The sequence below is a fragment of the Parasteatoda tepidariorum genome, chromosome 6, assembly GCF_982258835.1.
Source record: "Parasteatoda tepidariorum strain Cologne lab strain chromosome 6, Ptep-v5.0, whole genome shotgun sequence".
Classification (NCBI taxonomy): domain Eukaryota; kingdom Metazoa; phylum Arthropoda; class Arachnida; order Araneae; family Theridiidae; genus Parasteatoda; species Parasteatoda tepidariorum.
In genome coordinates this window covers 17748942-17809889 of record NC_141760.1, presented here as the reverse complement: position 1 = coordinate 17809889, position 60948 = coordinate 17748942, and the positions used below count along the sequence as shown (strand labels likewise).

Sequence of the window (60948 nt, the reverse complement as noted above, 5' to 3'; positions counted from 1 at the left end):
TATGAATTCTGCACCCGGCACTCACCGGACGTAAAATATGGGAAGTTGTTGCAGTTTTCCTCTCCGTGAAACGCAAATGCGGATTAGTTCTATCAAGAAGTTGTCCATGAAAGCTAGTTTGTTCCGATGCTGGTTCTAGGAGTTTCCTTGTCTTCTGTATTGAGTTCAAAATTACAAAGCTACGGAGATGACTCAGAATTAGGCCGGTCCTAAAATATAAAATACTAACTCAAGAATTTGCATGCAACTGAGATTCCATAAACATAGCTGCTAACTCTACTGGATTTTCCCAGTATCTCCTGATCTAGTGGTTTAATCGGAAATTCTCTTGGTTTCTGCATATATTACCTAAAAGTGAAAAAAGTCCCTATTAAGATATATTTTTTACTTTTTTCATTCTTTGTTTGCTTGTGTATTTAATTATTAAAAACAGTCACGAGTAACAATTGAATTCTCACAGCAGTTATAAAAATAGCATATTATTCGCAAAAAAACATCATTTCATATTGCGACGGAGTTTTCGAAAAACAGCCTTAACTCCTCAAGAGGGTTGTGGCAGGGCTTATGCGACGACTGTTATATATAAAGTTTTTTAAGCATTAATGCTATATGTTAAATGTTTTTATTACATTGTTCATTATATTCAATATATTAATTATAGTGTTTTTGCATTTCGACAAAAAATTAACTAAAACCTTTTTTTTTTTTTTTTTTTGAACTGTAGCTTGGAGATAGAGACCTATTGCAGATATGAAATTAGAGATAAGAAAGCATCTAAGATCTGTTAAAAAATATCTTATGCTACAAAAAAAAAAGTGTTCCTTGTTGCAATTTCTATCATATGCATTCATAACTATGCATACATTAAAGAAATTTTGCTGTTCATGATCTGGGTTCCACTGACACTTTAATTATCAAGCTCGGTTTTAAACGGTTTAGTATTGCGAACGATTTGAAAGTTCAAAATTTTTTTGCAAAGTCGTTATAAATAACAAATCCCCTGTTGATATGCAATCGAATTCGGCTTCTAATTCGAATAAAAAAGGTAACCAGATAACGTCGAACCTAACGGTACAACCTTCATCAACCCATGATACAGAGTTACCCAACCATCATCGAATTCCGAACATTTTTATCGCTACTTCCATTCACGGTGACACATCTCTCTAGGTACAAAAGACCCCCCGGAGGCACGTGTTCAGCACGAGCCATTTGTTTCCACCCCTTTTCACTTTTTTTTTTATGTCCCTTCAGCTGTTGCCCGGGTACGTGCACCGAATAGAATCTGCATTCGAGATGGCAACCATCCCTCCAGTCATACCGAAACTTTCTTTTTTTCTTCTATCCCCATACAATTTATATGGTTATATCATAAAAGTCATACCTGCATTAACGCCTGCTGTCTGTATAGAAACCAGAATTTTACTTTTAATTGTACCAAATTAGGTTGGGGGGGGGGAGGCTAATAATGTCTGAGACCTCAGGCTCAAAGATTTATTGTACAGGTGGTGCTAAATTACAGTCAACTTTTTTTGCTTCGATTACCTAAGAATGAATTGTATCTGACAGATTTGCGATGTTAATCGTTACTCCTCAATTGTTCGATTTAAGTTTTGGACAGAATCATTTTCGCATTTATGTTGGTCTCTAAGTTTGGTTGCATTATTATTGTCTGTAAATGTTGTGTATTTTTTATTTGTCTTATGAAAAAGAATTAAAATAGGTGAAATAATTATACACACTTTATTTTTATGGCAATACTTCCTTATGGTAGAAGATTTGACTTACAATATATGTGTCCTAAAGACAATAAATTTTTCAGATCCAGTGCTCTTAATTGCTGCTTAAATTCATTAATCCTAGTTAATTCAACTTAAATCTGAATTTTAAAAATAAAAATAAAAAAAACTAGAGGGCCGTTACGAAACCATATTTTATCTAGGTGCACCCTAAATAAAATGATTGGATTTCGTCATATATTTTATAACCATTACTCGTCCTATATTGAGCTTATATAGAAATAGATTTGTCCGATTCAACCTAGGCAGGGTCGTCGGGCTACCGAAGCGGAGGTGCCATCCCCTCAGCAGAGGTTCAAAATTGTGATGGCATGTCTTCGGATCATCCTCAGGGATGTTTCCCAGACCGTCGCCAATAGCCCATTGTGCAGCTCTAGTGCGACGTAAATTAACTACAACAACAACATCAACCTAGGCAGTACCTATGCATAATTTTTTAAGCCTGTCTAAGTCTATTGGTGTAAAATCTCAAGATTCCAGTCTTGGTCCTTCCAAGAACGTTCTGAATGCAATTTAGAACCAATTTCGAGCATTACTGAGGTCAAGATAAAATTTCTTTAGTTCTCTAATTTTTCAATTCAAACTCAGATTTTGGAATTTATATCTAAGTCAACTGCAGAGAGGGCGATTTCTCACTATTCTGTATCTAAAGCTTGTATTGTTTAGCAATTTTTTATTGTTGCTGAGAGTGGAGTGCTTACAAGAAACGAGCATACATAAGATTCTAGGGCCAGGATAGCCTGGTTGGTAAGGCATTGGGCCCATGTCCAAGAGTTCGTGGGTTCGATCCCAGACTCCCCGTATAGTAAATGGTGACTCATGCACGTTAAATCTGTCGAGTCGTAGAGTCCTCCATGTTCCGATAACAAATCAATACCTCTGGGGGTACTGATCCAGGAGTTTCCTTGTCTTCGGGATTGGGTTCAAAATGACAAGGCTACGGAGTTGAACATTAGTAGTCGTAAACCCAAAATCGTATCGGCTGTTCAACGACGGTTATAAGTGCTCGACTTCGCGAGCAGGTCGTCGGGCTACCGAAGAAGGGGTGACATTTCCTCTGCAGAGGATCATCCTCAGGGAAGTTTCCCAGACCGTCGCCAATAGCCCATTGTGCAGCTCTAGTGCGACGTAAATGAACTACAACAACAACAACGACGGTTATAAAAAATAAAATAAAATCATATAGGCTTGTGTTAGTATCAGACCCATAGTTATGTTTTTAAGTAACTCTAAATATCAGAACATTTACAATCTACAGGTTTGACCACTTTTTGAAATATTTCCAATCCTACAGGCTCGTGTAAGAATCAGACCCATAGTTATGTTTTTAAGTAGATTTAAATATAAGAACACTTGCAATCTACAAATTAGATCTATTTGAAAACAATATCCAATCGTATAGGCTGGGATAAGGATCAAATCCGTAGCTCATGTTATGTTTTTAAGTAAATCTAATAAATAAAAGGAACATTTACAACAAATGATGATCGCCTAGCAACAACTTATAAATCGGCATTTATTTTCTTTTGTGAAGTTTTAAAAGCGTCCGGTTGTGAACCGGAAGGCGTGGTATGTGTTGTCTCGCTTTGGTTCTCGACCGTTACCTGTAAAGTTCGTGTAATTGGCCTTCCACACACGCTCCCTGATCTTGTCTTCACTGCCATGCGCATCCTTTTTCATGTTCCACTGCATTTCACAAAACCGCAACTCTTCTGGGGTGAAGGTCTTTTTTACCGGATCTCTGCTGGGTTCCAACTTTTTACAGTTACGACATTAAAAATCAATCTCCGCTTTTAATAATACACCCTTTCCTCATTTCTCATTAATTCTATTCAACATATTTTTTTTTAGTAATTTTATTTCAAATTTCAAATTAAAACATTTGTTATCGATGTATAAAGATATAACGTAATTAGCAAATCGTAAAAAGTTATTATTTAGGTTAGTTTAAATTTTTCAAGTTTAATCAAAGTTTTGTATTTAGTTTTTTTTAACTCGAACAGTTTAAAAAAAAAAACTTTAAAAATCCAGTTTCATCCTTCTAATTAATTTTTAAGGCTAAAGGGGGGGGGGGAATTAACATTGAGAGGTAATTTTATCCGCTTTATTGCAGGGATATTTTTACATATCGCTATCTGTAGCGCCAACTACAATCGCCAAGGTGCCAAATAGATTTTAAATTTGTAATTTAAGAAAGAAAAAAAAAAAAAACATATAGACGTTTACCCGAAGGTGGCTACGAAAGTTAGTCCATTTCTGTGATTTTTTTTTTTTTTTTTTTTTTTTTTTGTTTCTCGCAGGCAGCTGCCCGAAAATTATCAAGACTTGGCTATCCTGCCACAGATCAGGGTAACGATACGGAAATCTCCCTTTTATTATTATATTATATGCTTTTTCATTATTACTATATTATACAGTAATTTATTATTATTACATTAATATTATATTATTTGCTATAAAATCTTTTATAGTGTATATAGTTTTTTAAATCTTTCTTTCAATCTTTTTTTCTTAGCTATGTTTACCAGCTATGTTTAAATATCAAGAAAGTAATAACAACTGCAAAAAGAACCGCGGCGGCTCAGGCAATAGGTCACCTTGGTTCGAATCCCAGCAATGTCTGGTAGATACAAATTTAACTCCCCACTCACGCTAATCACAGTGCTGACGTAAAATATCCCTAGTGGTAAATGGGTTAGATTCCCCTTACCATTGGGTTAACCGTGAGAGGTTGCGTGGATTTCTTCTGTACGTAACGCAAATGCGGATTTGTTCGTTCAAATAGTCCTCCGCGGAAGCTAGTTCGTTCCAATGCTGGAACCAGGAATTCCACTGTCTTCTCGGTTGGTTAGAACTCGGTTGGTTAGAACAAGATTAGAACATTGATAGTCGTTAACTCGGAATTGGTCTAATGTTCAACTGTGGTTATTAAATGAAATAAAAACAACTGTAAAAATATCAAAGGAACAGCATTGTGACATACTTATGTTGTCACTTATCACTGAAAGCTGATGTGGGCGTGCTTTTTCTCTGGACAGAGTTTAAAACTTACGTTAAATTTAAAACTCAGAAAAATAATGAAATAGACTACGAAATGAGGATCCCTCATATTTATCTGGAATGTGTCATTAAAACTCCTACTGCTGTAGTTCGATATGAGATCTTCCGCGTAATTAAATCATATTTAATTTAATATAATTAAATCCTATTAAATCATGTTGCCAATCTGAGGCTAATGACTTAATTTATGATAGAGTTGCATTAAAGTTGATTCATACAATTCTTTTCTCCCTTTTCGGAATTATCGGTAATTTCACATTGTCAGTACCTCAAGATTTATGGAATTAACCGATTCGAGTAAATCAATAAGGAAAGCAAATAAAATGACTCACTCAGCATAAAACTCATGGGGAAAAAAACGTGGCTATTGCTATCTTTATTGATTGTTTGAGATTAGTTATAATTTAGAGAGTTTGGTAAAAGGCCTGAAGCTTCCGTTTACCTTGCATTAATATTTCTCATTTTCCAGAGAATGTTCTCTTTATTATTTTTTTCTAAATTGCGTCTCTTAATTAGTGTTTAAAAATCAGGGGAAAGGAGAGTTATCTATTAGAAGGGATAATTAACGTTATTTTTAAGTGATTTCTCAAATCTAAACATTTGGTTTAATTTGAGTATTAAAAAAGTAATGTAATGTTTTCTAATTATAATAGTTGATTAATTTTCATGAAAAAGGGGTTGTTTCAGACTTTCTTGTAAAGGGTAATTTTCTATTTAAAAAAAAATAATCCAAATTTTGTGATCCTAAAATTAGCATAAAAATTAGGTTCGTTCTTGCAGTTTTTGCGAACGTGAGAAAATAAGGATCTGTTTCTAAGAGGCCTCTACCCCCGCCATCTTGGATTCTGGGTGAAATTTTGTATTTTTGTTTTCTAGATATTTTTTTGTACTTGACAAACTTTTGATGATGCATTTATAATAGACAGTACAATACCTCAAAAAAGGTGGGAAATAAAAGGATCGCTTTATTAGATTAGGAAATGATAATTTTTCGAACTTCTATGAATTTCTCTTCAAAACTTTAAAGGCGTAAAATGATGCTATTTGGGGTTTTAAAATAATTGAATTAAGGTAATTTTTTTTTTTCTATTTTGAAAATGAAAAATATTGTGTGGGGTTATTTCGAAGATAAATTTTTTTATGAGATTTTTACGAGAAAATTATTTGCGATAAATTGATTTGAGTAGGATTCATTAACTGACACAAATTTCTTCTAAAAAGTCCCTTGAAAAGGATTAAAAACACATCAGAAGATCATTTAGTTTTTTAATAACCAGGCGAATACTATATACCAAAATATTAATATATACCGAATAATATTAAAATATATTATAATATTAAAAATAAATTAGGTAATTGTTATATATGCCAATTAATATACCAGAAATAAATTCTCAAAATCTCCTAAAAACACATTCGGGCATCAAATTTATTTTTAGAATTTCAGTAAAAATAGTTTATGTATACAAAAATTTCCAACAAAAATTTTTTCTGCGAACTATCTCATGAAAAAACCTTTGTGCATTTAATTCAGTTTTGAAAATTTGGTCAGTTTATATCGAAAACTAATTCTGAGAACTATCATATAAAAACACATTTGTGAATCTAATCCCTTTTTGGAATTTTGGTAAAAGCAATACAGTTATATACAAGAAAATTTTCTAACAAAAATTAATTCCGAGAACTATCTCATGAAAACAATTTGTACATTTAGACCATTTTATAAAATTTGCTCAGGTTATACGGAAAATTAATTCTGAGAGCTATCTCATAAGAACATCTTTGTGCTCCTAATTCATTTTCGGAATTTTGTAAAAGCAACACAGTTTGTATAAAACAAAATTTCCATCAAAAATTAATTCTGAGAACCATTTCATAAAAACACCTCTGTGCGTTTAATTCATTTGTCGAACTTTGGTCAGTTTATACCATAAATAAATTCTGAGAACCTCATGAAAACACATTGGTGCATGAAATTCATTTTTGGAACTTTGATAAAAGCAACACACTTTTTTCCGCAGGCAAAATTTAATTCCAGGAACAACTTTCGAAAGAACGCCATACGCAAATATCATTACTTTCCACAGCCGCAACGTTTGTGTATCCATTGTAAATATAAAATGAAACCGTATACTGTTCTTGGTAAGAATGTCAGTCACTATCTCAATTATAGAATTTATTGGCAAAAGTAGCAGGTGCGCCTTTAAAACTTCAACTTTCACTGTTTGCACAGCTTTTTTATCAGAAAGCTATTTTATAAATTAGGCAACCCTCCTATAAACTGCGTACTATATAATATTTATCTTTTAGCTGGGTAACTAAAAAAAAATTTTGTTTTCCTTAGTCGATCGGGTGAATTCGATTTTTGTTTCATCTTGGTTTCTGAGAGAAAAAAAAACTTTCCTTGTGCTTGTTATGTCTCCTTTAAAATAAAATTAAATATCACACGATGTTATGCTTTTATTATTATTATTGTATTTTAGGTTGAAGTAGGGATTTCTAAGAATCTTTCTTTTTCTTTTTTAAATTACTGATTGATAACAGGTTTATATTAAAACAACCCCTATTTTTGAGTGAAATAAAATTAAGTGTTATGAAAATAACTATACCTTTTGAAATAACAGAAGTAAACTATTTGAAAGTACAATTGCTGTCATTTTCGTTCTCTTCATAGTTATTTTAATAAAGAACTTTTTTTTATTATGAGAAACGAAATTATAAAAACTTTAGACAGTAGTCGATCAACTTTAGTTTTTTTAAGTGACGATTCGAGTTTTATAATATATTTTAGTTGAAGTTTAAAATTTCTTTGGCTTCCTAAAGCACGTTTAAGTTTGAAGCTTTCTTAAACTTAAAAAGGAACTCACACACAATAAAAATATCTAAATTGCTACGTGCGTAACGTCATTGCTTAAAATTTTTGAGAGATAATCTTAAATCTCTCTCTCTGTGAGTGTGTATCTTTTAAATATAAAATATGTTTTCTTTTTGTTATATCGACAATTTAACTATTCAAAAATTGTTATGAGATTCTGTATATTACTGAAGATATTGTTGTGAAAAAAACTTGTTAATAAAGACTCGTTTAAACAAATCAGTATGCAACTCCATTAGGGTAAACCAACCAGTGAAGGAACATTTCATATATATTGATTAAAAATAAAAATTTGAAAGTTTTTCTTTAGATTGATTGGTAACAATAGCTTACTGCCGAACGATAGAAAGTCATCTAGCAATGTTTTGGATTACCTGGTCAAATAGACTTCTCTGGAAAAAATTTTGAATTTGTTATTATCTCTGCAACACCTTGTTTCTTTGAAAAAATTATAAGGTGAGTGTTTGTATTTATACGTTTGAAGGGGAATTAATTTTATGTAATAGTTTTATTTTTCTCACTGTGAAAAAGAGAATTCAAAATATAGTTATTGAAGTTACGTTTTATTTTTTTTAAGCATCATAGCATCATAAAGTACTGAGATAAGGGGGTGTTTATTCACTGGATCACCAAACGATGAAAAACCAGGGAAGGAACAAGTGTTCCTTTACTGGGTTTTTTTCTAAGTTAGTGAAAAGAAAAGATAAACCTTAATTTTCTTGTACCTTTAGTGATGTTCCGTATCAAAAGTATGTTAAAAATACGAAAAACAACTTTTAACCAGTGAGAGAACAGGCATGTTCCTTTACTGGGCATAGATTTTCCAATGGATGAACAGTATGTGTTAATATGTTGACACTTTAATTTTCAATTCATGATTGCAAAAAAAAGTTAACATTTTCCAAGCATTTATATGTTATAATTTCAAGAATAGGCTTGTTTTTAAATATTTGCATGGCTTATAAATTCATAAAGAGCATTAAAAAATAACCAAAATTAAGTGTTCCTTTACTGGGTGTTCATTCACTGGTAAGAGCTGTTCCTTCACTTCGTCTTCTTACTACTTGTTATTTGAACCTCCAAAACTTTAAAACAATATTATGTACGTTCTCTACAATTTTTTTACATAATTTGCAATTAGTAACAAATATGTTGACAGAGTCATTTAACTAAAATCACGAATTTTGAAATTAATATGATTTTTTAAAAGGCAAGCGAAGCTTAAGTGTTCCTTCACTGGTTAGTTTACCCTATAAACGTGTTTTGCTGAAATTAAAACTTTCCTAACAATATTGAGACTAATTGAACAAAAACTATGTATTTTTTTTTTTTTTTTTCTTAATGTAGGATTAAAATCTGTTGTCTACGAGCTTGCAATATATACTATATGTTGCGTATTACAGGGTGTCAAATATCTCGAAAAATATGCTTTGAATCAGAGATCTGAAGAAACACGGGTGAAACATTTTTAAAAAAAACATTAACCCGACCCACCTAACCACTAGAGCTTACGTTGGAGGAAAACTTTACAATCTTAAATATAAATCACCGTTTTTTTTTTCATTGCAGATTTCGAATTGGCAGAAAAAAGTAACCAAATTTCACTTCCAATGTACTTGATTACTCCAAAGTATCCAGATCTGACTTCCAACCCGGTTCAGAAGACAAGGGAACTCCTGGATGAAGTATTAGGAGAAACTAGTCTTGGTGGAGAACTTTTTGATGGAACTAACCCGAATTTGCGTTACATGGAGAGAAAAACTACGAAAACCACCCACAATTAGCCTGACTGCGAGGGGATTTTAACCCATGATCCGTCTAACACTGAGGATATTTTACGTCAGCACTGTGGTCGGTGGGTGCCGGTAGCGGGATTCGTATCGATCAGCCTCCGCTGGGATTCGAACCCAGTTCAGCTCATTGGGTGGAGAGCATTTTATTTTATAAGCCACCACGGCTCCCTCCCAAGTTTTTTTTTTATTTTTTTTTTTTTTTTTTTTTTTTTTTATGGCAGTCGTTGAATAGCCGACCTGTTCTTATTAAAACCGTGGATATCTTCTAGAAGAATTTACTTGTTCATTATGTTTTTTATTTCGCTGATGACATTATTTCAAAAACAATAAGCAAAAAAAAAAAAAATTTTATTTTGAAGCTTTTTAATAAAATTTGACGATTTTATCTCTCTTACTAATTCCGCGCTATCAGAAAAGCTGTTTACATCAACTATCGATTATAAGAGATTATTGAACAAAATTTTTGAAAAGAAATTTTTTTTTTTTTTATATATATATATATATATTTAAGATAGCGTTTATACAGAATACAATACTTTAATTCGAGCTGCATTATCATTAAAAATGAAATATTAAAAATCATCTGAAGATTGTTACACGCATCTTCTCCCCCTTAAATTTGTCTCCGTCACTGATTTTTATGCTTAATCATACCAAATTATTCTCATACTGCTGTACTTCTTCTGTACTGTCGTCCATTTTTGTTTCAAAAAACAAGGAAAGGGTTGAAATTAGATTTTAACCCTCTCTCAACTAAATATTTAGCCCTTCTCAGTCACGAAGGGAAAGGGGAATTCCAAAAGCTATGATTCATTGTTGAAATAAGAGGCTTCGAGCGGATTACCATTAAGAGCTAATAAACTTAAAAAAGACATTAGTATTCTAACTTGTTAATTGCATTTATTTTTATCATTACCCGCATGAGATAATGAAAAAGAAGGAAGAAAAAAACTTTGATTAAAAATACTTCCATATCATTTGAAAACTATTTTGTAATTTAGCTCAAACTTATTATCTATGTTTTATTAAAAAATTGTTTAATAAGCCTGCAAACCAAATATTTTTTTCTCTTTATTTTAAGGAATCGATAATAATAGTAAAAAAAAGTAAAAAGCTGCTTCGAAAAAAAGAGACCTAAACAGATTAAAATGAGATTTATGAGCATTTTTTTTTCTATTTTTGCTACATAAAAGAAAAAAAACTAATTTAGAGGGAAAAAAATATTTGGGAAAGAAATAACCTGTCTAATCATTATAAACTACATATTGTATTGTTTTAATTTCTGGCAATTTTTTTAAACATACAACGAAGTTTTTTTCTCAAATCCTGTACCGCAATTTTTTAAGATGACACGAAATCTCCTAATTATGCAGTTGTCAGTAAAACAGAATAAACCATAAAAAATAAATAAAAATTAATAATAAAACAGCAATTTATAAAATAACGACAATGTATATTTTTATATTTAACAACACTTTTATATTTCAATTATTATAATAATTAGCATATCTCTTTCATATTAGCGTATATTATATTTAACAACAATTATTTTTGAAATGAAAAAATAATTCTTGTTATAAAATAACTAGGTTCTACCGAGATTTGAACTCGGATCGCTGGATTCAGAGTCCAGAGTGCTAACCATTACACCATAGAACCATCTTCCCATGCCGGGAATCGAACCCGGGCCGCGTGGGTGAAAGCCACGAATCCTAACCACTAGACCACATGGGACTGATCCGATTATTAAATCAAAAATTTAAAACCTTAATATTTCAGAAAAATATTTGTAATTTATAGTTCTTCTATGCAGATTTTAGAGTTATATACTAGGGAAACATTTTAAGTATTATAAGTTTGCAGCATTCTTTTTTTTATTTTTATTTTACAATTATTCTGAGAACGATAAGTTAGTTAAATTAAAAATTACAGTTATTGTTATTATAGTTAATATTTACATATTATAGTTAATATATCGGAGAAAAATATGTAAATTAATATTTTTTCTATGCAGATTTTAGTGTTATATACTAAAGAAACATTTTACATCTAATAGGCTTGTAGCATTTGTTTTCTTTTTACAATTATTCTGAGAACGATAAGTTCGTTAAATCGAAAAAAAAAAAAAAAAAATGAATGAGTTAACTAGAAAAAGTCATTAAAAAAAAAAGAAAATTCAAAATTTGCTCAAACCAATCTTGACGCAGAATAACCCCTAATATATGTTATTAAATTCAGGGATCAGTTTTATTTTCAATTTTTATTTTTTACAACGGCTATTTAAAAAAAAAAAAATTCCTACAATATCTATCATGGTTTAATTAGTCAGTATTTAATTCGACTGAAACTAAAGTAATTACCAAAATTTTCAGCAAATATTGAATCCAGAGCATAGACGTATTTTAATCTACCAATAAATAGCTGTATCATTTTCTTTACGCATGCTTTGTTCTTCAAAATCAATATTGTAGGATTTAAGTCGACTATTTTTTTTTATTTTTTAAATTTTTTATTGGGAAAAAAATTTAAATATACTGGTTGGGTCTCTCACCTGCTCCCACATTTAACGATTTTCAAATACTGATAAACTGAATTCTTGTGGGTGGGTTATTCAATATCTTGTTATAATGTTTCTGAATATTATTAAATCAATTTTAAAAAGGGAGAAAAAAAAGCTTAGATTATCTCAATAAAAACAAAACAAAAAAATAAAAATAAAAATTTCTGTAAGTGAACAAAATTGATTGCATAATTAGTAAAGGATATTTAGTTAATAAAAGAAATTCTGCAACGCGTGTTTATTAGCTACAAAATTTTAAAATTCTGGACATATTTTTTAAGTACCTTTACCCCAGCTTATCTTAACCGACATTCTCTATTGCTTCATTGCAATGCCATTTTAAAAATCAAACTTTATCTTCTTTAGAGAAATAGTCAAGATTAAATCTCGATATAGATTCTGAATCAAAGAAGAAAAGAAATTTATCTATTCTTGCGAAAACTTTAACAGATTTTTACATTTTAATTTCATTGCATATTTTTACTCTTCCGATTAGCAGATAAAAAGAAGAGTTTTTCTTATTGTAGAATCTTATTTAAAGCAATTCACAAAATCTATGTTAAGAGGTTTAATTTAATTTAGTCAAAAGCGATCAAGTCAATCCCATGTGGTCTAGTGGTTAGGATTCGTGGCTTTCACCCACGCGGCCCGGGTTCGATTCCCGGCATGGGAAGAAGGGTTCTATGGTGTAATGGTTAGCACTCTGGACTTTGAATCCAGCGATCCGAGTTCAAATCTCGGTAGAACCTATTATTTTAACCATTAGAAATATTTTTTCCTATTACTATACATATATGGCAGTACTTTTACTTTCGTTACTTGTACCGCCGGTACAAGTAAAAAGTACGTACTTTTACTTGTACTTCGTTACTTTTTAAATATAGTACTTTTACTTGTACTTTCGTTACTTTTTTAGGGAAAAAGCACAAGTATTTGTAACGGAAATCTCGAATGAAATCGTTACTTTTTTCTAAAACTCGGTAAACTTTCCAAAAAATTTTAATATCTAATTATTCATAAAAATGTTATACTTCATATAAATTTTAATATCTAATTGTTTTCTATTTATAAAATAGCATTTTATATTTATTTGAAAAATTTTTCATTCATTTAAATATGTTAATTAAAAATTTTGTTAACAATGTGTGCGCATTGGATGCTTTTATAAATAATTTAAATAACTAATTTCATATTACTATTACAAAAGATTTTGGCGCAAGTTTTACATTTTTTAACATTAAAGTATTAAATTATAAAAACAATGCTTTATTTAATGGAAATATAGTATGCATTAAAAAAAATCTAAAATATTATAATTTTTTTTATTTTGCAACAAAATATTTTTTTTGGAATTATAACATATATACTATTACGTAAATGCATTAGTTATTCATATCATAAAATTTTAAAATAAAACTTTTGTTCATAATTTTTGATTATGAGTGGATTTAGTATTGCACATCGTTATTACAAATCCAAAAATTGCAGTTATGAAATATTTTAAAATAAAAAAAATTTATATTTGAAAACAAAATGCAATTTGTAGTTTATTGGATTTATAGGGGTTTCCTGTATATGAATGCATTTTTTTAAAATTTATTTTCTAACATAAGTTATAATGCTTATCAAATTTATCGAACATATTAATTTATTTATTAAATAAAGTTTCCGAAAATAAAAACAAAATTTAAAAAAAAAATTTTATAGTTCAAAAATTAACATAAATGTAAGCTCCTTTTTATATGTTAACAGATAATTTTGATTTCTGGTTTGGTTGCTGGGTATTTTAAATGTTCACTATTGAAGGAGCTTTGTAACATTCGAATTAGATTTTGTTCCGTAATAATATGATTTCTACCACTTTTATCTTTTTTTTTAAATTTAAATAAATTAACAAATATTTATTTTGAATTAGCAAAGATAAATTTTTATTTAAATTAAAAAAAGACTCTCTTTAAGTTAATATAAACTAGGGAATAGTTAATAAGACTAGGAAAAGAATAAAGAACTGTCGTTTCCGTAAATTTTGATATACGTTTCTCATTAATCAACTATATTGAGGTTTATGAATTATAATTGTGTACTATAGGTCGCGCCAACGATATTTTAAAGTTAGAGGGACTTGCTTGCTCGTAAAAATTTAACCAGTTTATTTCTTTTCTTTGAAGCAGTTTTCAAATTTTAGATAAAATTTATTTTTCGTGCAAATCCATAAAAAGTTTGATACTAAAATTATATTTGATTTTAAAATTATATTATACGATTATATAATAAAATTATATGATAATATTCTTCCGAATTTAAAAATAAATTAATGTCCATAACTTTCAAAATTAAAAATAATTAAATAAATAACAACAATTTTGCAAAAACATTAAAGAACATAAGAATATTATTCAATAAAATTTCAGGTCATTTTGAATTTTCGATTTCCTAGAAATGTACTTTTAAATCGTTACTTTTTTGTTTAGTACTTGTACTTTTACTTGTACTTTTTACTCGTTACTTTTTAAAATAAGAACTTTTTATTTTTTACTCGTTACTTTTTTTAAAAATACTTGTACTTTTACTCGTTACTTTTTAAAAGTAACGTTGTCATGCATGTTACTATATAAATTATTATTATCGTTACTTATTATTGCCACATAACTTTTTTTTTTGCATATTTACTTTACTAATTTACTTAACATTTGAAAATAAAGCACTGAATTTTAGCTGGTTTAATATATATATATATGTTCATTTCCAAAATTTTCATTTTCCAAAAACTGCGGTTTTTCTCCATTTTGACGTTTTGCACCACTTTCAAAATGAGCATAGACACCAATGGCTTTAGACAAGTTAAACTTAACCTAACCGTCATGAGTATCTGTTGCCAAGTCCCAACAGTTATGAAAATGGCAAAAAAAGAATAATTTAATATGACGACGGCGCATTCGAAAAACAGCCTTAAGAACCTGATATAAATGGTAATTGGTGAAGTTAAAGAATTAAAAATGACTCTCCTATTTATCATTTTAATAATTATATATTTATTTATTTTGGTTTTTTTTTTTTAAATTTGAGATGGAAAATTATCTTTAAGTGCCATTAGAATAATTTTTTTAAAATCTCAGATGTGAAAAATTATTCTGCAGACGCTCTGATATTCTGCAGCTCCCGCTGTCTTGCAGGAGAATTTCTGCAACTGGGGGTGCGACTAAAATTTGGTTTTGTCTTCTTCATGACACGAACTGAGAAACCAAGGCAACTTAAATATCTTCTTTAAATGAAAAAAAAAAAAAAAAACGCGTGAGAAAGTCTAAAATTTAATATTAACCATTACCAACCACTGCATCTCATATTTCTGATGAAAGAGTAATTATTCAATGCTTTTTATTTCACTTTAAAATCTAAGTTTAATCGCATTTAAGACACTGTATTATTACCCATGACTCAATTGTTGTTGTTACTCATCTCCAGTCTGGCCTGACGGAGGTCTGTGAATCCATTGACGCGCTAATCTTATGGATCCCTGCTTGTATAAAAAACCACCAATTTTTAACGGCACATATTTTTAAAGCTGCTTTTCGAAATCATTTTTAGAAAAAGGCACTTTTTGAATGCCTAAAAAATAGAAGTTAAGTTATAAAATATTACTATACAGAAATGTTTGGATCTTTAAAACGGGTAAATATTAGAAATATTTGAAATTTATTAGCCTCCTTCTAGCCATCTTAATCGACAGATCGTTTTGAGTTATGTGGATTTTATTTTATGATCAAAATTTAAAGAATAATGCTGTAAAAATATTCCACAATATGTTAAAGAGGCCGTTCAAATTTTACGTAAGCATATTTTCGGCTATTTTGGACTCTCTCTTTCCCCTTGACATCAAAAATAAACGAATCACCAACCCTCTTCATGCTTACGTTAGAATGCTGCAACATTCTCCTCAACCTTGTTCTACGTACTACGTAACTACTTTGGCTTTTAGTGTCATAATATAATAGTAAGATTAAATTCAAATTAACGATGCAACTTAGAAAAAAATTGTTTTCATTCATTTTATAACATTTAGAGTAGAATATTTGTTAGGAATCGTTTGTGTTTCCCTTCAGTGGTCAAAACTCTTGAACTCCGAAAAACATTTTTCCAGCTTCATATCCTGCATTAGTACCAAATTTGGAAATTTTCAAATTTTAATTTTTTTTTGTTTACATTTTTAAAAAAATTGGAAACTAGGGAATTTTAATAACTTGCAAACTCCCCCCCCCCCCGTTAGTTGCTTTTGCAATAATTGATCAGCCCTTAAGTGATAAAAATTCAAATTTATATATTTTTCTCATGAAATGAATTAAAATACTTAAAGGAATTAAAGTAAATTTTATGAATTAAAATTCCAAAAAAAATATTTTGTCGCACTTATGAGTTTACTATCAAGTAAAAATGTCATTTTCTGTCATGATTTAAAGCTAGCTCAGGAAGAAAAAATTATTTCTAAATTCCGTTTTTTTTTTTTTTTTTTTTTTTTTTTTTTTTTTTTTTTTTTAAACCTTAGCGGTACTTTTTTTTATGAGTTGTTATTTATATCTCTATTCTTAAAAATTTATATATTTCAAACTGAAAATCTTAATTGAAATTTTAAAAAATATTTTTTAATTACATTAACTTTAGCAAATTACTTAGATTATATTCTGAATCGATACTTTATTCTACTGGATTATATTCTACTTTAGATTATATTCTAAATGTTAAGAATATTTTAATTTGAAAAATAGCTTAGTACCCTGTTTACTTTTTTGCTCGAGTAACATCCATAAACATTCAAAAATAATTGATACGAATTACATCGGATTACAAGAAATCATAATAAAATACTTTTTTATTAAATCATTTCCGGAAATATTTTTCACTTAATCATTTTCAAGGTTTGTGTTCTGAATGACCTCTATAAATAACACGCGAAATGTTTTATTTAATTAAATTCTATCAGAACTTATTATTTTTGACTACAACATATGTTTACTGGATAACTAATTGTAATCTATGTATCTTATTCATGCGGCTTATTTTTTAACGCACTACTTGGAAACAAAAAATGCTTTTCTTTAAAAGACTCCCTGCCGCACGGGCTTTAATTTTGTGTTTTTTGTTTCTATTCATAATTATTTTACTTGTTTGCAATTTATAATGTATTCTTAACCCTATAACCCGAAAAAACACTCAAGCTTTCGAAAAACAGCTTTTTGATATTCCGAAAAAAAGTAGATTTAGTGGAAAATCACTTGTAAAGATGTCCTTGGTGAAGAGGGGGAAAAAAAAGGAGCACTGGAAAAAAAAGTCTAACCCTTCGACGCAGAATTTTTATCAAACATATTTTTCCTACTTTTTCCATCATTTTGAATTAATTTAGGTCAAAATTAATAAAAAATATTATATTAAAAATTTTAATAATTTATGGTTATGAAATGCAATATGAAACTCCAGTGTCTTTTTCTGTGAAAAAAAAATCTTCTATCAGGAAAAATCTTCCAAACACGACTCATTTCCAGACGATAATTTTTCAAATTTGCACTTATTTGCCGTTTTTTAGATCTAAGAGAAACAGTTATTCATCATCGAAATTTCTTTAATTTACGAAATCAATTAATTGAAAAAATTTTAAAAGCGAGTAAAAAAAAAGTTTTTTAAAGCACTTTTTTTTGGATTTTATATTTTTGTAGAAATATAATCCCGATAATCTAACCGTTTTTCTTAAAAATGGAAATATTTTTTCATTATTATCTTTAAACAATTAGTTTAAAATAGCTATCTTTATCTTATTTTAATCAAATATATATATTTAAAAAAAGTACTTGAATATTTATTCCAAAATAATTAGGTACTTTTTGTAAGAGAAAAAAATATATATAAGGACTAATTTTTGAGACCAATTTTTATATTTTTTAATTTTATTCTTATGACTTTGAAAGTGCTCTAAATATTTTATAGATTCCAATAATTTTAATATAATATTCATAAGCAAGCTATTTTTTTTCCAACTAAGTAATGTTTTTTTAATAGTATTCAAATTAAACAATTATTTTTATTAATATTTTTAACAAATCTTAATTTAATTTTCATGTTTTGCATTTCGGACTAACTTTTAAACCTTGCATTATATCGTTACTTTGTACTTCAATTTTGCCTTGCATTTAAAAAAAAATTTTTTTTATCCTGATCTCGTTTTTTTCTTCTTTTTTCTTCTACCTTAATATATTTTTGACATAAAAAGAAATAAATTGCATTGTACGTTTTTAAAATTTTATTATGTAGTATTACTTCGTAAAACTTTTATATCATGCATTAAACATGGCTCATTATAATTGTTGTTAATTGAAAGGGAAAAAAATTTCTCGTGCTGAAGTTCTACTTCTATTTTAAATGAAAAAGGAAGAGCGCCATCTAGTATCTCGCAAGGCAGTTAAATAGTTATTCTACTATGACAGGAGAAAGAGCATAGCAACAGCAGGTGCAGTTTCTCCTCCAATCATGGAGGTAATATTGTGAGGGGGGAGTAAGAGTAGCATGCCCCCTTAATCGTAAATGACACGCTTAGCAAGATCCAGCTGATAGCGCCTCTTCTAGGGATTTTGCCCTTTTGACAAAAATGTAAACAAATAGTGGAGAACATCACACATAAAGAGGGTAAAAAATTTCGAGATGGGTTAATACAGAAACTTTATTTTTCTTTAGAATTTTTTCACATTGCAATTAATAAAAAAACTGTGACTACTTCTGTGCCTTGGGCATGATCAAGGCAAACATTTATAAAAATAAAAATCCATATTTTAAATTACGAAATTATTGTGCAATAAAAAAATATCTCAAACAAAATACTCCTTTTTTTTTTTCTTCTTAAATGCGATGAAGTTTAAAATTGTAATTCCCAAAACTTCAGAAGTTCCCAAAATCATATTTCAGTCGATAAAATATTTCTCTTGATCCAAATGTAAAAAATAATTAATTTAGTAATAATAGTTAATAGTCATGTCAAGTAATTTTATATTTTGTTGTCGTTGCGGCTTTTTTTATTTCGTTCCAAAATTGAAAAACATTTTCTAAATGTAGCAAAACGTTTTCTCAAAGTTAAATTCAAATCGGTTTTAAAGTTATTGAAGTAAATTTCTAATTCGTTTTTCGGAAATTAAGACAGAAAATATTATTGCAGGAAGAATGAGCTAATCTACTCAATATGTTTTACAATAAATGAATTCTCAAGCCACGGTGTTCTACGAAATGGAAGAAATTTTATTATTTAAATTATTTTTTGCAGGAAGGATTTTCTAGACTTGTTTTATGTATCGAGGAAAAAAATAAAGTTTTCTCTTTATTTTTATGCCCCCTCTCACCCTCATTTTTTAATTCTTTTTTTATTTTTTTAAACAGAAGATACATAAATACTATTCTGCTTGTAGAAAATTAAAGGAAAATTATTCACATAATATAAATGCAGATTGGCTTTAGAATATTGACGTAGCTCTTGAACTTTCTTTCGCACAACAAATTTTGATGCTACCTTTATTTTGTCTTTAGTCTAGAGATGCGTATTGAGTTGGCCCTTGAATTTTCTTTTGCACAACAAATTTTGATGCTACCTTTAATTTGTCTTTAGTTTAGAGATGCATATTGACTTGGCCCTTGAATTTTCTTTTACACAGCAAATTTTGATGCTACCTTAACCTTTAATTTATCTACCTTAACCTTAAATTTTGATGCTACCTTAACCCTAAATTTTGATACTGCATTAACCTTTTTAATGCTACCTTAACCTTTAACATAAATTATGATGCGACTTATTAATTTCAATGACTCAAGATTTAAAAAAAATAATAATAAATAAATAAATAATTGTGCAATATTTCTTAAAAGTCATACAGCATATTTTTGAAGAAAAAAAATCCACCATTTTCTACTTTTTTATTTCTTTTCGCAAATTGTAATTCAAAAATAAATAATTGAAACAAACTCAATACATCAATAAACAATAGAAAATATATTTATTTTTTTCCCGACTCAACTTTCCAATCATTTAATTTTAATCAATTATTCCGTGATTAATGTTCCATAGTTTTTTCCTTAATATTTTTAAACATTTAAGTCATTGAAATAAATGAAATAACAGCTAATTCGATGTAAATACATTACTAGGAACTATTACTGTATTCGCTGATTGTCCCTATTCCTGATTGCAAGTGGAATTTCAGAACTATAACAGCGCCATCAATTGTTTATTCAAAAAGAGTCATAATTTTTCCTTGAAAATTGTGATAATGAAAGACGAAAATCCCACGTAGGCTTAACTGGACAGTGAATCATACTCTGCTCAATGAATCAGGGGAGGAAAAACCTTGAACCCGATCATGGTTATCGCTGACTGGGCAAAATTTATTCGAAACGGTAGATTTCTAATTCTGCGGTGCCCTTTTTATCTTTTGTCAAGTTCATTTAAATAAATTAAAACCAGACACCTACAGACACTACAATAATTCATTCTCTATTTCAATTTGTTTACTTTATGTTGTTTATCTTTTTGTTCAGCAACATTTTGTTCAGCAATATTAAAAGCAACATTTTCTTATTCTTAATTTAAATTGAAAGGTTTTTAAAATTTCTTTTTTTTTTATTTTTTAAACGAAATTGAAAATTTATTTAAAAGATATATAAACAAAAATAAATTTTATTGCTAAAATAAAAATTCAAACATATCAAAACAAAAATTGTTATACAGTATTTATTTTTTTCTTATTGTGTGTATCCCATGTGGTCTAGTGGTTAGGATTCGTGGCTTTCACCCACGCGGCCCGGGTTCGATTCCCGGCATGGGAAGAAAAAATTTTTTAATTAAAAATCATTGATTTTTGAAAAAAAGTCTATTTATTGACTTCTGTTTAAATTAATACCTATAAGCTGATATAATTTTTTTTTCTTTCCCGAAATGTTTTATAAACAGCTAAAAAAATCAGCATTCTAAAATTTATTTCATCAAATATCAACACGTTTCCATCATTTAAAGAATCTATCGTATTCATAGTTTAAAATGTTTTCTAGCAGATGTAATTGAAGTAATGTAGTTAAATAATTTAGTTATAATAAATATTAAGATTATATGCATTTGGTCTGAGAGTAGCGAAAAAAGTAAAATTGATGGTCAAAATTAAGGCTGATCTAGATCGGTCACTTAACTGTGACTAAAATGGACTATTACGAAAGCAATGTCGCTTCTGTTAGGCTGGCAACGCCCTCTATGTAAACATTGATTGAAGCTGCCTACTACGCTTTGTCAATACTTCGGGTTATATGTTATTTGTGGACAAAGCCAATTTATGAAATGAGATGCTATAGGATTTATCGCGTTTAAAAATAATTTGTTTTCAATTAAGCTTTAAAAAATCAGATGAAAATAAAAAAACCTAAATTGTTAATATTGTAGTAGGTTAGAGATGTTCTTAGTAATCTCTTATGTCTCTTTACTCTTCTATTATTATATATATTAAAATCAAATTAATAAAGAGAATTTTAAATAAATATTGTTTCACTTAAAAATGATTATTTTAATGAATTGAATAATTTCAATTCATTAAAATTATATTCAATATTTAATTAATTCAATCATTATAATTCAATTATTAATTATTTTCAATTTAAAATTATAAATTTTATAATTGTTCTAAACCGTTTTTTACAATATCAAAAAAACAGTTTGCTAAGGATGTTAATGACGCACATCGTACATACAAAAATAGCATTTTTCTTTTTCATCACAAAAAAACATCCTAAATATACAATAAAATCAGCACTCTTTCAATATATTAGACAGTCGATTAAATACTATTTAATTCCTAAATATGAATTCTCTCATTCTTTTTATTGCCAAGGCAACTAGAACATCTTTCTTACAGTCGAGATGGAACATATTTTTTTCGAAGCTCTGTCGCCAAGGAAAATAGAAAGGCCATAGTTTTAAGTGCCTTACACTTGAAGAAACGCGATTATTTTACACTTTACAGATCATTTTGTTGTGAAGAATTATCTAGGCTTCAAAACTTACAAATAACTTAAATAATTTAAAAGTTATTAAACTTTTTTAAAAATCGCCAATGTGGCGACATTTTTTCAATAAGATGGAAATTATCAAAATCACTCCCTTTTTCTCAGTTTTTGTAAATTTTTATGAATACAAACTATGCAGCATTGGACCAGTTTTTAAATATTAAAAAATTAGAGCACATTTCTACAAAACTGTTGCTTTTCTTCATATTGATGTTTTGCTGCATTTTGAAAATAAGCATAGACATCGCTAGCTTGGCCAAACTTGACCTAACAGTCATGATTAACCTAACCTAATGATTACCCTAACCTCATGACCTAACAGTCATGCAAACTTTCAGCAGTTATGAAAATGGCATATTATTTGCAAAAAAACATTTCATATGACGACGCAGCATTCGAACCTTAATATGTGATGTAATGTAAACGATTGGTTATGCTAGTAGCGCCCTCTGGGTCATTAGAGTTGAGATGTTTCAACAGATTAGCGAGCATGCATAATACAGACGATTAATATCTAATTCAGCCTTGGAAAAACTGTGATTTCTAATGTGGGTTTTAAAAGCAAATTTATTTTTTTAACTATCCATCTATATATTATATAAAACGCTAATACGTATGTATCATTAGAATCGATGATATTTCTTTTCTCGCGTTGGCAACAATTTTCATTTTTGATTGATAGGCTTCGGCACGCAAGAGCACGTAGTGAGCATCATATGGTTAATCTATATTATATAAAACGCTAATACGTTTTAATTGAAAGGCTTCGGCGCGCAAGAGCACGTTGTGAGCATCATATGTCTAATCGGGTGAATTCTCAACGAATTATCAAAAAAATTCTCACAAAATTATCTTCATCGAAGCCGATGCTTTGCATCCGGCGTTCAGTACTATTTCATATTGTTTTACAGCACATGGTTTTAGCCCTCCGGTGGGAAAGACTTTAAAACAAAACTTACAACAGTTACTTTTCTCAACAACTGAAATTTAGAATAGTGTGATTAAGAAAAATATTTGAACTGTTTGCAATTTCAAATTAATATTGAAATGCACAGGTTTAGAATTTTCTACAGTGAAAAGTTTTCGGAACTTCAGTGTTCAAAAAAGTATACGAAAGCTAGACGTTAAGAGCGTATCCAATGAGCGAGCAAAGCGAGCATCGGATTGCGAAGCAATCCGAAATGAACTGCGAAAGCAGTTCCGGGGGTTGGTGAGCGCCAGCGAGCAGGGGGCGAAGCCTCCTAGTATAATATAAGTTAAAGACAAATCCACATTAACAATTATTTCGTTATTTAAATAGGCAAAACAATATTTTTCACTCCAAGTAAACGTTACTTTTGTAGCATACATTTTACAGTTTTAAGCTAGTTTACCATTCATCTAAAGAAAGATATTTTTGGCCATATACCTTTTGCCAAATATTTTTTTTCTTTCCTTAAGAAATCTATTCTTATCGGTTAGATTTTTTTTATTGTTTGTAAAACCTTAATCTCTCTTAATTGGTATACGTATGGTTACTTTACGCTCTCCTGAACTCGTCCGTACCCTTTTAAATGCTTTCGGAAATTTTAGGACTCCAAATTACAGGAAACTGGCAATTTACTGTCGCATACAATTAAATGAAATTTTCGAATCTTATTTTTCTTTTTTAGATCTATGCAAACGATGTTCGATTCGTGACATATTATTTGACTTCTCCCCTCGCTGTTCTTAATTCTACACTTTTCATTCTGAGAATTGAATAAAAACTCTTCTAAAAGAGGGCGTTTAATTGCCTTTTATTTATTCTGAAACCCCTTTTTTTACGCTTTCTTGTCCTTGAATTCGCTTTCATCAATCACTGTCAACGTCTAGACTGACACTTCTTTTTCTTTTTCGAATTTTTCTAGAACGATTTCTTTCCTGAGAAGTTAAGAGCACTACCCTTTGTTTTTACATGTTTCTTTTTTTTTAATTGCTGTTCAGGGACTAGTAGAATAATAGAAGCAGTGTTATTAGTTTGAAATCAATTTGTGAGGTAAACATAGACCATCTACTTTTGTGATTGGCGAAGAAAATTAAAAATTTGTTTTGTTCCATCGAGAAAGAGCAATGATCTATCTTAGGGTTGCTCAACACGCACCTAATTCTGGAATCTGCCATCATTTGATATGCTCTTTTCATTACTATTGTGAGTTTTTAACTATCTTTAGCATTTAACTTCTTTACTAATTATGAAAATGGTGCAAAATGTCAGTATAAAGAAAAGCTATCTGTGCAGAAGGGTTTGGTTTATATCACTCCACCTACAGATCATATCACCGACGCCACTTCGCCGACATCATCATTTCGCCGACATTATTTCGTTGAACAATCAGTAGACCAGTATAGCAAAATATATCAATACAATAGTATTGATATATTTTACAATAGCATACAATACATATATCTATACAATGGTATAATGTATTGATACATTTTGCTTCGGCTATATTGATGCAATATTAGAAAGCACTCTTTTTTGCGGATATAATCGTGTGAGCTGATGACGAGATTATATCTTTTCCTTAATTTGCTTTCTGGCTTTTTAATTTTTTTAAAATATTTCTTAAAAAATAATTTTTTCTTCATCCCTTTTAAAAAATATTTATGATTTATATATTTTTTCCATGCTTTCTCAATCTATATATAAACCCCATTAAAACTTTGTCTATATTTTGTTTACATTGTATGTTAGGGTACACCACAGCAAAACGTTTAAATTGGTTATATTATCACAAATATAGGTTTGGAATGATGTATGGCTACTACATCTTTACTATTTGCTACTAGGATCAAAACTTTTTTAAAAACAGTTTATTAACAATGAAAGCGTAGCCTTGCATTTGCCATAGAATAAAATTTTTTTGAAAACAAAAACATCTATGAAAAGGAAATTGATTGCATATTTACTAATTGCCCCCATTCAAAATTATTAATTATCCATGCTATTAAAATATATATAGATACGTTCGTTAGCGATATTGATTTGTCATATAACCATTATAAAAGTTGTTAGCTACAACTTTTGTTGTTACGTTGCATTGCATATCAACTGTTTTTTCCGGTATTTTGCAAAAAAACCCCAATGTATACAAAGGGCTCACGAAAATAAAATTGCAGCGGTCAAATTTTCAGTGACAAACGTAAAAGATAATAATTACCGTTGGATTAATTGTTTTTAATTAAAATATTTGTTTTTTTTTTACTGTGAAAATTTTCTAAACTTATTTTTAAATCAAATTTTAGATAAACACTTTTGAATTTATTCCAAAAACGAGTATTTTATAAAACTTAACAAAAATTTAAGTTGATATGCTTGTAAAATATTTTCTCTCAAATTTGTGAAATCTAATTGCTTCCCTAGGTCTCAGCAATAACCAAATTTAAAATATGTAAGAGTATAAAAAAATAAAGCAAATAAAATATGGAGAGAAAAAATTTCAAAAACTTTTTAGATAACAAAACTTAATTAGTTAATAAAGAAAATTTGTCAGAAAACATAAATCAAAATTAAATTGGTCATGTCGGCGAAATGATCATGTAGGCGGAATTATCTTGTCAGGGAAATGAACTGTCGGCGAAAAATGAACTATCGGTGATGTGAACTGTCAGCGATATGATCTCGGTGATGTGAACTGTCGGAAAATTGGCTGCCGGTGAAGTGTCAGTAGCAATTTTCAATTCATTAACTTTAATAATTAATTTAATCATTTTAATAACCTCGATGGAAAAATCTCGTCATATTGGCAACTTTTTGAAAACTTTAAATTTTCCTTAAAGTATTCAAGTTATTTGCTTACTTTTCAGTCCAGACAGTTCTGAGTATAGTTTACTTTAAGGCTCCGTCGTAATATGACACTATGCTATTTTTATAACTTCTGTGAATTTGCAACCGTTACTCATAACTGTTAGATCAAGTTTAGTATATCTAAAACCATTACTTGGGATCATAAAAATTGGCAAAAACTGAGAACAAGGCAGTGATTTTGATAATTTTCATCTAAGTGGAAAAATTGGCAACATTTTTTTAAAAAAAAGTTTAATAGCCTTTAAAATATTTAAGTTATTTGTCTGTTCTAAGTCCAGATAATTCTTCACAGCAAGATTATACATATAGTCAAAAAATCATCGCATTGCTTCAAGTGTAAGGCACTTAAACCATGGCTTTTTTTTTAATTTTCCTTGGCGACAGAGCTTCGAAAAACAGCGACATTCAAACTGTTTTTTTCTCCCCCTTGGCGAAAGAGTTACAAAGCAAATATTAGTAAGAATTCTTACTAATTAGGCAACCTGAATAACTTTAGTTTAACGATGGATTATGCGTGGCTATTTTTTTTTTCGCTCATGCCATGGCGAATTTCAGATTTGGTTCTAATTGATGGATATGTGATTGTAAAGCATTTAATTTCACTTAAGCAAGAGAGATTTCAAAAGTTTACCGGAACCCGAAGAAACTAATTACAGACTATTTTTATATGTAGAATGTAGTCCTCTGTCCCTTATTTCAGTGTTCAACAATTTTTTTAATTTAAGTTTAGTAATCTTCTCGTTACACAGATTTTCCACTGATTTGTTTATATGAAGGTGTGAGTAGAATAGTGAGCCAGTTATTTCTCTTTCATTTTGAGGTACAGACCGAAAGTTAAATAAGTGCTTCTTATCTTCTCTTTTCTGTCACGTCTGATTTGTGCTGCCCTCTGTTGGCAGACAGAAATAAATAGGATGTGTATTAGTTTTTAAGGCAGTTTTTCGAAGGCTCCATCGTCATTAGAAATTATGCTTTTTTCGAATAATACGCTATTTTGATAACTGCTGTGAGTTTGCAATTGTTACTCACGCCTGTTAGGTCAATTTTAGCCTATCTAAAGCCAGCACTGTCTACACTCATTTTGAAAATGGCGCAAAAACTCAAGTATGGGCGACTGTTGAACTATATTGTACGAATTAGTTTTAAATTTTAGTAAGGTTTTATGTCGAACATCTTATTACAAAATTTACATGATTCATTTTATAACCTTATAAAGATGATATGTAAATTTGCAGTATGGTTCGATTTTAAATGACTGATTTTACCGAGATCCTCACAAGCTTTATCAAATCGTAGTGTATCAAACCTCACTGCTTAAAATACTATACCGCTATTGTGAAAAGATGTGTTTCGATCCTCAGTGGCAGCTTGAGGACCACCTCGTACCTGACCGACGGTCGCTAGCTTGTCTGGGAAGTAAACTGGCTTGTGTGTAATGCTGATCTCATTGCAATAATCATGCAGTTGGTCATGAAATTATAAAGCTGTATCCTCAAATTCCTTTCTGGCTCAAAACGAACCGTTGGGGGATTGTTTTACTTAGCATTTCCAAAGTAATTACAATAGAGATTTAAGCCAAGGATTCCGTCTTCAATTGGATACCTGCAAGTGACGTCATCGTAGGTAAATCCTGGTATTTTTCGATTCAGAAGTCAATCAGGTTCGACATACACGCGTGACGTCGCTTACAGGTATCCAATTAAATCTGATTTAAATCATATGGTTAGGCATAACACTTCTCTCCTTCTCGAGTTGCAAGTAAACAATTAGGTTGAATTGAGTTGGGACATAATTCCTTACATAGACTTTTGCAGAGGCTTTCTATTGTTAACTTTCATGCTCTGTCCTTCACTTAAAAATGAGTTTTAATCTATAAAAGAAAAAAAAAACTGTAGTTTCTACTAAACTTATTCTCACCCTTATGAAATTTATGAACAGTGAGTTGAAGGACTTTCACGAATTCCCCAGGTGGGCACGTCTGATAGCAACAGGAGAACTATAACGATAGCAATGATGCTTTCAGGGTTATAAGTGAAGTTAAGAAGAGTGTTCCAAAAATTCCATTTAAAGCAGGAGTAGAATCGTACTATGAAGGATGCATTCAGATTATAACATCGCGATATAGTACGATTCTTAATGGCGGAACACGATTACATTGTTTCTTTACTCAGATTAAATGGAGTATAGGTATCTTAAGTCGTCGATCACCATATGGGCTGTTTTTCGAACACTCAATCATCATAAAATAACACTTTTTTAGAAAATACTATGCTATTCTTACAACTTGTGAGTTTTTAGCAATTATTCATGGTTGCTAGGTTAAGCTTTGCCTACCTTTAACTAAAGCTATCTGTGCTAACTATGAAAATGTCGATATGAAGAAAAAACCCAGTTTTGAGAAAATAAAAAGCGTTTGTGATTTAATATTTAAAGACTTACTCTAATGCTGCATTACTTGGGTTCATAAAAATTTGCAAAAACTGAGAGTAAGGCAGTAATTTTGATAGTTTTCATCAGGGTGAAAAAATGTTGCCAAATTGGCGATTTTTTTTAAAAAAGTTTAATGACTTTTAAAAGTTTGTGGTAATAACTCGAAAAGGTTTCTGGACTAATATTTCAATACTTGAGAAAGTTACTCCAACGTTGTATATTCTAGTCTCAAAAAATTGCTATAACTGAGAACTATTAATTAGTTCGAAACTGTTAATTTAATGATTTTCATTTCGGTAAAAAATTCACAAAATTAGCTATTATTTAAAGGAAAATTATTATTATTATTTTTGCATTTTAGCTGTTGATCCGTTTTAAAGTCAATGTAATTCTTAAAGGTATGATGGAAAAACTAAAAATAATTGCTTTGCTTGAACTTTTCAGGCACTGAAACTGTATGATTTTCGCAACTTTCTTGGCGAAAAACAGTACTATAGCAAATCAATTAGAGTTCATGGTGCTTGTTTGCCCTGAATCTAAGCATCCGATATTGTTGCTAGATTTTTACGAAAATGTTACCCTTTATGATTGCAGCCGTTTGACCTACCGTTTTAAACACCAACCAATCGATGATATTCTGTTTTAAACATCGTATCACTGCATTACATTCACTTTAAATACTTTCATGCAAACTGATTTATCAAGAAAATACAATCTGAAGTATCACGCGTATCCACTTTTAATTTTGGAAACACAGATTAAACTTTTTTTAAAATAAATTTAAATTCAAAGGTGCTTGGAAGGAATTATTTAAATGTTTTAAGCACAATCCCTCAACTTCGCATTAACTTGTTACTAGGTGTAGATTTCCAGAGGATGCCATGACGACATAACATGCCAGTCCATCAGGGACACATAATGGATTATATCATCTTCAAAAACTTAGGAGTGTAAAGAAACGGAATATGGAATATAGTATTGAAAAAGAACCAGGCATTTGATAATACCATCTAGAGCTGCTCTATGATTTTAAATAACCTTGGCCTTGGGTTGCGAACAAAAATCATTGCCCGTCTCATTTTCAGAACTGAGATCAAAGAATGAAGGAAGGACGAGAAAATCACGATTTTTGCAAAACACATGTGGTTGTCTTTTTTTTCTCTCTCACCGCCCTCCGTGTAATTCTTGTGTCAATTGAACACATTGTAATGAGTTCGGTACCTGCTCATTAATCAATATAGTTTTCTCATTTTGAAAATCCATTATTCTCACTTGCAGAGAGGAAAAAGGATTCGAAGCTTGTTGGATGGTGTTTTTCGAATGGTGTCGTTGTTCAAGCAACGATTTAGCGCAATTATTACGCCATGGTGTTGCGGTGCGACGAAACAACGGATTTTTCTTTTATGGTGATAAAATGAATTTAGAATCTGATACTGCCCACTTGAGTACAAAACGTTTCTGCGTTGCATTTAAAAATGTTCGAAGTTATTTCGCCAAAGAAAATGAAAAAAACCACAGTTTGCTTACACTTTAAGATAAGTTTTAATTTGAAATATCCACATACTGTTTTGCTAACAAGTATTGTACAGTCGTTAAAAACGACAAATAGCTAAACTATTTAAAAACTTAAAATATTTTTAAAAAATGCCGATTTGGCGAGATTTTTTTGGAGATGATTGACATTATAGAGATGACTGAGTTCAATCCCCTTTTTTTTTCATGAGTCCAAATAATACAGATGAGTTGCAGGAAAAATTAGATCAAAAATAATTTTTATATTTAAAAGGCTGCGCTGTGGTTTTTTTTTTCTTTTCTTTTTCACATTGATACTGTGAGCTATTTTCAAGTCAGCAGAAATGGCGATAGCTAAAGTTAACGTTTTTTTCTTCTTTTGTCACATAAAATTATTAAATTTATTTTTGCTGATAGTCTATCAAACATACTATAGAATTAGTACACCCCACAACTCTTGGATTAGTACAGCCAACACTTGATGGATTGCACTCATACTGAATCTGACTTTCCACCAATTATTTGTCCCCTAAGTTGAAAACAATTGAGCAATCAATTAAGCTTTCGTTCAAAAAAAAAATTTTTTTCATATGAAAAATTAAATGTGTGCTTTTTAAGACATTTTCGACCGTGTTGATCGTTTAAATTTGCTGCAGCCTACTCAGTAAAAAAGAACTTCTCAAAATTGAGCAAAAATGTGTCAAAATTTCTCCAAAGCAAATATAATCGAGTTTGAAAACTCCATGTACTCATTATTGATCATGTTCAAAATGGCATATACTCATTTTTGAGACTGCCCACTCTGATAAACAACAAACTACTCAAAATGACTACATGGTGTGTCATTTCTGAGCCTGTGAATTTTCTCAAAAATTAGTATATGCTGCCTTGAGCATGTCACTGTACTCAATAATGAGTGCATCATATTTTCATATTTGACTATCATTTGTTTTGCAGCTATTTTCATCCATTTTTGATCAATTTTGAGAATCTCTTTTAAGTTTATATATAATTCTTCCATGGGCATCGTTTGCGGGAGATATGGTTGGTATATACCCTCTCAATAATTGGAAATTTCAAAAAAAGTTTATGAATGATCATTGTTAAAAACGGGTCCTTCTCAAAAGTTGGACCCCAGCGAAGCCCATGGTTTCTACATTAATAATTGAACTTCTCAAGCTTGATCACGTGATGCTATGGTTCAACCTGAACGAAAATATCATTCAGTTTAACAACTAAGTTAACAGAAAAATGTATACCGTGTTATGGTTCAAAGCACCGATATTATGATTCGACATTAAAACGATTTTTCAGATTGTGTTACGCATTTTCTAATTTTCTCGATTCCACTAACAATATGTTTTGACTGCGCTAAATCGTTTTTGAATGCTAATAAACATTCATAAAACTTCTATTTTACAAACGCAATTTTTATATTCCAATTACCATTAAATTGATTTTCTGAATCATTCATATCACGTGCCGTTAATTTAACAAGATAAGTTTCTCAACCAGTGTTTTTATTATCGTGCTTTATCTCATAAAAACGAATTTAATATAAATAAACATGACTTCTCTTTTATTTGATGGCTGTGTTGTGTTGTTTTTCGATTATTAAACAACCTGGAAACGCAGGTAGTTGACATTGAATTCACACCCACTTCTGTTAGCATGTCTTCTCAATCAAAAGCATTTTTTTTCCTTATTGTAGTGATTTATGTTGTTTTTTCAACATATTTATTCAGAGAACACTTTTTTTCTGAACATATAACAGAGTACATAATTGTAGGCATTAACTTTTATTTTAGGAGTCAATTATTTTATGAGGCTTCTTAACTTCCGACGGAACTCACCGACAAAGGGGAGTAGACGGATAGGAGGAATTCTAAAATGTTTTTAATCATCTTTATTTAACATTCACACATAAACTGATGTCGTATATTTACTCTGTTCGTCAGTATTTTTCAAAATATGTAAAATACAAGAATGTCACCCAATTAGAATCCATCCAATCAGAATTGTATTTTTTTTCCTTTCTGTAAATTATGTTTTGGAATTTTTTTAGGTTATTTACAGTATTCAAATCCAAAGTTTGGTGGTCTGATGCCATATTCAAAAAGGGGCGTGCCGTGCAGTGGCGTTAGAAGCAGCATGCATTGGTGAGTCAGCTTCGCCCCTGAATAAGTGGATTTAAAATAATAATAATAAAAACATTGGAAATCAATGGTAAGAACAATTGAATGATAATTATATATTAAAATCAAATTCGAAGATAAACAATTTGTTACGTTCAATAAAGTATTTTCATAAACGTAAAAAAAGAAGAAAAAAAGGATTTTTAAGGATCTAAAATTTTCTGATTGAATTTGTTTAAAATTCATAATGTATTCTTCATAATTTCTTTTTGACCACACATTTACCTGTTAAAAATTTAGTTTAATAATTAAAATAATACTAATACATTTAAAGTTTTAGTGTCCTTAGCAGTCAATGAAAGCCTGTGGTAGTTGCTTCCTCCACATCTCGGCACTGCGTACAATAACTTTAATTATGCAGAAAAAAATAACCAAAATAGAAACATAATCAATCAATTATACAAACTATAAATGTATTTCTTAGATTGTGTTTAAACATGTCAATTTAAAACTACGTGTTAGGTGATTAAAATTACGAAATGTATAAATTTACAAAATTATCTATCAGTAATAATTCATAAACATTTAAAATGTACTCAGTATAAAAATAATTGGTTTAAAAATTATTAAAGAACGGATTAAACAAGGAATCTGCACACATGAAGAAGATTTATATTGAATTTTAAATTATTTTTGAACCACAAATGACAAAAAAAGAAAAAAAACATTTTATACTTCTTATTACCAGAGATAATTATGGTCCCGAAAAAATCCGGATTTCCGGATTTTTCGCTAACCAAGATCCAGAAGTTTCCGGAAATCTAAGGTCCAGAAGTTTCAAGAAATCATCGATCACATTTATACATAAAAATTCCTGTATATTTCATTAAACAATATTAAAACTAGAATTTATACTTTGCATCTCCTTCATTTGTAAATATTTTTTTCTGGTAGAATAATAAATCTGATTAGAGATAAAAGTAAGCTTATACAAAATTATTCATTTAAATTATGATGGATATAATTTATTTAGAATTTCATGTTTTGAAAATATCAATGATTTAAATTTATAAACATATTAAACTTTTGAAATGAGTCATTAATGATTTTATTCCAGGAATTTTCAGGATTTTTGACCTGGGCTCACAATCACCCGTAATCTAAGACATTATTTTAACGATTGGATTGCACATCAGTAATTTATAGCCGTATTTACTTATTCATATCATAAAAAATTATGATGTTCATATATTTTTGAGATACAAAAATACAATTAATTTACGAAGAATGTAGCTTGTAAATGTAACTCTTAGCTTGTAATAAATTTATTAAATTTTTGATTTTTCTTTTTTTATTTTCAGATGCATTATGCACGTGGTTTTCGAAAGAAAACTGATAAATTTTAAAGAACGATTTCATAATTATACGATAGTAAATCTTGACATGAGTAAAAACTAAATGTTTAATCTACTACTAAATGTTAGAGTCTAGTTTAAATTAAAGAATAATGCTGCGGTTTTGGTAGATATGGTGAGAAATGCAATGCATCTCAGCTTTCAAGTATTTAAAAATATTTTATAACAGTTTCTTAAGTGTACGATTGTAAAGCTTGTGTAATTATTTTTGTAACATGAAAAAAAAAAAACTGCTTCAAATTAAAGAATAATGCTGTCTTTGGTAGAATAGCGGAAAAATGCATTGCAGATCAGGTTTCAAGTGATTTAAAGCATATTTGATTACAGCAGGGTTTCTTAACCTATGGTTCATGGACCCCTTAGGGGTCCATGGGTCATATTTTGGGGGTCCGCAGAATACTTCTAATTTTTAAAACGTTTGGATCAATAATATTTAAATAACAGTGATCTTCTTTTTCTAAAAGGTGAAAATACATACATATTTGAAACTAGGTGATTTGTGAGCGGCAAGTCACCCCATGATCGAGATACCACAAATTCAGCGAGGACTTCACACAGCCCTCTAATATCCATGTCAAATATTTTTTAATAATTATTTCATTTAATATTATTTGATATTTCTAAGCGGGATTATCCACTCTTGTGACAATAAAAACAGAACATCGAAATCGATTGAATGTTGAACATGATATACGCGTTGCTTTGTCGAAAACCATTCCTCAATTCAATTTATTAATTAAGGAAAAGCAGTAACAACCTTCATATTAATAATTTTAATTTTTAAAATTTTGCATACTATTAAAATAATAAAATTAAATTTTTTCTAATAATTGATGTTTTTTACAATTATTTTTTTCTCAGGGGAGTGGTCTGTGACCTCTTAAAATTTTTTAAAAGGGGTCCATTATACGAAAAAGGTTAAGAAACACTGGATTACAGCTTCTTGAGTGTACGATAGTAAAACTTGATGATCTATTAAAGTCTAAATGTATAATTATTTATGTAACAGGAAAAAGATACAAACTAATGAATAATGCTGTTTTTGGTAGAAAAGATGAAAAAGGCAATGCACATAGCTGCCAATTCAACTAGATTTACCAGTAGACTGCTGGTTTTTGCCAGTTTCTCCTGGTCCACTGGTGTAAAAAAATGTTCCTTTCAAATCTTTCTTATCTATTGTCAACGTATAAGCTTTAAAGTTAGTTAACTCATATTTAATCAAATGTTCTCTTGTCCACTCAGTTTAGAAACTGTCTCTGTACATAAAGCCCATGCTTCTGCTTGTTAAAAAATATTGGTTCACGTTGAACAAGAATACCTTACAAATTTTGCTGCAACTTTCAGTTATACGCTTCAAACCATCAATTTTATGGTTCAACACTGAATCGAGTTTTTCAGAGAGTGTAGCACAACCCTATTTAAAATATTTGATGGGATTTGTGGATTCGTCAACTGTTCCCAGTTATCGTTGTTGGTACAATATAACATCAATTGTAATTGGATAATGGGATTCCTGCTACCACAGAGCCAGAAAGTCTAGTGTGAAAATCAATATGTTCCAATACTTGAGGTTTTCTTAGTTGGGTTAAAAGTATCGTAGATATTCATCTTCTCGAATTCATTGTATATTGGCTGTTCTTTAATAGTGAGAAGATTGGTATGTTTGGTCACCAATATAGATGGGTTCTAAATTTATGCTGTATTATAAAAATTGTTTCATCCCTTATACGTTTTAATGAAGTTAGATAACATTCCAATGTCGAGTACACTGTTTTTAGAGCATTTTGAACCACAATCGAATTCAAACTTATTGCAACCATAATAAGGTGCCAAGGTGAACCCTATCATCGTACTTCGTAAACTTGACTCCAGTATACACCTTATTAGGTATACAATTTAACACCTTATTAGGGTTACAGAAAATTTGAACCTTATTATGTTTCAACAAAGAGCCATTCTTCTTCAGAGTGTAGAGAAAAATTTTACAACTGAAAAGCTTAATGGAATAACATGTTAAGTACAATTTGGAAAAACAATCAATTTTCCAGGTTCAGTGACACGTTATAGTCGGCTGCCAAGGAATAGATTTTCAATGGAAGTTTTGAAGTTTCTATACATTCTAAATTTGATGTGCACCATGTCACTGAACATGTTTTTTCTCCATTAAGTTTTTCAACTAAATTAACTGGCTGTCACTGGCTCCAATCACATTACGAAACCAATGACTTTCAATCTTGAGCAAATTAAACGTAAATGTAATGTTACTTCAATAGCATTTTCCTCGTACAACTCATAGAGTGTGAAAAGGGAACCTTGAACAGGTCCATAAAAAAATATAATTTTAAAGATGATATGAGGCGTCAATTAAGTAATATTGCCTGGAATGGAATCGAATCGCAAACTTACCTCATTGAGAGGCGATTTTCGTGTGCGGCCAACCAAGCCGTTATGTTTTTGAGGCTCCGGAAGAAGACGCCCTTGAAGCGGGGCGTTGGGCTTTTTTCGCCTTTTTAATGATCCACAACCTTGAAGAGAAACTAGAGAATTCAGGGTCGCTTCACACGCTCTATACTGCGGCTTCCAGAGCATACGCTGATTTTTTATTCACTGGAGGCGAAATTTTTCTCAAAATTAATGAGACATTTTTAGCCCCGCAATTATCTCAATCAGGTTGATACGTCGGTCACCTATAGAAAACACATACTGCGTTTTGTGTTAATCGAGAACCACTTTTAGTCTTTCGTTCATTTAACAAAAAGAAAATCTTAAGATCAATAAGATATTTGTAGTATCTCAACTAAGGACACCATATGGAAATCTTATATGTTTCCTAAACAAACCGTAAAATTAACGAGGTGTGTTTAACCTCGCAATTATCTCAGTCAAATCACTTGAAGAATTACCTACAGAAATTCCATATTACCATATACTCTAGCACCAATCGATACTTGTTTTTAGCCATAATTAATGAAGAAAAAAACATAAAAGTCATAAAATTAATAAGTTTATTAACTATCTCATTAGGTTAATGCACTGCTTGACAATTGCTAAGGAATAATTAATTTATGCAAAGTAGCGATTCCTACAGCCCACCAGTAACTGTAAAATGAAGCGCAGAGAGCGTTGCAGAGCAGGATCCGTTATCTACAGCAAGGGCGGTATAAACAAGCAATTCATTCATTCGGAAATTCATGCTGTTAGGGGTTTAACCAATATAGTGTCGTAGGTTGTTGAACTTATTACTGTGAAATTCAAGGAGGTGCTACAATAATTAAGATCATAATATCAGCAAGACATCATTTGAGTGCTTACCACAATAGACAAGCAGTTGGACAAGTGGAAGCAAGTGTTACCACTGTGGTCATAGTAATGGGACTGTCAAAATATGTCATCTCGTGCATAAAATGTCGCTGAAGCTGGACACGTTATGCACCACACCTTAAGTGAATCCCTAGGGGCAAAACGGAACAGAAATGTCGCACCTGGTAAGATAGCTGTAGACCTTGCAACCACTACCGGTACAAAGGTTTCGGCAATTGAATCAAGTTGGTTTGTATGCACGGAAGCTTGTTCGATGCATCTCGCTTCAACCACGTTATCTTCGACAAAGATTACTTTGGCTTAAATAACGTATTGGCCGGGGTCCCCAACAGTGGTCCAGAGTGATATTCTATAACGAATCTCGTTTCACTGCAAGTTATTCTGGTCACCAGCTAGTATGGAGAGAGAGAGAGGTGGGGAACACGTTATGCGCAACAGAACGTTCTTGCAATGTGGTGTGGGCAGGCACAATGGCAGAATGATGCTTCATATATTTGAGTGAGATAGAGCTACACATCCCAGCGGTACTACAGAGAGATTGTTCTTGACTATGTTCGTCTTCTTAGGGGTGTTATAGGTCTAGAATTTCTGTTTATAACCGACAATGCGCGATCACACAAGAGCGCCGAAGTATAGGACACACTAGAAAGTGAAAGTATTATCCGTAAGCAATGGCCTGCGTACTCCTTGGACCTGAATCCTATAAAGTCAGTTTGAGATGCCCTCGGCTGGCGTGTTTCACAAAGTACATGACCACCCCGAACTGTGTAAGATCTGATAATCGCCTTGAGAGAGGAGTGGGACACCCCGATACCCACCGACCCCTAAGGACACCCCGATAGTTTAGGGGAGAGCATAAATAACAGATGCAAAGCATGCATTAGTGTCCAAAGGTAATTAATTATACATCTTACCGAGATACTCATGCCTGTTTCATTCTGGTAAGAAGACCCATTTTTTGAAAATTGTCTAAGGAGCATATTTTTTTATATTTAATTTTATTATTTTTCGATGCGGCAATGTCTGTACAATATTGCATTATAATAAATGCACATTGTCTCTACTAAGTATGTACTTAGTATCATTTCTTCAAACAGAGTCTATTATTAATTATTCCTAGAAATGTAACTGTCTCTTAGCAATTGTCAAGCAGTGTATATGGGTCACCTATATAGAAATTGCGTTAATCGAGAGTTGCTTCGTTAATTTTAAAAAAAAACTGCATTAAAAATATATTTGTAAACCTACATAACTATTTCAGTCAGACTGATGCACTGGTCTCTTACAAAAATCTGATATTAATTACTCTTGTGTTAATTGGGAACTGCTTTTCCTCTTCGTTAATTAAAAAAAAAATAAAGAAAAACTCTATCATTGAGGTGCATTTAGCATTGTAATTACTTCAATCAGGTTACAACAAGGATCACGTTCAGAAATTTTATATTACTAACTTTTGCGTCAACCGAGATTTGCTTTTAGTCTTAGTTAATGCAAAAAAAAGTCTTAAAATTAGTAAGATATTTGCAGTTTCGCATCATTCAGATTACAATATGGATCAGCTACAAAAATCTCATAATACTAACTTTTGCATCAATTGAATCGCCTTGATTCAATTGATCAATTGATTGCCGTCTTCGTAAATTTAAAAAAGTAAATAAATAAATTTTATAGTCCCGTAACTATTAGCACAGGGATCAACTATTTATAAATCTTAAACTGTGTCTTGCATTAATTGAGAACTGTTTTAGTTTTCGTTTATAAAAAAAAAACTTCGTATAATTAATACGATATCTTTATTTAGTCTCACAACATCAGATTACCTCATGGATCACCCATAAAATCCCATATCAGCAGCTCTTGCATACGTTATTTACATCACCAACAGAAAACCCATATAGTATCTGGTGTTATCGAGAATTCTTTTCTGTCTTCGTTGGTTTTAAGTTGCTTTTTAAATTTTCACCGGAGCTCGCATTTTTCTAAAAATGAATTAAATACTTTTAATTATCATTATAATATACTTTTAGATCATGGATTGATGCGGATTTGACCTCATGACTATTGAGTTTTATTTGTTGGAAGAAAATTAAACTTTTGTGATGCTTTTGTTGCTGTCTTCAAATTATAAACTCAACTAAACATCGAGTTTGCTGCTTAACCATAACTTAGCTCTGTAATTGTGATTTCAAAACCATACGAAGAAAAAATAATTTCTCACAGGTTAATGCACAATTGTGCTTTTTTCTTTAGTAAATAAAGTTTAGATTCAGATTCGCTGAAAATCACCTTTACATGGTTGTGGTTCTAAATAGTAGTTGGAAATGAATTTTCGAAAACCAAAAGCGGAAAAACCGTCAACTTAATGGCCAAAGATAATCTGTTTCAAATTCTCATCCATCTGTTTTGAGTAATTCTTTTTTTTTTTTTCAGAAACCAACTCTTATTCTAAGCCATTTGAAACCTTTAATGTGCCATATTTCGCCGAAGAGCAACAGTTTTTAAATTAGAACAAAATGATGGGTATCTTTTGGTGGGAAGTTGGAGTAGAATCATTCGTTCCGCTATGTCCATCAGGTAGGGAGGGATTCATTACCTTGACCTTTAGCTGAATTTTCAGGCTCCGGATATCTTTCATCAAACTTTTTTTCCTCCTAATTCAAATAAGCGCTGTGGTTTCCGGCTGTATATGAACATCACGTGTCTGCGCATGCCATTCGTGGCCCCACCCATCCCATGTAATTTTTACCCATAGAGCAGAATGAAGACCCCCCCCCTTTTGGTGTGGGAAATTAGCAATTTGAATAAAACGCCCATTTACTACGGCTGAATTATTTATGTTATTTAGATATGCTATTTATTTGTTAATTGACGAGTGGTTCAACGTTAGCTGGCATTAAAAATTTTTTTTCAGGATTAACTGACCCTAGTAGCGGTTTGCAAACTTTTTTTTTCTTCCGAATCTGCTTTGATATTTACTCATCAATATTGACCAGTAAACTACTTGCAAATATATGAATTTACGATTTTTTGGGCTGTTTTAAAATTTAACTAGACTGGATCTGGCTAGAGCAGTAACTTAACTGTTACATAAAGAGCTGTTACAATACACTAGAATGGAATCTGCTACAAAGGCTTCGGTTAGGTTGCTTCCGAATCTGCTTAAATCTTTACTCATCAATATTGACCAGTAAACTATTTGCAAATATATGAATTTATGATTTTTTTGGGCTGTTTTAAAATTTAACTAGACTGGATCTGGCTAGAATAGCAACTTAACTGTTATATAAAGAGCTGTTACAACACACTAGAATGGAATCTGCTACAAAAGCTTCGGTTAAGTTGTTAACATCCTCTAATTAAACAACAGTTTACGCTGTCTGCTACGATTTGTCATTAGTTCTGGTTATATCTGGGCAAAAGCCAATTTATAAAATGAGATAATTGCTTTAAAATATTAAAAAAAATATATATATTAGTGTCTTTTTATTAGCCATGAGAAATACCAGAAACTTTAGAAACCTAATTTTTTAGTATTTTATTGAGTTAGAATTGTTTTTAATAATCACTTACGCATCTTTATTTTTCTATTATAATAATACAATCAATGAAATAATTGAGTAATAAGAGGTAAGTGATTAAGGGAGTTAGAAACACAAAAAAATATTGTTTTATTTAAAAATAAATATTGTATTTTATGAAATAACTTGAAATGCTCACCATTAGAACACTCCGTTATAACATCAGAACATTATAACATTGAAATCCAAAATATCATTCAAAAGCTGCTAATAATGTTTAATACAATCTTAGCATGGCCTAGCACGTAGTGTAAACAAAAAGAATGAGCGTTCTTTTTTCCACACAAGAAGATATCCTAAAAAAGGACAAACCTGAATAAAACCATTAACAATTTAAGATCCAGCATACTTGTGACGCTAATGAAATCTGAATAAAACAACAATAGAAGATTCAACATGTTTGCGACTGAGTTAAAACAACTAAATGCTCTGAATAAAACAACTAGAAATAAAGATAAAGATCTAATGCATTTGAAAAATGGTTAAAAATCGGAATAAAACAGCCAATTAAATCTTTGTGAACAACTAACAATTAAAATTCCAATGTATTTATGACATCGTTAAACTATGAATAAAGTGACTAACAATTAAAGATTCAATATAATTGCACCATGATGTATGAATGAATTTTATATTAATCTTTAAACATTCAGTAGTCTAACCATTCTGTACTTAAGTACTGTACTTATAAGCCGCTAATCTTCCCACCATTTAATCAAAACAAGAATAACACTGTTAACAATTTAAGATCCGACATTGACCTGATCGAAATCTGAATAAAACAACATTAAAAGATTAAATATGTTTGTGACATGGCTGTAATCTGAATAAAACAACTAACAATTAAGATCCAATATATTTGTAACCTGGATGAAATCTGAGTAAAACGACATCAAAAGATAAAACATATTTGTGACATGCCTATAATCTGATAAAACAACTAACAATTGAGATCCAACATATTTGTGACCTGACTGAAATCTGAATAAAACAACATTAGAAGATTAACCATGTTTGTGACATGCCTATAATCTGAATAAAACAACTAACAATTAAGATCCAACATATTTGTGACATGGCTGTAATCTGAATAAAACAACTAACAATTGAAAATTTGAGAACAACTAACAATTTAGAATCTGAAGAAAGTAACTGACAATTATAGATCCAATATATTTGCACCATGGTGCATTAATGGATTTTCTATTAATCTTTAAACGTTTCAGTAGTCTAACTACACTGTACTTAAGCAAAAGCTAATAATGTATCTTATCACAGACATACAAGTATAGCATCATTCCATACAACAAACAACACTTAGGTATGCTCGACTGGAAGCAACAAATTCTCCCCATAAGAGGCAATTTGACTTGTCAAATGACAATCCCACTTTTATTGTCTCTATAATAATCCTTTTCCGTTGCAAGATGATCATCATATTTGAGTCTTCCCCTCCAGGGGTCTTTTGTCAAATGCTTGCTTTCTTTTAACCCGTAATGGTCTTTTTTTTTGTAATGAAGACCTTTCATTAGAATCAAGCTTTCTATCTATCTGATCAACTGACGAAAAGAGGAAATTGAAATTGTGGATTTGTCCTGTCCGTTGGAGTTTGATGTCGCTGAAAATCATGCTTGGTTGGCCATCGCCAACGTGGATTTATTGTTTTATGCACATTTCCTTAACTATGAATTTTAGTAGATCTTTTTTTTATTATTATTAAATTTTTTATAACGAGGGTTATAAAACAAGAATGACTAACTTCACAGATTTATTTTGCAGCGAAAAATAAGGTAGCTGGACACAGTGGAAAAGGATTTGAGAGCGCTGGGAGTGAATAGATAAGAGAAACCTTTATGTAAATAGTACTGCCCGGAGGAAGCAGACTGAGAAAACCTTGGCTAGCACTGAGCTGTAGTTCTGACGAAAAAGAGTGAAATTTCCTTTTTTAGTAATTATACATTGGTAATTCTTTGGCTTATACTACACGAGCGGCACAAAATACATTTTATTTAATATATTCAATGATTATTCAAAATATCATTGAACTACCACTGATTATATTTTACGCCAGCACTGTAGTCGGTGCATACGGAATTCGTGCCGACTATTCTTTGTTGGGATTCGAATCCTGTTCACCTCATTACATTTTATTTTACTTTATAACCGTTGTTGAACAGTCGACCCAATTTTGGGTTTACGACTGCCAATGTTCAACTCCGTAGCCTTGTAAAATTGAACCCAATCCTGAAGACAAGGGAACTCCAGGATCAAGTATTGGGAGAAATTTGTCTTCGTGGAGGACTTTTTGATGAAACTAACTCGCATTTACATAGGGAGCAAAAACACGAAAATCACCCATGGTTAGCCTGATGGCAAGAGGTCTCTAACCCAGGATCCGTCAACCACTTGAGGATATTTTACGTTAGCACTGTGGTCGGTGCGAGCTGAGTGCGGAATTTGAATCGACCAGCCATTGCTGGGATTCGAACCCCATTCACCTCACTGGGAGGCTAACAATCTAATGATATGATTTTTACAAACTAAATACCAAGCAGTGCTAACTAAAAATAAAAATTAACAGTAGTAAAAATAAAACTTAACATTGTCAGAGAGTGAAAATGCTGAAGAGAAAGATCCCTTATAAAATTTAGGTATTAAGTTAAAGCTCCCGAGAACGAAAGGTTAAGAACATTTTGCTGGAATTAATTAGTTTTTTACTACTGAATAATTTCTGCTGATATCAACATGAAAAATAACTTTAAAATATATATTTTTATAGATATGTATTTTTCCACTGCCCCCCCCCCCCGCCCTTTAGTGATTACGCTCCTATTTTCAGAGGCATCTACACTGTTAGAAATTTCTCAAAAAATGTGGTTAAATAACAATTTATATACCTGTTATTTTACCATATTCAAACAAAACAGTTAAATAACCTTAAATAAAATGGCAATCAAACTCTTAAAATTGAGACAAACCGTTTATTAACTGCTTTTACGGTAAAACAACCAGAATTTTATTGCATTAACCAAGTCCACCTAATGAAGCCACTTTGTTCCTTACAACTGCTTACATATTATAGCCGAGAGGGTTAATCTGTCAGTCTCACGGCCGACAGACCAGGTGTTCGAGTCTCATCATTGACACCATAATATTTCCTCTATTCCTTTCACATGCAGATTATCCAGTGTTTTGCACTATTCAATGTTCATTACCTAACAAAAAGTCTAGCCTAGTTAAATTTCGTTTTACGGTTTTGAAACCATGCTGGCTGTAAATGGTTTAAAAAAAACACATAGTTTTGTATTCATAGTCTTATAACTAGAGCCCGGATTTTGATGACCTAAAAAATCTCAACTAATGCCCTTAAAAAGTGCAAAAAATGCCCTTAAAAAGGGCAAAAAATGCCCTTAAAAATGCAAAAATTGCGCAAAAAATGCCTTAAATAAAGTAAAAATATTGAATTAAAAATTTTTTTTGCTCTTTAAAATTATTATGAGTCATTTAAAAAATATAAAGCAATGCAATACTTGTTCTACGTTCACTAAAGTTTGAAAAATATGTTTTATATCCTAAAATAACAAAAAAAGGAAAATATATTGACACCAAAATATTTTTCTTTTGTATAGAAACTTTGATGGATATAACACCAAAATATTAGTAACATAATATTACTAAATATCAGAATTGCATTGGATTATGAAATGTTTTTTGATAATTTGAAATGTAAACGAGCGTCTCTTGTCTGAAAGTAAATTTTCATTCCTGCAGAAGCTTCTTTCAACGTCTACTGATGTTATAGGTGCGTACTTGAAAAAGACGGTCTCACTTACTGACAATTCTTCTTCAATTTGAAAAGATTTTGCTTCACCTGTTAATATCCTATAGATTTTCTTCATTGTTTGAAAGCCAGTGTAATAATGAAAATTGATAAAAAATAATAAAAATTGGAAAAAATTAACAGAAAACTTTAAAAAATGCATTAAAATGCAAAATACGCCCCAAAATTTAAAGAAAAATGCTCTATAAATCTAAAAAAATGCTCTAAAAGACAAAAAATGTCCAAAAATGCAAAAAATGCAAAAAAATGCAAATGTCATCAAAATCCGGGCCTTACTTATAACCATACTAGTTGTAAATGATTTTTAAAACTGTAAAGCTAAAAAATGTGCTTTAGCGTAAACTTTACGGTTAATCAGGTGGACACACTGCTGCCGGTTATTTTACCGTTATTTTAGAATGAAAAATTCTAACAGCGTGATCGGGGACCTACCCACCTACCCACCTTTGCACGCTACTGTTCTTATAGTTTATCACCGTGTAGCTGGAAGACACTATTTTATACTGAAAGATTAAATATTATTTTTTATCGAACGCCGCTTTGCTATCAACGTTTCTTTCTCTTTAGAACAAAATATCAAGTATTTCATCATTCGAAACATCGTCGATTATCGAGTTATTAGATGCAATCAAGGTTTTAAAAAGAAAATCAGTATTTATCATACAATACCAATCGGAATCGACACCAGTTTGTCTTCGGTATTAATTACATAAAAAAAAAGTGAAGATTAGACAAGTGTTGCTACTAATAATTGACTAAAAAAACAACACCAGAAAAAAAAGCTGTTGTAGACAAGCGCTGAAGGCAAACGGGTATAAAAATAATTCTTACTCACAGTAAAAAAAAAGTCTTTAAAATTCTTGTCCTGTATCAAGCGAGGCTTATCACCGACAAAAAATCTTGTTGTCAAATTTGGCGACAATTGTGTATGGCTCTCGATTGGTTACAGATTACACAATACCCTACTGATTACTCAATTATTATTATTATTTTCATGCATAAAATCGGGTTAAATCATTTAGCCGGCTCATGGAACGACGTTTTATTAATGTCGGCATCTTTGTATCATGAAATATGAAATTTATTAAGGTGTCGAGTCACATTTTTTATAAGTATTTTTACGAATCTTGAAAAAGGATTTTCAACTCATAAATTAATCTCTTTTTTTTTCTTCATCAAAGGTTTTTAGAGGTTAAATGTAGTTAACTTTCTACCTTTGCTCTTCGCTCATATTAATCTGAAGATTTCGGACCCGCTATTTCCTAATCGACATTAATTGAAAGAATTAAGGGATTAGGCCACTCTGTAATATGAGGGGGGGGGGAATTGTCTTAACCCCTTAGCGATCTTATTATTTTCAAGAAAACGGTCATAAAAGTGTCTAATTTTTTATTCAAGAAAATTATATTAAAAAAAAAAGATGTATGAACAATGAATTCATTTTTGATTTTTGGAATATCTCTATTAGCTTGAAATTTAAAACTCCATGTGTCCATGTAACTCTAACTCCCACTCAAAGAGCATAAATAGCTGACCTAAGAGTACGAAATACATATCACAATTGTATATATTTAGATAGTACTGACAGCTAGTTTAAAATAAACTATTTCCAGTTACATTAAAAATAAGCCGGTGCAGCCATCTTGTGTGTAAAATAAAAATGAAAAATATTCCGGGCACAAGCAATGGAAATATTTAAGCGTTTTTGGTGTATTACTTTTGACTGCTCTAGCCCGAAAATATCACGGGTACAAGAAATAATAGACGAAAGTTCTCCCCGTGATTTTAACGGGAGCGAGAGGGAAGGGGTTAAATGAAATACTCAAAGGTTTATAAGTGGAAAGAATATCTCATGTTTTGAATTTTTATGCAGCCTTTTCAAATCCGATGCGGGCGAGGAGAAACTTAAAAAACGTTTTTCTGGAAGATGCTCTTTTCAAGTTGGTCTGGCTAACACCATCAAAATAGAGTGTGTTGGTCAGGCACATCACTCGATCAAATCTTCATCACCCGACTTCGCTGTGTACCAAAGGTTGTCCACTTTTTTGGAAAGGGTCCAACTATGTAAAAATTAAAAAAAAAATTATGCATACCACTTCTAAATTTTTGAATATATTAAAAAATATGTAAAACGTGAAACATTTATTTATAGGTAAAATATGGGATATTTTAGTAAAGAGCACATTCATTTATGAAAATATGAGTATCTTATGTTTTAAAAATAATTTTATAGTTTATACAAAAATACTAACTAATGTAAATATTTTTAATGGTTCGACTAGGTCAGTTCATAAAATTTTAATTATGAAGGTACAAGTCAAACTAAGTTCGCTACTAATTTTAAAACAAAGAATAAAATATAATAAATTAAGCAATAAACGGATGTAATATAGGTCTTCCATCACGAGTTGACTTGTGCAAAGTGAGAATAAAACGAACCGGTAAAAATTATTCCCGCCAAGGCAAAAGTATTCGAACGAACGAAAATCGAGATGGGTGGTGTGAATATAGACACCTTATTTGCTGTATTGTAGAAAAGAAATTAATAAAAAAATGTAATTTCTTTAAAGATCTTTCTATCGTAGTGGTACAAAGAATGGAAATGGTTTACCAATTTGGAGTTTTATTTTATTTTATTACCATCGTTGAACAGCCGACCCAATTCTGAGTTTACGACTACCAAAGCTCAACGTCGTAGCCTTGTAATTTTGAACTCATTCCAAAAAACAAGGGATCTCTTGGATCAAGTTTTAGGAGAAATTCGCCTTCGTGAAGGACTTTTTGATGGAACTGATCCGCAATTGAGTTACATTAGAGGAAAACCACGAAAATCTCCCAAGATTAGCCCATGATCCATCTACCACTAATGATATTTTACGTCATTGCTGTGGTCACTGCGAGCCTGGTGCGGTGTTCATATTGACCAGCTATTGATGGCATTCGAACCCGGTCCACCTCATTGGCTCTATTTCCTGAGCCATAACAGCTCATCATTTTTGAATTGTTGCCAAAAAAATAAAATAAAAAAATACGCTCATACTTCGCGCGTTTTAACTTTCCCTACCTATCCATGAAAAAGTAAATTCTTTCGTTTTGCTCCACTATTACCATGGGTGAATAACATTAAGAGCTTTTTGCTGACCAAAACCATAAAAGAAGGTAGATTCTGAAAATTTGAAACATATTTAAGCAAAACAAAAAATACTAATTATATTATTCAAATATTAGTAAAATGTGAAAATTAAAATGTCTGTAATATTGTCACGCTTTTTACACTTCATATTTCAATCCCAACTTTAGTACCGAAGACATTCGGTACTAAAATATCATTCGTCAATTGTAGCCCTGAGGTCAAACTCGGTTAGGTGGGGGGCAGAGGCGTATCTATGGAAAGAAGCGCCTATGGCAAACCTCTTACTGGCGCCCTTACTAAAATATTAAAATTCTTTTTTTTTTTTATCCAATACAAAATAAAAGCATTGTTTGAAGTATTTAACTCTTTTGACAATATCACAAAAAGATTGAATTGAATTGAAAAAAAATTGATAAATAAATAAATATTAAATATAACAATAAAATTATCTCTTTTTAATTGTTATGCATTCACGTGTATTCGAAATCCTCATCGGTAAGAAATTAAAATACCTTTTTTATCATATTTATAGAAGATTCTATTGCGTTTTTTCAATTGTCAATAAAAATTCTAAGAAGTTGTTTAATTAAGCACAATTATATTTTAAAGTTTTACAAATATAATTTGGTAACAGAATTACGTACACACAACAAATGTAGCTCTGAGTTAAAGAAGAACTATAACATCACCGGATGATTACTCAACATTTTCAAAATTAAAACTGAAGGAAATTGATTTTTTTTTAAATAATCACGCTTTGCTAACATCAAAATAAAATCATCGCGATATAATAAATTCATTAAAGATTACAGTGGAAATAATTACGATTTGTTATGATAATTACGAATAAAATAGCAACAATAAAAAAAAAGATATATTTTGATTAGTTTATTTACTGTTCAATAAAATAAAAAAACCGATGCTCTTAATATAATTACGCTTTACAATCCTTATATAAAAACAGATAATAAGAAAAAATATACACACAATTACGTACAAAACAAGACTTAATAACGACAATAATACATTTTTTATTGAGAAATAAATTAGGGGAAGTTGACGATTAGTTTTAAGAATATCTAGAAATAATTCTTTTGCTAACAGTAAAAAAAAGGCAAAAAGTAAAGAAATAGACCAGAATACATTCTAGCATATTTAATTTAAAAAGAAACAAATTATGAAAAATTCTCTTCGCATCACAATGGAACAAATTAAAAATAAAGCAAAATATTAAACAAATTTGAATTATAAATTTTTAGACGTTCAGTGCGCAAAAAAATAAATAAACGGACCATCCTGATAACTTTTGATCTAATGATCAGATCTTCACTTTCTTCTCATCTCAATGGTTCAAAGGGGTGACTTAAAATATGATAATTAATAGGTGCAGGTATGATATTTTAAGTTACGAAATCTGATACTAAAACGTACTTTCTCTGAAGTTTATACATGCCATTTTTTCGACGGATTTGGATTTCTGAATCCCAAAATTTAGGGGGTAATCGCAATCTGAGAAGTACCTAGAGAGATTTTCAAGCAAAGTGAAAAAAAAATTCTGCGCAATTATAAAAGTCGTTTATAATTGTGTAAATTAAGTTGTTTTTAAGGAAAAAGAAAAAAATATAAATTATTGAAATATTTGAGAAAATGACTTTTTGCATCTTTATGGAAATACTTTACTAAATATATTCTTAAAATAAAGATAATTATTTAATGAATAAATATTATTGTGATTATCACTTTATTGATAACTTTTTCTTTCAAGTTACTAAACTGTTGTAATGATTGGGTTATAAACTACACATTATAAGATTAATATTATTTTGCTACCATTTTACTTTGATTATAAGAAATAAATATAATATATAAATGGAGGACACTTAATAAACCCATTTGAAAATAGTATATCAATTTTTTTCAAGCAATGTGATATGGGGTGATATAAATGTAAGTGATTATATTGTAAAACACTTGAAAATTAAAAGAATAGTATTTATATAAAATTAAAAAAGTAGTATTTATTTAATCTATTTTTTATTAAAAAAAAGGGAAGAAAATGGCAATCTGAAAAAAAAAATATATATATAGGAGAAAGATTTGCGAAATTTTGTGGCCGAGAAATAAGGAAGAAGTTTATTCAATTTCAAAGTCAAAGACAGTTTGATAAATATTAACTGAATATAATTTAAAAATTCAGAACAAACATGTCTTTAAAAATTAGAAGAAAAAATTTCAATTTGTAAGTAGAAGGATTATTGCAATTCACATTTAAAGCACTAAAATATAATTAAAATTGTGAGTGAATATACTTCTGTAACTTAGAGTACAAAAAAAAAAAAAAAAAAAAAAAAATGCCAACAACTGACGATATGCTTCCTAACCATTCAAAGGAAAAAAAAGATCAAACTTTTACAAGTGGTTAGATTTAAAATTTATCTATTAATAAATAAAAAGAAAAGCATGTTACTTTATGAATGTTACTTACTTATAAACAAAAAATTATTTACCTATAGCAATAAATTTTCATGAAATTTAAAAAATTATGTCCCCAATAACATTTGAAATTTTAACATTTATCTTTTTTTTACTACATATTAATTTTAATAATAAAGCATTAACGAATATTTAATTATACAATGTATAATTATTACTACAAAAAATTCCTTGTGCATGTTAAATGTTTTTTCATATAAAACAGCAATAATAGAAACTAAAAAATATTATAAATTCTAATTTATAAAATTAAAAGGGGGGAGAGCCAAATGTCCCTCTCGATCTATATATATAGAGAGAGAGATGCCAACTTGCTCTGTTTAATGGAAAACTTTTTTCTAGTGGTAGCAAAATTTATGTTTTGTTTCTTTTTTTTATGCAGATATACAGTTATTTAATTATTAAATTTGATACAAAATTATTTTTTAAGCCACTACGTATGTATAATTCGAAATTTCGTGTTAAACACAATTTCATTCCAGTTATCTAGTGGTAAGCATTTTAAATTTAACCAAAATTATCCAAACGTTTGCAAGCTTTGGTCTTTAACTTTCCACCACTTAATAAAATATTTCTGAGAAATCTTAGCAGTTGGCATCCCTTCACATAGACATCATTTCTAAAAAAATATAACGAACGCCTATAACGCTAATTAATAATTTATGCGTAATACATTTATTTAAATATTTAGGAAATGATTACTTACAATCAAGGAAAAAAATCTTACCACTTAAGTAGTTGAATGAATTAAAACCTATCTGAAAAAGCTGTAACCTATCAAATTAGATTATAAAATTCCAAAATAGACTATAAATATTTATTTTCTTGAATTAAATTTTGAAATAACAACTAGAACGAGCTGAATTTTTCATAGGAGCGTGAACACCTAACAACTTACAATTACGTCTGTCTTTATTTTTCAAAATAGAGGGGTGTACTACCAGACAGAGGCACCTCCCATTTTTAGTATTTCACACTTTTGTGGAGGTGATTCCCACCATGGATGACAAATATTTCCTGTTTTGGAAGGATTTACGCTAATTTACAGCAGGGGTTCTTTTTGAAATCTATTCAACAGATCCCGAAAACGTTTTTCAAAGAAATTTTAACCCCTGATGAAACTGAAGATTTACAAGCATGAGACACCCTATGGATTTTACATTTCTCTGTCCTCTGGTCATCACCAAAGATCTATCTCTGCCTGAAGGGGTTCCCTGATTAATTGCCTTTTTAAAATGACTACAATCTTGTAATGTGATACGAAGAGGAGGAACAAATTCTTTTCTCTTTGCTTGTGGTAGTGAAAAAATAAAGAAAATAAAAATTTACTCAGGGATCATGGATTCTCTGCATTCTGGTCTTTCTCTTATCTTTTCTTGTTTAAGAATGGGGGACTTCTTCAAAAGAAAGAGTAAAGTTACAGTGGGATGCACTATGGGAGGTCTCACTTTCCTTTAGATAAGGAGAAAAAGTTTCTTTACATTTCTCACCCACTTTTGAACATCCTAAAATTCGTTCGTTCGCCTTTCATTTTCTTTTAGTCTCTTATATTTTTACTCAATTTTTTCATATAGATAAATATTTTAAATTTAAGGATTCAGCTTCTTTATTATAGTTTAATTTAAACGTATGGTATTTTCAAATATACATAAATAATATCAAATAATCTAAGTCGAAAGCATTTTTTTAAGTAAATTATTTTAAACTGAAATGAATATCAAAGTAAACTATTCTAAATAAAATCAATAAATATTTTTAGGATTTGTTTTCTTTTTTTATTATTGAAAAATACATGATTTTAAATAAATACGTTATGCATTGTCGAGGAAGAAGAAATTTGATATATCGATATATTTACTACTCAAAAGCTATAACCTCATACATAGCACAGGCTATATAAACTATATTAATATTAATTAGTTAATTATTATATTAATTAGTTAATTATTTTATTTTTATATATAACCATGATTGTGCGTTCTAAAATAATCACACTATCATTTATATACAAAACTCACTTTCTGTTTTTAATTTTTACAAACATGAAATTAAAGTGAAGCAGCATGTAACGGTTTAATTATAAATTAAGTTTATTATTAATTCAGAACTTTAAATTGTTTTACATTAAACACATTAAATGTATAGAATATTTTTGATTGATTATTATGAATAAAATAATAATGTAAAATAAAATAAACACTACGTTTTTCAAAGGAGTGGAAACAAACCGATTTTGACACAAAAAGCGAAATAGTTGAATTAATAATAATAATAAATGCGGTAGATAATAAGAAATCTTTTATTAATTCATGGAGAACTGTCTCAGGTTTCTCAACATTCTAGGAGATAGAAAAAAAAGAGTTGTTTGTTATTTTTATTAATTACTAATTTCGTTTATATACTGAATTAACCTTTTGTATTCTCCATAAAAATTGGTTAAAATTCCAAAATTTTTTTTTTTTTTTTTTACGTGACTATTAACTTGACACCCGCAGTGAAAATATTTGTATTAAAAATTTAAAAAGCATATTCGAAAACATTACGTAACACCCGGAAAGTTTGAAAATAAAATTAGGTTATATTTTACAGATTTGAAAGGGGGGAAAATAGCTTGTGGGTCAGGAAATTTTTAAAATGAATTTTTAAAAATGAAATACCAGGAATTATTTTAATTTTCCTCTAAAATCGAAGAATACTTGATTAGTCGTAAAAAACATTCACAGAGTTAATTGAAAAATTTTGATTTCCACCAGATTCTCTGCAAAAAGTGTTAAATTTTGCAGTTATATCCATTTATTTATTTCTGTAAACTTTAGTTTTCTTTAAGAAAAATATTTTATTTATTTATATTGATCTTCTTAATTATATTTAAGGAGCATCCAAAAATATAAGTACTTAGGGCCTCTGAGGTTCTTAATCCGGCCCTGGCGATAACTTAAATTCTTTCTATTACAGCTTTGACTTGTTGTGAAGCAATGATAAGCTACATTTTCGAAAATTTTAAATGCATTTGAAATTATATATGTGGTTAAAAGACTTTTAGTAAAAGGATTTTGATGAAAATTAAATAGGAATTATTTAGGAAATTTTCTAAAATTAAAAATATTTTAATTGGAATGTATCAAAAAGTTAGCAACGAGAGTAATAATTATTAAAAATTAAGCATTATTCTTTAAATTATGATTTTATAATTAAAATTTTGTTTTTGCCGAAATCGTCGTAAATATAACAGCAGAAAGGACAAAGATATTTTTTTCAGTTACTTATTTTAGTATTTATCGTGAATGTATTCATGAACATTAACAAATTATATTTAACCTGAATTGTTTGACGCTTGTCACCTACTTTGTTTTACGATTAGCGGTTTCCTTTCATACTTCACTCCCCCAGTGACAAAAAGAGTCCCTCAAAAGACGATGTCTTCTTTTCGAGCCCAGATGAAATGGTTAAATGTTGTATATATATATATATATATAAATATATATATATATATATATATATATATATATATATATATATATATATATATATATATATATATATATATATATATATATATATATATATATATATATATATATATATATATATATATATATATATATATATATATATATATATATATAAATATATATATATATATATAAATTTAAAAAAAACACTTAATAAAATTTTTAAGTAAAAAAATCGTTGATGTTGATCGATTTTGCGCCTTTTTGAAATAATGCGCCCATGGCATTCGCCATACTTGCCATACCCTAGATACGCCACTGGTGGGGGGAGGGGGCATTTTAAATATATGACCAAAATAAAACTAATTCTAGAATTTTGGAGATTTCGAGAATCTTGGTCTTGAAGGTTACGTCTAGATCTACAGCATGTAAACGCTAAACTCTGAGAAAATATGGTAATTAAATTTTTGAATTACACATTTATTCGCCAGTCTTAAATATTCAGTTGCTAATGGCGAGTGGAAATTTCGTGCCTTGAACTGAGTAATGCATAAAATAACGATAAACAACTTGAAACATTTAATTATAAATGATTATTAATTAATCAGCATTTAATTAAACTGGCTTTTGAATTCGTAGTCTTTCTATTTCTAAATATCTATAATATATATTGAAGCTAATAACGAAATGAGATATTTTAAAAGCATATCAGTTAATCATTGAACGATATTTTGATGTTTATCATACCTTTATACACAAATATATGTTGATTCAACCTTACAACTATATCAGACATTCAATCCGTGTAAACTTTAAACATTTAAGCAAATACGTTGCATCGTGGTTCTCTATAAACTTTCGAAAAAATTCAGTTCAACATTGAATCACAATATAGTAATAAATTATATTCAATTACCGAACTCTCAGAAAAATTCGATTCAATATTGGATCATAATACATTACAAATTAACACCAACTTTAATAGGGATTTTTAAGGTCTTAGATGGATGTTAATAATGTTCAAGATGAACTTAGTATTGAGCAATCAACTTCAAAAAATGCCTTAATAGGGTTCAATAAGCTTCAAAACAACATCACCTTATTTTGATCAACAGTCATCTATCTCATTTTGAAAATATGATTATTAAGCCTCTACGTACTATTTAGTTTTGTACAGAGGTGAAAAAAATAAATAATTGCAATATTATTTGTACCATTACAACGGCATTATTAAGATTGTTACCTTATTTTGAAATATGTTTATTAAGCCTCAACGTATTATTTAGTTTTATTCAGAGCAGAATAATTAAATAATTGCAATATTATTTGTACCATATCAACTACCTAATTAAGACAGTCACCTTATTTTGAAAATATGATTATTTGCAACATTATTTGTACCATCACCTTATTCACCTTATTTTGATCAACAGTCACCTTAGATTATTAAGCTTCGACGTATTATTTAGTTTTATCCAGAGCTCACAAAATAAATAATTTCAATATTATTTGTACCATTACAACGACCTTATTAAGACAGTCACCTTATTTTGAAAACATGATTATTAAGCCTCTGCGTATTATTTAGTTTTATCCAGAGCAGAAAAAAAAAATAATTACAATATTATTTGTACCTTTAAAACTATTTGTACAAGAATGTAAAATGAAAACTTTATGCGCCATTAGCTTCCATAAATCAAAGCAACTAATAATAAATAAACAACTAGTAAAATAAAATTCTCGCCCCATCACTAAACAATAGTCAATTTATGATAACAGCGTACTCTAACTTACAAGTAGTTATTTAAAGCTTTTAGCTTTCCCGGTGGTATATACCCGGAGCAAAAAAAAATGAAAGTCAAAAAAGACAGAAACTAATTTGTTTTTTGAATGCGGTGGTGCTATGTTTAAGAAAATAAATCAAGACAAAAAGCCGGTCTATAAATGTAAGAAAAATGGTATTAAAGGAGTGGGGAGGGAAAAGTCGTATAAGCCGCCCTCAATTCATGGTCAGTCTCAACTCACACCCTTTTTTTCTCCCTCAAAATCAATGATCTGTAGACCTTCGCGGAGTACTGATCGGACTCAAGGTTTTTCTCGATTTGCTAGTTATTTTTCTTCAACTCGTTTTTTAAAAAAAATCACTACTATTTGCGTTCGTATAGCTTTTTAAGTTGCAATCGAAACATCGGTTTTAATTATTTTTCTTTTTTCCCTTCGCTCCATACGGGAAAAAGATAGAGGAAAGAATTGTTATAATTTGTTTGTAATTCCTTTTAAGCATTTTGTTTTTTAACTGAAACAATTGATTTGTTCTATTTTCTTTTCCCCAATCTATGTTTGATGTGTTGTTTTTTGATTTATATTTTGTTTTTATTAAAAATAATAACCTTCGTACCTATTTAATTATTTTATTTTTATGAATAAGACATTAGTCATTATTTATTTCATTTAAATTTGGATTATTTTTGATAATTAGAATTCTTTTTATAAGTGATATTCGTAACAAGCAATTGAAGGTTATTTTTGAAAAATCAAAAATAAACTGATAGACTTATTAATAAAAGTTGGAGAAAAAAAATAATTGTAGTAACTTAATAATAGAAAATAATTATGGAAATAAATGAAACAGCAAAATTTATTTTTCACTGACTTTTTTACATTTAAAAAAGATTTTCTTTTTTTTTTGGTAAAATTATAGACTACTGGATATTTGCAATTCGAGAAAAAGAAGTAATTATGCCCAACCACGTGATTTAAGTCAGATTTAACGGGATTCCTGCAAGTGACTTCACGCGTGCGCGTCTAACCTGATTGGCTACCTAATCGACACATGTGATGATTTATCTACAATGACGTCACTTGCAAGTATCCAGTTATCACGTAAAACATTCCATACTATATATTAATCCATAGTAATAACAAATTTCAAGCAGTGTATATAGATTAAAAAGCCTCTTTTGGATTTGGATTGAATTTTTGTTTTTCGTTTTCTCGATATTGTTTTCACCTTCAATTAACTTTAATGATAGAGTATCATACCATAGCACCGTTCAAAAACGTTTTTAACAAATTTCTACTTCAAAGAATTTTTCAAAAAAAAAAGTTTTCCGGATTAATTTTTTCTCCATATTAAAAAATCGGAACTGTCGCCGAAGTCCCCTCTCTTTTGGGTGTAGAATTTAAAGGTACATGTGGCGTAACTATCACTACGATTATTAAACATCAATTCACTGGTATATAAGACATGCTAACTTGATTCAATCACGAAGTACCTTTTGATTTGGATGGTCCACATAGAACAGTTGACTTGCTACTTGTGACTGCGACATTATCCACCTTCTCACGCTGTTGCTGCTCAGTCTCGTCTCGATCATACACAACGTCAACCTGCACACACTCGACTGCTAAATGCAACACAGGAGCTACTACGACCGTGAAGTTAATACACCTCTCACATTCAGCACTCAAAAACCCGGTGACCTTAATACAGCTCTCCCGGTCTTTTACAAATACAGCAACTAGTGGTATCCGTTCATCGAATTCTATCCCCGATAAAATTCTGGTGGGGGAGTATTGTGGCACTATGATTATTAAACATCAATTCACTGGTATATATAAGACATGCTAACTTGATTCAATCGTGAGGTACCTTTTGATAGATGAAGGTTGGCATTGTTGATAACTCCGCACCCCCCACAGTACATTTTGTTTTGCGCAAAAACTATAAGAACTAGAAACTAGAAATTGCTATGGTGTGTAGAAAAGCGTACAGAGATTACGTTAGAACAAAAATAATTAACATTCAATAATTTGTACAAGAATTGGAAACTTGTTGTTTGAGAATTGAAATAAACTTGTTGGGAAAAAAACCATACGAGCCGCTCTACGGGCCGCAGGAATGCACCTAAAGAACTGAAATTTGGCATGTTCAGATGGCCACATTAGTTTTTGAACTTAACGCATAGTTTGTTTGTTTTTTCGAAATTCCAATTTGATCAAAAGTTACTGCACTTTTAAGTGCTTTTTCTTTCTTCCTTACGTTACATTTTGCTTTGCGACCCAAAGTCTAAGACTTAGCTTAAATTGCAAAGGTGTGTAGAGAAATGTACAAAGAATTTCATGGAATAAATAGAAATGAAAAATATTCGACTTTTTGTTCAAGAATTAGTAACTGTTAAACTTGTAGTAAGAAAAAAAAAACATGTTGATTGATCTACTGTCCGCGAAAATAATTTTGATTTGCTTGATAAGACCATTTTGAATTATAACTTTAACGAGAGTTTTTTTCTTCTTTTTTTTTTCGAAATTCCTATTTGTTCGAAGGTTACTGATAGTTTTAGGGCTTTTTCGTGATTTTTTTCAGTATTTTTGCTTTAAATATTGACTATTTATCCATTTTTGACAAAAATTTATTTATTCCTCACGAGATCTTTATTTCTTTATTTTATAAGTTCATGCTCGGGTAGAAGTCATTCAAAATTAACAGAAAAGAAAGAGAGAGAGAGGAATTACATATTGCCAGATATAAATCTTAACTCAAATTTTTAAAAATAGAAAATAAAAATTATAAATAGTCCTAAAAATTGTTCCTTATTTGTCTCTTCATATACTATATCATATTCTCTTCATTCTAAAAGTCTTTTCAACGAGTAAAATTATTTCTCAATTATTTCTTCTTATTGAATCTCATAATCTGTATTCCTTGTGTTAATTATTTTTTAGTACAGATGATTATTTTTCAAATCTAGGTAATTTTATATCTTGTTACGATTAAAACAGTACCAAAATGTTTTTACATAAAACTACAATAATTATATATTTTGAAGCCAAAATGTTCTTGCATGAAACTACAATAATTATATCTTTTGAAGCCAAAATATTCTTACACAAAACTACAATAATTATATCTTTTGAAGCAGAAATGTTCTTACATAAAACTACAATAATTGTATCTTGTGAAGCCAAAATGTTTTAACATAAAGCTATAATAATTGTATTTTATGAAGCCTAAATGCTCTTACATGAAACTACAATATTTGTATTCTTTTGAAGCCGAAATGTTTTTACATATAACAACAATAATTGTATTTTATGAAGCCAAAGTGTTCTTTTATTTCTTTAGAAGGCAAAATGTTCTTACATAAAACTACAACAATTGTATCTTCTGAAGGCAAAATATTCTGTCCGTATTTTTGTGAAAAATTGTGATGTTTAAGAAGAAATAAACAATGATGAACAAGAATCAATTACGGAGGTTGGCGAGGTGAGTAAGCGGGGGTGGGGCTCCTAGCAACTTAAAAAGAGAAAAACAAATTTTTAATAGCCTATTTTAATTAACCCATTGTTGTGTAATTACTTTTGTCGTTTGATCATTATCAAAAATGTAGGTCTGTTAAACTTCTGTTCTGAAATAATAATTCATTTTACTTTAATTGGTCATTTTTATCACTTGTTCGTATTAATATTAATGGAAACTATAAAACAATTTTAATTTTATTATATGTATACAACTATATAAAATTTAATGATGCGAAAGAATATGTGAAGTACGTTATTATGATGCTTCCATTAAGAACTTCGTCGTGACATAGCATCATTAAGCGAAAAAATAATTACTTTCAGAATTTGGGTCGATGAAAAAAAATTGTGGTACATTACATCAAAAAATGAGGGAAAAAACCAACTTTACAATCATTTCGCAAAATGTAATAAAGAGAATAAAATCCGTAATGTCATTAGTATTTTGCTGACATGCACAAGTTGATAAAATGGTACTTTTATTATTTTTTTTATCATATTGAATGATTTTAAAACGAAAGCAAATTCCACAAACCCTAAATACCCAAAACATACAAGCCCAAAAAATTAAATAGAAATAAATCTCAAAGATTTGTTTTCTAGACGTGAGTAATGAATATTTTTAAATCTTTCTGTCAACACTGCACTGTTATTACGATAACTATTACACTAATAGTTTAGACATAGTAAAAATCTTCAGCGTCAATTGTTCGACTTTTCTGTTACAACGTTATGTTCTGATTTTTTACAATTAACAGTTTTGTCTTACAACTCATTATCGGATCCGGTCATTTGTCTGATACTAGATTACCGGACAACTTAAATATTCGATGCTGTTTTCCCGACAACTCATTTGCCCGACAAGTACGTCATTTACTCGACAACTCATTTTCCCGACATGTACATTTGGCCTACAATTTATTTTTCCGACAGGGCTCTAGTATGTAAGGGAAAGGAGTACAAGATTCTTTGTTGGCAACCTTTTAAATAAGGCTGAGCTAATTATATGGCAAGAAAATGCAAACGATATTTAATCTGTTTCTGTAGTAACTATTTATGTTCTAAACCTTTCCCTCACTTGGGACCGTCCAGAATTATAGTTAATTCTGAGCGTCAAAAGGTTAGCAAATACACTGTCTAACAAATGAGTTATCGGGCAAACAAACTTGTTCGGAAAACGTACCTGTCGGAGAAACGTACCTGTCGGGAAGATGACCTATCGAGCAAACTTGTATGTCGGGCAACAGATTGTCAGAAAAATGTATCATATCACATAATACAATCTGTTTTATATAACTCTGCAGTTCTCTTTTATAGAACGATGCAGTTCGATTTTATGTTATGCTAATTGCGATTTTAACTAACAGAACACTTCGCAATATCCACTTACATATTTAAATAAAAAGATGTAGTCTTTTATAGTTTTCCAAATCTTTAGTAACGTTGATTGAGATTAATTCTAAATAAATACATAATTAATGAGTATTAAATATTAGAAGGCTCTGCCCTCTGCTCGCTATCGCCCCCCCCCCCCAACAGCCAATAACAGCTACTCAATTGTTTCTTTTTCCCTTGGTTTGCTTCATAATTATTTTATCGTAACTTTAACCTTTTTCAGTGTTATCATAACAAAATAATGGAAACACTTCCATACTATTTTCTCTTGTTTCTCCAGAAATGCTTAGCGAAGTATTTTATAATTGTTTCGATCAGGCAATTACTCAGTGATTTTGAGCACTATTTCACTATGCCGAAAAATGTAGCATTAGATTTGCAACTTGTGACATTTATTTTGGTTGCTATAAGCAATAATTACACGAAATTTAGTAAGCCTAGCTTAAATATTTATGGAGATATGGGCATTTTTATAGAAAAATATTTTTAAAAAAAATTTGTCTTCTGTTTTTTCACTATAACTTTAAAATTATTCAATAAAATTAAACAAAAGTTTTATATCAATTTTAAATTAGCTACAAAATTCTAGCTTTGAAATTTGAGAAAAATTCGTGTCAAATTGCGCAAGATATAGATAGTAGATCTTTAGTTAAAGTAGATCTTTAGTACTTCACATGCATGGGAAAAATTAAAGGGGAAAAAAATCCTTAATTTTGTAGTGAATCGTATTTGGCAACTAATGAAAGAAGTCCGATTTGAATATTTTAAAAATTTAAGAAGTTTCAAACAATTTTCAAAGTAGTTTTCGTACTTTTTGAAAGAAAATATTCCGTGCACCCCCTGAACTAATACACTTTAATTTTGCTCTGTAATCATTTTTAAAATAGCATTAAAAATTAAGTGAATACAATTTTGCAAGCTACATTCCGTTATGTATAGGTAAGTACCTTTA

General features: G+C 29.9%; 5 non-coding genes across 5 annotated transcripts; 3 read left to right on the top strand and 2 right to left on the bottom strand.

Moving 5' to 3' along the window:
- Positions 1-11114: 11114 nt before the first annotated feature.
- TRNAQ-CUG (transfer RNA glutamine (anticodon CUG)) lies at positions 11115-11186 on the bottom strand. The gene has a single exon. It is a non-coding gene; the product is annotated as a tRNA-Gln (tRNA).
- Positions 11187-11189: 3 nt separating this feature from the next.
- Positions 11190-11261, bottom strand: TRNAE-UUC (transfer RNA glutamic acid (anticodon UUC)). Its single transcript has one exon. It is a non-coding gene; the product is annotated as a tRNA-Glu (tRNA).
- Positions 11262-12688: 1427 nt separating this feature from the next.
- On the top strand, positions 12689-12760 carry TRNAE-UUC (transfer RNA glutamic acid (anticodon UUC)). The gene has a single exon. It is a non-coding gene; the product is annotated as a tRNA-Glu (tRNA).
- A 4-nt stretch (positions 12761-12764) lies between these two features.
- TRNAQ-UUG (transfer RNA glutamine (anticodon UUG)) lies at positions 12765-12836 on the top strand. Its single transcript has one exon. It is a non-coding gene; the product is annotated as a tRNA-Gln (tRNA).
- An 8029-nt stretch (positions 12837-20865) lies between these two features.
- On the top strand, positions 20866-20937 carry TRNAE-UUC (transfer RNA glutamic acid (anticodon UUC)). The gene has a single exon. It is a non-coding gene; the product is annotated as a tRNA-Glu (tRNA).
- Positions 20938-60948: the final 40011 nt, after the last annotated feature.